At 61.1% G+C, this 68780-nt stretch overlaps 1 protein-coding gene and 1 non-coding gene across 4 annotated transcripts; one reads left to right on the top strand and one right to left on the bottom strand.

Annotated features, from left to right (window-relative positions):
* Positions 1 to 20902: 20902 nt before the first annotated feature.
* TRNAA-CGC lies at positions 20903 to 20974 on the top strand. Its single transcript has one exon. It is a non-coding gene; the product is annotated as a tRNA-Ala (tRNA).
* A 1357-nt stretch (positions 20975 to 22331) lies between these two features.
* Positions 22332 to 47929, bottom strand: PDGFB (platelet derived growth factor subunit B). Of its 3 annotated transcripts, XR_006742739.1 has the most exons (8): positions 46575 to 47929; positions 39148 to 39244; positions 36974 to 37063; positions 35583 to 35788; positions 33707 to 33851; positions 30090 to 30241; positions 28977 to 29752; positions 22332 to 22346 (listed from the first exon to the last, which is right to left on the bottom strand). XR_006742739.1 is itself a non-coding variant. In XM_036458224.2 (7 exons), exons 1-6 carry the CDS (start codon positions 46635 to 46637, stop codon positions 30114 to 30116), a joined length of 729 nt encoding a protein of 242 aa, XP_036314117.1. In that variant the 5' UTR covers positions 46638 to 47929; the 3' UTR covers positions 28784 to 29752; positions 30090 to 30113. The 3 variants fall into 3 exon arrangements, 2 of the variants coding, with proteins under 2 accessions (XP_036314117.1, XP_036314119.1); XM_036458224.2 differs by lacking the exon at positions 22332 to 22346 and having other exon boundaries at positions 28784 to 29752; XM_036458226.2 differs by lacking the exon at positions 22332 to 22346 and having other exon boundaries at positions 28787 to 29752; positions 30090 to 30238; positions 46575 to 47922.
* Between the last annotated feature and the right edge of the window lie 20851 nt (positions 47930 to 68780).

Genomic DNA, 68780 nt, shown 5'->3' with positions numbered 1-68780 from the left:
GGGGATGTGCCCGCAAACAAGGTACATGCCCTTGACCGGAATCGAACCTGGGACCTTTCAGTCCCCAGGCCGACGCTCTATCCACTGAGCCAAACCAGTTTCAGCTCTTCACGCTTTTCTGCAGCCTCGGGCCTCAGTGCACTCTGGAAAGGGTTCGGCCGGGGCGCTCCCGGGGGTCTGCTCAGGGACCTCCTTTAGGATGCAGGTGGCCCCGGCACGGCCCCTGGGCCTCTCCCAGGGCTGCCTGCACAGCGGAGGGTCCTGAGGCGGCGCTCGGGGCCGGTGGGGCCAGCAGGACGCACCTGAGGTCAAGAATGGGACACCAGCCGAGACCGGTTTGGCTCAATGGATAGAGCGTCGGCTTGGGGACTGAAGGGTCCCGGGTTCGATTCCAGTCAGGGGCATGTACATTGGTTGTGGGCATATCCCACAAGGAAGGTGTGCAAGAGGCAACTGATCGATGACTCTCTCTCATTGATGTTTCTAACTCTCTATCTCTCTCCCTTCCTCTCTGTACAAAATCAATAAAATATATATTAAAAAAAAAAAAAAAAAAAGAATGGGACACCAGTCTCCCTGTCTCCTCCGGCAGCTCAAGGACCCCCCAGCCCCTCTGCCCAGTCCCAGGACCCTCCAGGCAGCCTGCCCCCAGCGCCCAGGTTGCTGTGAGGTTCAACAGCTCACGCCGGCTCTGGGGACGGAGACCGCGGAAGCCCGGGGGGCCCACGGGGGGACAGAAGAGCCCCTGGGCTCAGTCAGGAGCCCCCAGAGGCCCCACCGCTGGGCCCCGCGCCTGCATGACCTCCTCGGACGGCTGCACCAGAGGGTCCCTGGCCCGCCCCGCTCGGCCCCTGGGGGTCCCAGGCCCGAGGTTCTCGTTCTCGGTTCAGTGGCCGTGCACCGCCCTCTGCGTGCCCTTTGGAGGACTGAGCTGAGGACAGGCCGTCCTGCCGCCTGCCCCTGTCCGGGCCCTGCCCCCAAGCCCCACGTTCCCCATCACCTGACCCCTCTCGACACCCCGAAGCCAGGCCTCGGCCTTCCCCGGCCGCCGCTGCCCACTTCCTCTCCCTGTCTGCCTGTCCTGGCTGTGTCTGTCTCTCCATCTGTCTGTCTGAGGAACAGTCAGAGGAAAGGCTGGGCCCACCCAGCGGGGCCGCGTGACCAGGGCGCTGGTCACCCTCCGCTGGGAAGTCACCTCCATTGTGGCCGCCAGAGCCCAGGGGTGTGTGCTGGTGTGTGTGAGGGAGGGGTGGGGGTCTGAGTGTGTAAGTGTGTGTGAGTGTGTGTGTGTGTGAGTGTGAGTGTGTGTGTGAGAGTGTGTGTGTGTGTGTGTGTGTGTGAGTGTGTGTGTGTGTGAGTGTGTGTGTGTGTGTGCACTGGTGTGTGTGAGGGGGAGGGGTGGGGGGTCTGTGTGTGTGTGTGTGTGTAAGTGTGTGTGAGTGAGTGTATGTGTGTGTGAGTATGTGCTGGTGTGTGTGAGGGAGGGGTGGGGGTCTGTGTGTGTGAGTGTGTGTGTGTGTGTGTGTGTGTGTGTGTGTGTGTGTGTGTGTGCGCTGGTGTGTGTGAGGGAGGGGTGGGGGTCTGTGTGTGTGAGAGTGTGAGTGTGAGTGTGTGTGTGTGTGTGTGTGTGTGTGTGTGTGTGTGTGAGTGTGAGTGTGTGTATGAGTGTGTATGTGTGTGCGCGCGCTGGTGTGTGTGAGGGAGGGGTGTGTGTGTGTGTGTGTGTGTGCTGGTGTGTGTGAGGGGGAGGGGTGGGGGGGTCTGTGTGTGTGAGAGTGTGTGTGAGTGTGAGTGTGTATGCGTGTGTGTGTGTGAGTGTGTGCTGGTGTGTGTGAGGGGGAGGGATGGGGGTCTGTGTGAGTGTGAGTGTGTGTGAGTGTGAGTGTGTGTGTATGAGTGTGTGTGTGAGTGTGTGAGTGTGTGTGTGTGTGTGTGTGTGTGTGTGTGTGTGTGTGTAGGATGGCAAGGGGGTGCATGTCTCCTGACCATTTGGGTGTAGAATGCTTTGTTAAATAAATTCCCATAAACTCTCACAGTGGAAAATTATGCAGCCATGAGGTAGGATGTCTCTGGAGACCAGACTTAAGAAATGGTCACCGTAAGAGATTTGATAAAAGGAAAACTGCACCCAGAGGCAGAAGTTGAAGGGAAAACATCAGATGTTAATAATGAGGGGCTCTAGATCGCTAACCTGTGAGCAATCTCCTCTCTCCTTTGTACGCTTACCTGTTGTCGCCATTTTCTGCAATGAGCGAGTTTTCCTTTTATAGTCAGGAAAAGGAGGGAAAATGCAATACAAACAAAGGAAAGACGAACTTGAAAACAAATAAACATGATTTAAAAGAAGAAACCAAGGCCTAATGGAAAACATAAAGCTAAGCCAAATGTGCAACCCAAGTTAGCAAACACGGAGTGGGCGCCTACTGTGTGCTGGCAACGCAGAGTGGGGCTGCCGCCTGCGTGGCGAGCCCACCCCCAGCGCCTGGAGGGCGGGGCGGTGAGAGGCTGCAGGGGGGAGGGCGAGGCTGGGCTGGCAGCTGGAGGTGTGAGAAGCAGTGAAGGAGCTGACAGTATCTGCAGAGGATTAGGAGGGGGAGGGTAAAGGAAAGAGGAGGATCAAGGTCAATTCCTGGTTTGGGCTCCAGCACTTGCGAGAATGGGCCGGCTGGGGAAGGGAAGGAGGGGCGGGAGCTGGGAGAGCAGGCGCTGAGGGGGGACAGGTGAGGCTGATCTACCCAGTGAGGAGTCCGAGACATCCATCGGGAGAAACCGGTCCCAGCTGGGGACACACGTCTGCGCACCATGGGCTTGTGGGTGGCAGTTAAGCGACGAGATGGGATGAGATCCCGCGGGATGGGTGTAGGCAAAGAAGGCCAAAGTCTGAGCCCTGCCCCTCCCTACGTTTGGAAGTCGGGCAGGTAAGGAGGGACCCCTCCCCCCAGGAGCCTGAGCATCAGGGAGGGGAGGTCCAGAGAGGGGGGCCCTCAGGGAGGAGTCAGCACTCAGCTGCATGGGGTGGAGAGAGGATGGTTCCTGCAGAGGGGGGGCGAGCTGCATAGGAGAGCGAGACTGCAGAGAGAATGGGGGGAGGGGACCTTAAAAGGGCCAGTGGAGCGTCATCCCGTACACCAAAAAGGGTTCGATCCCCAGTCAGAGCACGTACCCACGTTACGGGTCTGATCCGCGGTGGGGTACGTACAGGAGGCAGCCAGTCAGTGCTTCTCTCTCACACCCATGTTCCTCTCCCCCTTCCTCTCTCTCTGAGATCAGTGAACAGCCCAGCCGGCGTGGCTGAACCAGGAGGTCACGGTTCGATTCCTGGTCAGGGCACGTGCCCGGGTTGCAGGCTCGATCCCCAGCAGGGGGCGTGCAAGAGGCCACCCATCAGTCGTGCTCTCTCATCATTGATGTTTCTCTCTTCTCTCTCTCCCTCTCCCTTCCTCTCTGAAATCAATACAAAGAAATAAATAAAATTATTGTTTAAAAAAGCATCGACAAACCTACAGATTCGTCGATGAGGATTAAAAAGCGAAAGGGCCGGTCGAGGCGGCTCTGGCCGGGTGCGGCTGGCCGGGAAGCAGCAGGAGGCCGGAGGGGACAGCTGACTTCTCCGGGGACGCTGGACAGCGCTCGCCGGGCTGGTGTCCGCTCACAGGAGCGCCACGCTGGTCAAGGTTCCTAGGCTGACACTCCGCCGTACGTTTCTTCAGGACCGAGGGGCTGCCCAGGCGGCCACAGGGCCCCTTTCTGGCTGCAGGGAGGAGTGGAGGGGAGGAGGGAGAGACGGGGGAGGGGAGCGGGTTTGGGATGTCAGGCTCCGGTGTTTGGCCTTGGCCTTGGAAGCTGCTGATGAGAGCTATTTCCAGTCCGTGCACTTGCCGGGCCCACCCTGGGTTTAGCAAGTGATTTTTTTTTAATGCATTTTTAAAAAATTTCTTTCAGAGAGGAAGGGAGAGGAAGAGATAGACACATCGATGATAAGTGAGAATCGTGGCTCCGTTGCCTCCTGCAAACCCCCGACGAAGGGTCACGCTCGCAACCCGGGCCTGTGCTCCGACCCAGACTGAACTGCGGCCTCCTGGTGAGGAGAGAGGGTCCGGGGCCAGGGCCACTCTCCCCAGCCGCCAAGTCCAACCCCGGCCCCTCGCGAAGGTCTGCTTCTAAAGGGAAGAGAGGAGACGTGTGATTTAACAGCCGGGGGCCGTGTCTGTGCCGTTTCCACACTCAGACTCACTAGTCGAGTGTGCGCGCTTGCACGCTGGTCCCGGGTCCTGCAGGTCAGAGCTGACCTGGGAGCAGAAGCTTGACCGGTGGGGTGAAGCGGCGATGGTTTTGGCTCGGCGTGGTGCTGGGTTGGTTTCTGAGAGAAGAGCTAGCCTCCTCTCCAGGGGGTGACTCCCCGGAGGAGACACTGGTGGTGCAGGAACGGGTGGCTCACAGGAGGGACAGCTGGTCCGGGGCACAGGGGAGGGGCTGCCTTAGGGAGACGCACGGACACTCCGTCCACCAGGCCGGGGCGGGGGGGGGGGGGGTGCAGAGCCCAGCAGGAGCGGGCCACAGCATGTGGGGGTTCTCCCAGGATCCTCCGTGATTTCGGTGGAAGGCAGCAAGGCCACGTGCTCCTGGCGAGGGAAGAGAGCCCGAGGCCCGTGGAGAGAGGGGAGGGCGTGAGGGGCCTCAGGTGGAGAGGAGCGAGCGGACCTGGGAACCGCGGCAGCATGTCCAAGGTGGCGGCAGCATCTCCCGACCCCCACCCCGAGCACTTCTGGAACCTTCTGCTCCCCAATGAAGAGGTCAAGTCTGCCGAAACCGGTTTGGCTCAGTGGATAGAGCGTCGGCCTGCGGACTGAAAGGTCCCAGGTTCGATTCCCGTCATGGGCATGTGCCTTGGTTGTGGGCACGTCCCCAGTAGGGGTTGTGCCGGGCCCACCCTGGGTTTAGCAAGATGGAGGAAAGCCGTGCCTCTGGTGAACTGGGTGGGGGAGGAGCAAGGTCTCCCAGGGGCCTGGCCACAGGTCTGGGCCTGGGCACTCCGGCACAGCTGGGTCCGCACCCCCTCCCCAGGGGCCGGGACAGGGGGGAGGGTGGTGAGCCTCCATCTGCACAGCAAGGGCCTCGAACCGACAGCCTCTAAGTCACCTTCCGGCTTCGAAAACCGGAAGCTACGGGCTGTGCAGCGACGGACAAGCACAGGGGTAGCTGAGGTTTCCAGGGAAGCCTGGCCCAGCCATGCAAACAGATGGACAGACGGATGGATAGGACCTGGTTTCCCTGCCTCTATCCCATTTGTTCCATTCCCAGCCTGGCCTCTCCTGAGGGGGTGGGGGGGAGGGGAGTGGTGGTGTCGGGTCTGGGCCCACCTGCTTCTCCTCACCTCCCAGAGACCTCAGGTCCCGGGTCATGTGTCCGTCCCTGAGCCAGCCCAGGAGGGACTTAGGGATCGGCTTAAACCAGGGCCCACCGGGAGCCGGGGCTGTGTCTCCCCCGCTCAGCCACGGGCTGGGAAACGTGGGGTCCCATTGGAGAATGGATATCAAGGAGGCGGCCCCCCAATATCTGCTGCTAGAAGATACACACAAGAACAACAAAGAGCCAAGGCGTGACCCCAGGCCGCAGCAGAAGCTTCTGGAGACTGCATGCCGTCAGGGAGGAAGTGGCTGAGGCCGGAAAGTGGGAAATCTCCCCTCCAGGCTATTTCCAGCCCGGGGACCAGCTGCCCATCTGGCCATCCCGAGCCCGGAGCCCGGAGCCTGGGGTGGGGGCGGCCGCCGTTGGCCGGAACCCAGGCGGCCGGGGTGCGGGCAGCTGCAGGCTGAGCAATCTGGGAAAAGTGCAGGCTGGAGGGGCCGGGGGCGGGAGGAGGGAGGGGTGATCGGACTCTGACACCAAAAAAGGGAACAGGAAAGGTCAGCTTAGGCACCAGGGACCCAAACAAGAGCATGTGACCAAGCCAATGGCCTCTTCCCTCCGGGCCCCTCTGTGCCTTCCTGGCCTGGGAACCCGGAGCCAGGCTGGGTGGGGATCGCCCCATTGCTCCGAGGGGGAGGCTGAGGCCCCGAGAGGAGGGACTCACCGGGTGGCCCGGCAGGGTGGGGCACAGCCCGGGCATGGGCCTGGGTGCTCTCAGGACCGCCCCCCGCCCCCATAGAGGCAGAGGCAGGCCCCCTCTCGCACACAGAGCAACGGAATGGCCCGGCCACTGGTTCAGAGGGCGTTCAGAGGGGAGAGAGAAGACAGGGGCCGCAGTGTCCGGTTGGCCCAAGTTCAGACCCTGCCCCTGCCACCAGGCTGTGTGGACTTGGGCAAGTCAGTGCCCTAACGGACAAGATGCAGAGACAGATGCTTCTGCTGGAGGCCACGGAGGCGGGCGGACAGCCACCTGTGGAGCAACGAGCACGTCCCTGGAGCCATGGAAGGGAGGCCTGAGGCTCGATCCACAGCACAGAAGCGCCGAGATGGCCGCACCCACGTGTGAGAGGAGGTTTTCCCAAGTATGAGCTGAGACACAGAGTGGGGGCAGGACGTTTGTCAAGAAATGAACCAGGGGCCCGGCAAGGGTGGCTCAGTGGTTGGGTGTCCACCTAGGAAGCAGGAGATCACGGGTTGATTCTCGCTCAGGGCACATGCCTGGGTTGCAGGCTCAGTCCCCAGTAGGGGGCCTGCGGGCAGCCGATCCATGATTCTCTCTCATCACTGATGTTTCTATCTCTCTATCCCTCTCCCTTCTTCCCTGAAATCAATAAAAATAAAAATACAAAATTAATAGCTGAAACCGGTTTGGCTCAGTTGATAGAGCGTCAGCCTGTGGACTAAAAGGTCCCACCCAGGTTCGATTCCGGTCAAGGGCATGTACCTTGGTGCAGGCACATCCCCAGTGGGGGGTGTGCAAGAGGCAGCTGATCAATGATTCTCTCTCATTGATGTTTCTAACTCTATCCCTCTCTCTTCCTCTCTGTAAAAAAAAATCAATAAAATATATTTTTAAAATAAATAAATAAAATAAATTAATAAAATAAAAAGGAAGTGAACCGGGGGTACAGGCGTGGGGTCCATTCCAGTGCGGTCCTCACTGCTCAGCAGAAGCCCAGACACTGTAGGATGTTCCCCCCCAACTCCCAGGGCCAGATCAGGGCTGTCACCCCCAGTCTGGGCTCTGCGGGGGTGAGGAGCCTGCAGACAGGGGGTCATTGTCCGTCCCCAGCTGGGCCCAGACCCCGCAGCTGCCGACCCATCCGGGCCAGAGGGTCGCCTCGGACCGGCCCAGCCATGTGCGTGTTGGGGGGACGTTTGTCCTCTGGTTGCCCGGGGAGACCCAGATGCGACACTGGGCGCTCTCTCCGATGTCCCCACAGTGACCCCGGCGTATCTCCAACCAGCAGGCCTGGGTGGGGCCCGGGAGGACAAAGCCGCCTTTGGCTGCCCAAGGCCGGCGGGCAGGATGCGTCAGCTCCTTGGCCAGCCGGGAGGCTGGGAGTCAGCCTCGTCGCCCCCTCCGTCTGTCACGGCATGCATCTTGTTTTTGTCATGACGTGACGTGACAGATGTTGCTTGTCAGTTCTGCTGCTGAAGTGTCTCTGGATCCCGCTGCACAGCCGCTGCCCTGGCCACCGCGGCCAGCACACCCTCCTTCCTGTCTCAGCGTCCGTCCCCCCTGCCTCCCGCAGCCAGGGGGAGCTTTTAGAAACACAGGGCAGCCACATCCGTGCCTGAAGGGTCTGGATCCTTCGCTGAAAATCTGCAAAGCAGGTACCTGACAAAGGGCCCAGATCCAACATATGTAAAGAATGCTCACAAATCAATAAGGAAAAAGAAAAAGAGCGGCCACCAGTGGGAAAAGGGCAAGAGACTGAACGAGCCATCCACTAAGGAGGATCTTCAAATGGCCCACAAATGCATGAACGCACCGTGAGTCATCAAGGAAACGCAAAACAAAACCTCAACGAGATGCCACCACGCACCTGCCCAAATGGCTGAAGATAAGATCACGGGGACTGCCGAGTGCTGGTGAGGATGTGGAGCAACGGGAGCGCTCCGAACGCTGCTGGAAGGGGCACAGCCTGGTTCAGCCGCTTCGGGAAACTGCGTGGCGTCGACAAAGGCTGACCGTGAGCTCTCCCTGTGCCCAGCAATTCCACTCCCAGGCATGTGCCTGACAAAAGCCACACCCACACCCTCAGAGAGGCCCAAGCCAGGCCAGTCGTTGCAGCTTCATTCAGAGCAGCCCGAGCCCAGAGCTCACTCGCCTGCCCACCAGCAGCAGAGCGGGAGGGGAATGGCCGAGGTCTGTGCCCCGCAGCCACCCGGACGCGTCTCATGACGTAGAGAAGAAGCCGGACACACAGGCGTGTACCCTGTTGTCTCCGTGTATGTGAACTTCAAAACCACGTGCAGCCATGCCCGGGTCAGGGCTGTGGCTTCGGCCGGGGGCAGAGGGGAACAGGGCCTGGGGAAGGGCCGGAGGGACCCCCGGGCGGGCGCTGTCCTGTCTCGCAGGCGAATGGAGCCCGTGAAGATCCACGGAGCCAGACCCGCGGCACGGCACTTCTCTTTGCACATATTGTTCTTCGGTAAAACGTTTTTCAAGATCCCTTCACTCACCTCCGGCTGGCTCCACCAGCTCACACTCTGCTCCTCCGACATGCCAGATGGTTCGCTCTGCCTGGGCCTCTCGTATCCGGTTGGCAAACACTCTGCTGGGAGATCACCACCACCTCCAGGAAGCCCTCCCTCCTGGCCCCAGACAGAGCCGGTCACTCCCTCCGCGGGAGCCATGGGCATCTTCATTTCACCCTGCATCCACCTGACACTCTCTCCTCGGCATTTACTGAGCACTTGCTCTGTGCCAAACATCTACGCTTGTGCATAAAGCAGTCGTAAGTTCACAGCTTAGATGAAAAAGGCGTCGACAAATGGCAACAAATACCTGGAAGGCGAGGTCCACGCCATCCAATGGAGAACAGGACTCCCAGGAGCTGCGCTTGGGCCTGGCTGAAAATCTGCAAAACATGTACCTGACAAAGGACCCAGATCCAACATATATAAAGAACGCTTACAAATCAACAAGAAAAAAAAAAAAGAGTGGCAACCAGTAGTAAAAGGGCAAGAGACTTTAGGTGTCCGGGAGGATTCTATGAATGAGTTGATGACAGGAGGCCACCTGAGGCAGGCTGGGTAGCCATGGACCAGAGTCTGGGGCCTCAAGGACACAGGCTGTCTCTTCCCAGGTGTGCACCCCAGCCAGCAGAGCCAATGCAGGGGCCAAAGGCGGGATTCCCAACAGCACAGACCTCCCCATGCACAAGTAATAACCACTGCTCCCTCCATTCACTCAGTTAATGAATATTCATGCAATACCTTCTGTGGGGGGCCTGTCCTAGGGCTTCTCCCCTCTATGTCCCATTCACACCGGATTCCCAGCGGCTATTTCAGTTTCCTGGGGTTGCAGTCTCTCCCTGCTTCCCAGTGTTCTCCCACCCTCTCTCAGCCCCTCCCCTGGCCTGGCCAGGCCTCCTTCCTGGCCGTCAGGGGAAACCCCGGGGAACCCTGAGTGATGTTGCCTCCTTATCAATAAACCCAAACGCGATATAGGGGGCAGTTGTTCATCTCGCCAAAATAATACCCACTTTGCCCAAGAATTCCCAGCACTATCTTCATCGGTTCTCCCAACGGGATTCTCCAGACGCTGCCAGCGGGGGCATCCACGGCGCTGCCCTCCCAGGAGCAATATGCCAGGACTGGAGGCAACGATGACAGCACGTGCCCGTGACCCGGCCACCCCACACCTCAGAGGAAACCTCAGAGCGCGTGCCCACCCGCTGATGGGGCACGCCTGGCAGCTCTGTGCACGGTGGCTGCAGACGGGGGAGACTCTGCGTCCCTCCGAGTCAGTGAAGCATGAAGGGTGCGTATGGCATTAGAAGGCAGCCCATCTGTAGGACCAATATGGGTTAGACCCAGAAGACCTCGTTCTAAGGAAAAGGGGAAGTACTTAAAACGGGACGTCTGACATGATGCCATTTCTGTCAACGTAAAGCACAAAGCTCACCTATATATCCCCCAGAAAGCTGCGTGCCTGCTGAGGACACACGTGTATATGTAAGGGCCCACACTGAACACACTGGACGGGGAGCCTTTGGAGGGAGGGAGGGCGTTGGTTTGGGGATGAGGGCAGTTATTTAAAAATACACACAGGTGTGTTCTTTATATAAAATATATAAAATAAGTGAGGGCCTTGCAGGGGCAGTAAAAGTGTACTAAAAATCAAGGATTTAAATAACCTGACAATCTTCACTGGAGGTAAAGAGTAAAATTTACGCTTTGAAAGTTTACTATTTCCCGGGGAGAGTGGCAGACATACGGGCTCTTTTTCTTATTCCTCCCACCGAGCACAAGAGAAAACTGTAGACGTGATGAATAAAACTGTAGACATGATGAATAAAACTGTAGACGTGATGAATAAAACCAGCGTAGGAGACCCTGAGAGAGAAGGCAGATAGCTGGGACTGCAGGACCCCTGGAACAGCAGGGGATGCATTACCTGATTTATTTTATAAAATTTGTTTCGTACATCCCACACTTGGAGCTGGCAATGCCAAGGGCCTGAACATCAGACGCCTTCTCTCTTGCCCTGACTAGTTTGGCTCAGTGGGTAGAGCGTTGGCCTGCGGACTGAAGGGTCCCCAGTTCGATTCTGGTCAAGGGCGTGTACCTTGGTTGTGGGCATATCCCCAGATGGAGGTGTGCAGGAGGTGGCTGATCGATGCTTCTAACTCTCTATTCCTCTCCCTTCCTCTCTGTAAAAACAATATATATATATATTAAAATATATATATATATATATATTTTTTTTTAAGCCTTCTCTCTTTAGCAAAAAACAAAAAAACAAAAAAAACAAAACAAAAGGAAAAAAAAGCAGAAAAGAGGCAGTTAGCAAGACAGAAACATTTAAGACAGTAATTATTCCTCTCTAGCCAAGCACCTCCCAAAACTCTGTGGCCCCACCCAGGCCAGCAAGACGAACGGGAAACCTCGACTTCCACCCTCAGCAGTTGCCACAGGGCGCCGGGGTCCCTGCCAGGTGCTGGCGGAGGAGGCCACGGAGGGAGCTGGGACCTTCTTCCCGCTGAGGCAGGGGTAAGACCCCACACCTCGTGCGCCAGCAGAGGCCGAGCGGGGAGCGGGCTCCTCCCCTTCTTTGTCCGTCATGAGGCCGCATCCCCACGTCCCTGCGGCAGCCGCATCAGAGGAACCGTTCGGCTGACGAACGTGTAATAAGACACAGCCTCATAGCACGGCACCCAAAATGGCTACATACAGAACAAACGGAAACCAAAGGAATAAAGTGACAGAACTGAGCCCTAACACGCCAGTCACTACCTTAATAACACTGCATACAGATTAACGACAAAGATTGGCAGATAGACTAAACAACATGACTCGATTTTATGCTATCTGTTAGAAAATTACTTCAAATATGACATAAGCAGGTTGAGATTTTAAAAAAATTAAAAAAAGATGCATCACCAAACATTAATCACAAAAAAGCAAAAGCAATTATAGTCATATCAGATAAGGTAGACTTCAAAGCAAAGGAAATTACCTGAGGGAAAGAGAAATATTACATAATGATAAAAAGGCCAGTCCACCAATGGCAATCATAAACAGGTATGCGCCAAATAACAGGACTGCAAACATACGTAAAGCGAAAACTTACAGAATTAAAAGGAGAAATAGACACATCCCCAAATACAGTTGGAGACTTGAACACTGTCTCTCAATAAATGATAGAACAAATAGGCAGAAGATCAGCAAGGATGTAGAAGAACTCAACAATACCATCAACCAACAGGATCTGATCACCATTGATAGGAATACTCCACCCAGCAACAGCCCATTCTTTTTGAGTGCCTTTGGAACGTGTACCAGGATAGACCACATCCTGGATCAGTAAGAAAACAACAACAAAAAACTCGGTAAACTTTAAATAACTGAAATTATACAAAGTTGTTTTCTCACTACAGTGGAATCAAACTAGGAATCAATAACAGAAAGGTAACAAGAAAAGACTCAAGCTGAAACCGGTTTGGCTCAGTGGATAGAGAGTAGGCCTGCGGACTGAAAGGTCCCAGGTTCGATTCCGGTCAAGGGCATGTATCTGAGTTGCGGGCGCATCCCCAGTAGGAGGCGTGCAAGAGGCAGTGATCTATGATTCTCTCTCATCAACGTTTCTAACTCTATATCTCTCTCCATTCCTCTCTGTGAAAAATCAATAAAATATATTTTTTAAAAAGAAAAGAAAAGAAAAGATTCAAATACTTAAAAACGAAACAAAAACACTTCTGAATAATCCACAGATCAAAGACGAAGTCTCAAGGGAATTCCAAAGTGAGGTTTATTCCAGGGATGTGAAACCAGGTCAATAGTTGAAAAGCAATCAATGTAATCCATTATACTAACAAATGAAAGGAGAAAAATCACATGACCATGTCAATCGATAGAGAAAAAAACATTTGACAAAATCTGACATACATTCAAGGAAAAAAAAAATCTCTCTAAAAAATGTAGGAATGAAGGGGGAAGGAACTTCATTAACTTGATAGAGTATCTACAAAAACCCTAAGGAAGCATTATACTTAGTTATGAAAGACTAACTGTTTTCCCCCTAAGATTAGAAACAAGGCGAGAATATCTGCTCTCACATTTTTATTCAAGATAAAACTGGAAGTTCTGACCTATGCAATAAGGCAAGAAAAATAAATAAAAGCCATTCAGATCAGAAAGGAAAAAGTAAAACTGTTTCTATTTACAAGTGATATGATCATCTGCACAGAAAATCTCAAGAAATGTACAAAAACCAAAATTCCTAGAACTAGTAAGTGAGTCTAGCAAGGTGGCAGGATACAAGATAAGTAATAAAAAAAAAATCAACTGTATTTCTATTGTATACCCTAGCACAGTGGTCAGCAAACTCATTAGTTAACAGTACAATGATTGAAATTTCTTTGGAGAGCCAAATTTTTTAAACTTAAACTGCTAACACCACTTCTTCAAAATAGACTCTCCCAGACCGTGGTATTTTGTGGAAGAGCCACACTCAAGGGGCCAAAGAGCCGCATGTGGCTCACGAGCCGCAGTTAGCTAACCACAGCCCTAACATGAGTGTGTGTGGTCATCAAAATTTAAAATACCATTTACAATCACTTTTTAAAAATTCTTATGTGTACCCCTGTCCAGTGTGGCTCAGTTGGTTGGAGCATTGTCACGTGCACCAGGCGGTTGCTGGTTCGATTCTGGTCAAGGACACATGCTTGGTTGCAGGCATGCAGGAGGCAGCCAATCGATGTTGCATCCTCACATCAAAATTTTTCTCTCTTCCTCTTCCTTCCTCTTTCTTTCTAAAAACATATAAGTTATTCTTTAAATAAAAATAAATAAATAAATAAATAAATAAATAGCTTAGGTCTGAGTCTAACAAACCATAATATAGGTCTTGCATACTGAAAACTATAAAATGCTGATGAAGATAATCAAAGAAGATACATAAATGGAGAAACATACATCAGAAGACTCAACATAGCAAAGATATCAATTTTCCCCAAATTGACATACAGACTTATTGCAATTTCTAAAAAAGAAAAAGAAAAAAAGCCAATAAGATTTTTTGTAGATATCGACAATATTATTCTAAATTTTAAGTAGAAAAGCAAAGGAGCCAGAATCATTGAAACAATTTTTAAAAAAGAACAAAATGAAAGGAATCAGTCTGCTTGGTTTATTATAAAGCTTAGTACAAGGCATATAAAACATATTCTATACCCTCAGCAATTAGCAGAGTGATTGACACATAGATTAGTGGAACACAGTAGAGAACCCAGAAATTAACCACACCAATGTTCCTGACTAATGTTTTATAAGAATGCAAAAGTAATTCAGTGGAGGGAAGACAGGCTTTTAAGCAAATGGTGTTGGAACAACTGGGCATCCATAAGCAAAACACATAAACAAAAACTTGACCTGAGTCTCACGCCTCATACAAAAATCAATTCAAAATGGGCCATGGGCTGAGATGTAAAATTATAAAACTTTTAGAAGAGAAAACACAGGAGGAAAACTTTGGGATCGAGGGCTAGGCAAATAGTTCTCATACTTGACACCAAAACCATGACCCGTAAAAGGTCATCGGACTTCAATCGAAGTGTCAAACTTTTCCTTCATGAAAAAGTTAAGAGAGCCGAAACCGGTTTGGCTCAGTGGTAGAGCGTCGGTCTGCGGACTAGAGGGTCCCGGGTTCGATTCCGGTCGAAGGCATGTACATTGGTTGCGGGCACATCCCCAGTCGGTGGGGGGTGCAGGAGGCAGCTGGTAGATGTTTCTCTCTCATCAATGTTTCTACCTCTCTATCCCTCTCCCTTCCTCTCTGTGAAAAATCAATAAAATATATATTTTTTAAAAAGTTAAGAGAATGAAGAGATTATAGACTGGGAGGAAATATCTGCAAACCACGTCTCTGACAAAGGACCAGTAGCCACAACATTTAATGAACTCTTAACAGTAAAAAAGAAAGAGAAAAAAATCAATTAGAAAGTGGGCAAAACACACGAAGAGACATTTCGCCCCAGAGGAGATACAGGTGGCAGATAAGCACTAGACGGTATGTTAACACCATCTACCATTCATTAAATGCAAATGAAGGCGTGAGATAGCACCCCACGCCTATCAGCGCAGCTCCGATAAGAACAGCGACAACCTCAGGTGCTGGCAGGGCTGCAGGGAACGGACCGGGACCGTTTCTGCGTGGCCAGCAGGAACACCAAGCGGAGCAGCGCCCCAAAAAGGAGCATGGCAGCTTCTGTTTAAAAACTAAACGGTACGACTGACCGCCATGCTGCCCAGCGACTGCATTCCAGGATGTTCGTCCCAGAGAAACGAAGACGGTCACAAACGAACCTGCCCTAGCAGCCTGGTTCTGAGCAGCCCCACCCGGAAACCATCCAGCTGTCCGTCCCAGGAGGAATGGTCCAGCACGCAGCGGGCATTCAGACTGTGGGAAACTCCTCGGTAACAGAAAAGAGTGACTATGGATCAGCATAGCAACCTGGATGGCTCCCCAGAGGATGATGCAGAGGGAGAGAAGTCAATCCCAGTCCTGTAACATCCCTGACATGACAGAACTCCAGAGATGGACACCAGAGGAGTGCGGGCCAGGGGTTACGCAGGGGGTGAGGATGAGGGGAAGTGGGTACGGCCTGAAGGGGAGGGTCCTCTGGGGTGGCCACGGGGTGCCCCTGCTGATATCCTGGTGGTGACGCTGTGCTCTCACCTTCGGGGCAGCCAGGTGAGTCGACAGTTATCTCCAAAGCAAAAGACATTTTGACTTTAAAAAGACATCCAGCCAGAATGGCCTCCCCCAACCCCAGCCCCGAGTCCATGAGAGTGGCGGGGAGCCTGGGTGCCGAGGCTGCCGCGGAGGCCAGATGTGTCCTGGGAGCCGGGGAGCCCGGGAGCCGGGCGCCAGCACCACTGTATCACCTTTGAGGGAACTGAGAGCATGGGGTGGAGCCAGGTGCTAAGGGCAAGCAAATGTTCCAAACGTCAGAGAGAGGGAACTGAGGACACCAGAAAGCAGACACTGCAGAGCTGGGTGGCGGGGACTGACAGTTGGAGAGGGCTCGGGGGGAGAGGACTAAGGGGGAGAGGGCTAGCTGGGGGAGGGCTGGAAGGAAAGAATCTTGCCTCCAAGACCAAGAGGGCTGGGGTTCAAGTCCTGGCCTCACCATTTACTTTTGAGACTTTGAGTCAGTTTTGCAGCCTCAGTTTCCCCATCTGTAAAATGGGAACAGGGTGGTAGCTTCCAAGGTCCCTCTCAATAGTAACTCCATGCTCTCTCCTACCAGACTTCAGCTCTGTGACTCTCCCCAACACAACTCACGTCTCTCAGGTGCACACAGTAGGGCTTCGGGAATCAGGTTCAGGACACAGAGCCGGCAGGAGGCAGGTGACCCCCTCCTACGGCTCTGGCCCAGGCCCTGCCCAGGAGATTCACGACTGGCCAGGAACTTTGCTGAGCTGACCCAGAACTTTCCCTTCCAACCACCCTTTGTTGGCCTCGCCTGGAGTTGGGTAGGATGCAGAGCCTCAGGCCCTGCCCAGGCTGCTAGGCCGGAATCTGCATTCTGATATGATCCCCAGGGGGTTCCTTTGCACATTAATATTGGAGAAGCCCTGCCTCAAAGCATAGAATCCAGTCCCCCTGCCCAGCCCCACTGCATTGACTCCATTAATGAGTTGGTCAATCAGTAACATGTTTAAGTAAATTCTACTCCTGCACCTTTCCTGGGGCCTCCCACTGGGGACCAATCCAGTGTTCCCCAGAGAGCCATCGAGGCAGCCACTGGCTCCCACATTTGGAGAGTCGGCACCCCCTGGACCAGGGGTCTTCAAACTACGGCCCGCGGGCCACATGCTGCCCGCAGAGGAGTCTGATCCGGCCCGCCAGGTTTTTTGGGCAGTGAGCGCAGCCGAGGTGTTACAGTAGGAATTAGTAGTTCATATAGTCCGGCCCTCCAGCTCTCTGAGGGACCGTGATCTGGCCCCCACTTTAAAAAGTTTGAGGACCCCTGCGCCTGGACAAATCAGAGCGGGCACCCATCTGCTGACGGTGACCAACCTGTCCTGGCCCAGGGATTGCCTCAGCAGAGGTCTAGCTACACTGAGCTAGGGCAGCAGTCAGCAAACTCATCTCCACAGAGCCAAATACCAACAGGACAACAATTGAAATGTCTTTGGAGAGCCACATTTTCTAAACTTAAACTTCTTCTAACACCACTTCTTCAAAAATAGACTCGCCCAGGCCGTGGTATTTTGTGGAAGAGCCACACTCAAGGGGCCAAAGAGCCGCATGTGGCTCGCGAGCCACAGTTTGCCAACCACAGAGCTGGGTCTTTTAAATACGTTTTTTGAATTGAATTCAGAGAGAGGGAGAGAGAGAGAGAGAGAGAGAGAGAGAAACATCCACGATGAGAGAGAACCACTGATCGGCTGCCTCCTGCACCACCCTATTAGGCATGGAGCCTGTAACCTGGGCCTGTGCCCTGACTGGGAACCAAACCGTGACCTCCCGGTTCATAGGTTGACGCTCAACCACTGAGCCACACTGGCTGGGCTGAGCTAAACAACTTTAACAGTGAGAAAGCCAAGGCATGTCCCGGACCCCAGCTCAGGCTCCTCCCCCTAACACACACACACACACACACACACACACACACACACAGCCCTGGCCATGCCTCCCCTGAGTCAGAGGGTGACTCACAGGCCCTCCCGCCTCCCTGGTCCTCCCGGGGAGACTGGGAACAGGAGAAGGAGGTGCCGCAGCCGAACCCGAGACAGTGACTTTGGACACAGCGGGGCAGGCACAGAGCTGGCACAAGGGAGGTGACCCCATCCTATGGCTTTGGTCCAGGACTGCCAGGGTCAAGGCCGGGGTCAGGGCCAGGACTCCGGGGTGGCCTGCCCGTGCCAGCCTAGAAAGCAAGGCAGGCCCCCAGGTCAAGTTCCTCCCTCCTCCCACAGGCCCAGGCGGAGGAAGGGCCGGACGTGGAGGGAGGACGGTACCAGGACGGCACCAGCCACAGCTGCCCAGGGAGTTCTCGGGGTGGTGGCCCCTCCGGCTGGCAGCCAACACCCCCCCCCCTGCCAACACCACCGGGCCCCACCCCCTCTGACCGCCTCCGGGCACCGCAGTGTGCAGACAAGGGAGGGAGTCGCCGGGTCTCACGGGCGAATGGCCAGAAACTGGACCGAGGCAGGGCCACTCGGGTCTGGGTGACCCTGTTATCGGCCGCCCCCTCCTCCACCCACCGCACCCCGCCCGTCGCCTCAGGAGCATCCAGCAGCCGAGCGGCGGGCTGGGCCAACAGGGGCCGTGGGCAGGACTGGGGCTGGGAGGACCATGCCACCCGGGCCCACCTCAGTTTCCCTGTTTGGATCATTCCCGTCATCGCTGCCTGTTCTGGCGTCTGTTATACTGTGACCCCGTACGGTGGGAGGGTTCGGGGGAGGATACGCTGGGGCCGCCCTTGGAGGGCTGGCCCGGGGCAGGGGCTCCCGAGGAGGAAGCCTGGGGAGACAGACACCCCCCACCCTGCGCTCCCCCAGACACCCCGTGTCCCACTCCCCCACCCCAAACCCCTCGTGTCCGGTTTGTCCTCAGGGCTGAAGCCTGGGCCCAGCGGGACGGAGGCCGGTGAGCGGTGCTGACGGAGGCGCCGGGGGTGTGGGAGGGAGCGGGGGGTGGGGGGGGCGGAGGGGAGGGAGTCCCCTGGGTCTGGGAGCTTCTCCCCAGCTCTGCCCAACTGCTTCCCAGGCCCCGACAGGTGGTGGGGTGCAGGGCCGGGGACAGGCCCCAGGCGGCCCCCACGCCCCTGCTCTCCGCCTTGATTAGCGGAAACATTCCTACATCTGTCACGGCAAGACGGCCCGCTCTCGTCCTGTCACCCGGGAAACGCACACACATTCCGACTGCACCCAGACTTTCTTTCCATCAAGTCACGGGCCCCCGCGGGCACCCCGCCCCCACCCAGAGCCAAGGGGACAGGTGTGGGGGGAAGCCCCCCCAGACTCCGGTGTCTGCGGCAGCCGGGGAAGGACTGAGTCACAGTTCTCCCTCCCCTCCTCACACACACACACACACACACACACACGCGCGCGCGCGCGCGCGCGCGCGCACACACACGGCTCCCAGCAAAACAAGGATGAGGCACTCGGCCACGCCCACAGACAGCTGTGCACACAGACACTCAGACACACAGACCACTGACCACAAACCCACAGAGAAGGGGGGGCAGCATAACCCCACTCGGCTGAGCTCCTGGAGGGCAGAGACCTCAGCTCTCCGTATCCGGCACACAGTAGGTGGGCAGCGAGGCCCTTCGATACTCCTCTCATGTTGTGCCCATTTCTTCCATCCGCTTCCACTGCCCTCTCCCCCCACTAGGGTATGAGGTCACAGGGACAGGAACTTTCTCCTCTTCACAGCTGTATCCCAGCACCCAGCACAGGGCTTGGCACATAGTAGGTGCTAAATAAACACCCACAGTCCTGCCATCCCCCACCCTCATCCCCCAATCAGGCCTCCCACAGAGCTGCCTGCTTCCCCAGGAGAGCAGACAGCTGTGAGCACACACCCTTCCAGAGCCCAGGTGCACCAGCATCCTCCCCCCCTTCCTGGCTCCAAGTGGCCACCATCTGACCCACACAACCCTCTGTCCTCAACTCCCCAGCCCATCCCCGCACTCTCCTAGGCCCTGGCCATCCTCATCTCCTGCAGGACAGCCTGCCTCAAGGTCCGGTCCACCTCTGCGCCCTCCTTCCAGGCGTCCGTCCAACCACCTCAGGCCGCGCCTGTCTCCTCCAGGCTCCAGACTCCCCTGGACCCGTGCAGGGAATAGGACACCCTCAGTGCCCGGCTGGTGACCAGAGCTTCCTGCCCTCCCAGTGCCCGCTGCATGCCATGCTGTATGTGGCACAGCGGGCGTGCAGGACTGAGGTGCTGCCGCAGCTCCCAGCGCCCTGGAGGAGGCTCTCCCGCGTCCGAACAGGGGCTGGGCCATGGGGCTTGCTCTGGCCCAAGGGATCGGACATGAGCAAAAGTTGGAAACGTGTTTGACAATTATCCACTATGGTCCTGCCTTCACCAGGGAAAGCCCAGACAGCCCCTTTACGAACGGGGGGAGCAGACCTGGACCCCACCCACAGCTTGGAACCAGGTCCAGGAGTGGGGACCAGGCATCACATGGGAGCCCCAGTTTTGTGAGGAGCCACCAGGCTGTTTCCCACGGAAGCTGCACATGAGTTTGACCTTGAAGGTGACCTTGGCGGGTAGCTGTGGGGATGGAGGGAGGAGGCGCAGCCTGAGCAGCAGGTTGGGGAGGACGAGGCTGGGAGGGGCCGGGGCAGGGGCTTTGCACATCTGAATGGCGTGTGGCCCTCATCTGGGGACCGGAGCCCCAGAAGGTTTAATTTTGTTTGTTTGTCTTTAACATTTCAACTTTTTATTTATTTATTTAAATATTTTTATTGATTTAAAAGAGGAAGGGAGGGAGAGAGAGGGAGACAGAAATATCAATGATGAGAGAGAATCCTTGATCAGGTGCGGGCTGAGCTTCCATCTCAGGCATTGCTGTGACCAGAATCGTACCTAGTACATACCTAGATGCTCAACCACTGAGCTGAGCCAGCTGGGCAACATTTCAACTCAAAAAAAAATTATATATATATATATATATATATATATATATATATATATATATATATATATAATTTTAGAGAGAGAGGAAGGGAGAGAAAGAGAGAGAGAGATCATCAGCTGCCTCCCAACTGGGGATCAGTACCCGGCCCAGATTCGAACCCACGACATTCAGTGTATGGGATGACACTCAACCAACTGAGCCACCAGGGCCACAGGTTTTGAGCAAATGGATGACTTGACCACTCTGTCCACCCAGAAAGCTCCCGGGCACTGAGAGTGAAGTAGACAGAGGCAGAAGATTTGGGAGCGGTGGGAGGGGTGGGGGGAGCCCAAGAGGAGGCTCTGGGTGGCTGAAGCAAGAGCGAGTGAAGATGATACCAAGGCCTCAAAAGGAAGAAGGAAGAACAGTGATGACGGAGCCAGGCCAACAGGGCAGGGGCCGGCGTGAGGCCGGTGGAGCGCCTGCCTCGGGCACACAAGTCTAAATAAAGATGTTTCTACTTTATTTAAATGGAAGCAGTGGCAGGGTCAAGAGCAGGGAGGGGCCAGAGAGGCCTTGTGCGGGTGCCAGGATGGAGGCCGGCTTTCATTGTAATTTGAGACTTGGCTCGTTGCAGAACCTTTGCATTGACTTGTATGTGGAGAAATGTTGGCGTTGGGGGTGTAGCTCAGTGGTAGAGCGTGTGCTTCGCATGTACGAGGTCCCGGGTTCAATCCCTGGCACCTCCACTTTTCCTTCACCAACCTCTTTGCCCATGCTTTTGCTGTTCGCAGGAAGAGGGAGCCCAGTGGATCACTTTTGTTGCTCTCCCATCCCCGGGGGCTTCCCAGCTCCCAGCTCGGGGCATTGGCATAGGAAGGCAGGCGGGAGGAGGAAGGAAAAGTTGCATTAAAATATTATTTATCTTGCCTCAGCCGGTTTGGCTCAGTGGATTGAACATCAGCCTGCGGACCAAAGGCAACCAATCGATGTGTTTCTCTCACATTGGTATTTCTCTCTCTCTTTCCTTCTCTCTAAAAATCAATGGGGAAAAACCCTTGGGTGAGGAGATAGATAGATAGATAGATAGATAGATAGATAGATAGATAGATAGATACGGTAGATAGATAGATAGATAGATAATAGATAATAGATAGATGGATAGATTACTTATCCTGATCACTGGATTTTTGGTGCCCCCTGGAACTTTGCTCTGCAGTGAGCACCTCATTCGCCCACCTAGTCCTGGGCCGAGAGACAGATCCATGCATCATGGGGACCGGTGATGTGCCTGCAACTGCCTGGAACCTAGGGGTCCAATAATAAGTGAAGTAGTCGTAGTTCCCTATCCTCAAGTTTACGGCCAACTAGAGATAAGAAATCGAGGCGAGAGCCCGGGCAGGTGGTCTCCCCCTGCGCTAGCTCGGAGGAAATGATGGAGTGGGACACGGAAGACAGGCCTGGGCCGCTGTTCTGCCTCACTGCTTTGCCCACTCAGTCCCCGATCCCGGGGACCCCTGTCCTCTACAGACACCAGAATACCAGCCCCCCATGGTCTCTCATTCCCGTGCAGCCCGGGCCTGCGAGGCTCACCAATCAGGCACCGGCCCAAGACTTCACAACACGTGTGCTGCCGAGAAGCAGAGGGCACCGTGCTGAGCCGCCAGGGCAGCAATGCCCGGGGCTGGTGTCAGGTGTGGGCACGCTGATCCCGGGGGCGGGGGGCGGGCATCCTGTGGGTGTTCGCCGGCTGACCTCAGGGGCCGTCTGGGAGTACCGATCCTGTCTGCATCCGAGCCCAGGTCTCCAGCTCACTCAGGCTTCGTGAGTCACCCAACATTCTTTGAATGCCCTTTTGAATATCTATTCTTTGAACATCCTCTTCTGCTCAAGTTCACCTGAGCTAGTTCCTAACGCCTGCGCGAGGAATGTTGCCTTATATAGAAGTCCGTGCCAGGGGCGGCGCAGACAATGGGTGCTGGAGGAAACTCAGAGAAGCTGGACAGGCTGTCTGATCTGCTTGGCTGGAGACAGGAAAACCCCAACACATGACGAGGGAGCCGGCCTGGAATCCTATGCATGCAGAGGGCACGGGGAATTCAGAGTGGCCGCTCGGGTCACCTGGAAGGCCAGCTTTGGGACAGGACACCGGCCCTGGGAGGGACGGGGAGGACGGGCAGCAGACGGTGGGTGTGGCTGCTGATTCTCGCAGGGCCGAGGGTTGAAGAAACAGATGACAGACGGTGCCCGCCCTCAGGGTCCTGGGTCCGTCTCCTGTGTCAACAGTGTTGGGACCGAACAGACCCAGGGACGCCCTGCTTCCAGCCTCTGACCACCACGGTCTTTCCAGTCACCACTCTCGGAACCTCCTCGGGGACCAGCTGACACTCCGTTATTTTTCTACCTGAACTCCTCGCTGCCGAACACTTGAGCTGCCGAAGTCGTCAGTGTTATCCCACCGAGGTGGGGGCTGCGGTCACCGCCTGGCCCCTGCCTCCGCGGCCTCCACACCCACCTCACCCTGGGCTTCTGTTTCCATGGGGACCGCGGCCTCCACACCACCTCGCCCTGGGCTTCTGTTTCCATGGGGACCGCGTAGCTCTCCGGGGCTGGACCGCTTCTTCCTCTGGTGGCCGAGAAGGAAGGCGCTGGGCATCTTAAAGCTGGAAACCGGCAAGGAGCCGTGTTCTCTCCCAGGACGTGCTGGGCCTCCCCGGTGAGCACCACGGAGGCCGCCGGCCTGGGAGAGGAGCCGGAGCCAGGCCCCGGCGCTGCAGCTCGGTTCTCCCTCAGGCCCTGGTCTCTGCGGCTTCCCGCAGAGCCACTTCCGGGGCGAGGAGGTGAGACGCATCAAGAAGAGGGGCCACACCTGACGCCCCTCCGCAGGGGGCTGGGCCCCAGGCTGGGCTGGGCGAGGACCTCTTCCAGAGGCTCCCCCTCCAGCCCGGCCAGGAGCCTGAGCCCAGAGGCCTGTGAGCGGCCCCTCTGCACCCCCTATGTCTGGCTTTTACCTGAGCCTCTCCCCGAAACCACTACCCATTCTTCACCCCCCCCTGAAGCCCTCTCCCGTGCACTGGACCAAATGGAAAAAAGAAGGGAAGGAAGAAAGGGAGGGGGGGAGGAAGGAAGGAAGGAAGGAAGGAAGGAAGGAAGGAAGGAAGGAAGGAAGGAAGGAAGGAAGGAAAGGGGAAGGGGGGAAGGAAGGAAAGACAATCGCCTAAATCCTGAACTCTTGGCCCAAGACCCAGTTCAGACACTGAGGGCACCATGCTTGCTAAAAGTTCCTCTTCATTCTCGCAGCCATGACGATGAGAGACCCAAAAATGAAACTCAAAATTTGGGCTCCGGCAACCGACCCATCGGCTGCCGCCTGGCCTCACCAGCTCTGCCCGGTGGAAGCCAGACTGCTGAGTACAGAAGAGCAAGCTCAGCATCTGCACGGAGTCACAGGGGAGGGTTCGGGGCGAAGCTGAAACCCCCCTCCTCCCCCGCCCTGCCCCCCATTGCAGGCAGAGCAGCCTCTTCTCACTGTCTGATGAGGCTGGTCCCTGAAAAACACCCCCGCCCCGTGTCTCCCCCTCCCCCGGCCCCTCCGTGTCTTCAGACACAGCCGAGCAGAATTGAAGATCAACCCAATCCCAAATCTGGGCAAAGCTTTGCTCTTTCGTATCCTCAGAGATCTGGTGGCAATGTGTGAATGGCACCGCTGAGTGGGCTGTGTTAACACAGCACCCCGCAGCGGTTCTGGCTTTCGGGTGCCAGCCTCCTCGCTGGGGGTGGTTCTAATTGTTTCCGGGGCGGGTATGCTGGCTGGCACGGGCGCTGAGCCTGACGCAGCGGCGGCCCCTGCTCACGGACGTGGAGATGACAGAAGAGCCGAGTATAACGTAGAGGCAGAGTGCAGATTAGCCACAGGGACTGGAGCACCCATCCACCCCCCTGTGACAGCCCCACCGCCTTCCCAAGGCCTCCGTGTGGGGGAGGAACCGGGACCCTGGGAGGGCAGAGAGCAGGTGTCGGTGGGGTTAATGGGTCACAAGGTCCCGGGGGGAATGGATGGATGACCCACAGGCTCTGTGGCTTCTATAAGCAGAAAGGCCTGGAAAACAGAGGTCTGACTTGAGCCCCCAGAGGCAGACCCTGGTGCCTGCCCAGGCCCAGACCCCAGTCAGGCAGAGACCCAGAGTTCCCGACATGAGGAAGGGCCTGCTGTGACATTCAGGGTCTGTGCCATCAGCCCCCAGGGGCCGGGGCGGCTTACAGGAGCCCCTGGGGCCCTGGGGAGCGGGGGAGGGGCTTGGACCTGCTTCCTGGTCTGTTTCACGGGACAATGGCATCGCCTGAAAGGATTGCCGGGTTAATTGGGTAGAATGATGGGATGGTGCCTGGAATACAAATGCATGTGTTGGCTGCAGCTGACCTTTTAATCCCTCTGTGATTTCGTGGTCCTTGTTTCCATCTCCACTGTGCTGTGATCAGCCGTTTGCTGGGTGAGAGTTAAAAAATAACCCTGCCGTGGACCGCGGGCACAGTGTGCACCAGCTGCCGTGCTCAGGCTCGCGTCTCTAACCTACACAACACTCTGCCAGGCCGAGCAGCGGAGCTGGCAATGCTGGCAGGAGGACCTCATCATGTGCTGTCGCTAAACCTGTGTTCTCTCTACTGGGGCACCTTACAAGTTAATAAAGCAAGGCAGGAACAGATTGGGACATGGTGACAGTGATAAATAGAGAGGAGATGAACGAGGGGGGTAGGTGGGTGGGTAAATGGATGGATGGATGGATGGATGGATGAGTGGAAGGATGAGTGTATGGATGGGTGGGTGAGTGGGTGGGTGGATGGATGGATGAGTGGATAGATGAGTAGGCAGATGAATGGATGGGTGGATGGGTGAATGGATGGATAAGTAGGCAGATAGATGGGTGGATGGGTGAATGGATGGATAAGTAGGCAGATGGATGGGTATGGATGAATGGATAGGTGGGTGGGTGGATGGATGAGTAGATGGATGAGTGGATGGATGGGTGGGTGGATGGAAGGAGGAAGAGGTGTAGACGTGGAAGGAGATGATGCCTGGTAGACTTAGAAGATGGATTTGACATGACCCCATCCTTGAGGATCTCTCAGTCCAGGAAGCTGTAGTGCTAAACAGGGAGCCAGCTGAGGAACTGTAATAGTCCAGTTTTCCAGCCACACCATAGTGCATGTGATGATCAGCCAGACAAGCTGTGACTTGGACCCACACACCTAATTGCTCCAATAACAGGCCTTTATGTTCATTCATTGGACAGGCATTTACTGAGCACCTACTATGTACCAGGCACTATGCTAGACTCTGGGGACAGCATCATGAACAAAATAACTCCGTGGGGAGCTTCCATGTGGAGACAAGGAGAGATGTAGATATGGGAGAAACCAACAGGGTCAGTACTATGTTGATAAGTAAAGCAGGTAACAAAGGGGGTCTGGGCCAGGGTCTGCTTTTTGGAAAGACTGGGCAGAGCCTGATCTGACCCTTGGTGGGAGGCCTGAAGGAAGGTCAGGGGCCAGTCAGGCCTGGAAGTCAGGCTGGGATCTAGAAGGAGCAGTGACATTCCTAGGATCACACAGTAACTGGGCAGCTGAATGGGAACATTATGTGCAGGTGTTGGGGTTCTGGGGCTCCTGGTCTGACTCTAAAGCAGAGTGGAAACACCCCAGATACGGTGTCAGCAGAGGGGACCTTGTTGGGATCTGGCCAGTGAGGAGCTGCGTGATCTTCATCTCTCTAAGCCCATTAGCCATCATTTTGCTGCTCCAGTGCTTCCATCCATCCATCCATGGGTGGATGGATGATTGGATGGATGGGTAGGCAGATGGGTGGATGGGTGGGTGGGTGGGTGGATGGATGGATGGATGAGTAGGCAGATGGATGGATGGGTGGATGGATGGATGGATGGATGGATGGATGGATATGCAGATGGATGGATGAGTGGATGGATAATTGGATGGATGGGTAGGCAGATGGGTGGATGGGTGGGTGGATGGATGGATGGATGAGTAGGCAGATGGATGGATGGATGGATGGATGGGCAGATAGATGGATGGGTGGGTGGATGGATGAGTTCACAGATATGATACTTCACCAATGGTAAACGTTCGCTATTTTGTTATTTATGGAGGCAAATGCTAAGCCTCCAAAGAGAGCGAAGCACTGCGGTGACACAGGCCTGGACCCTCGCATTTCATGTTCTGGTGAAGCTGGCCCCTCCCCTCCAGCCAGGCCTGCCTGGGTACCCGAGCCCAGGACACTGGGGTTTGGTGGAGAGGGCAGCACCCCACACACAGGGTGGGGCAGGCAGGTGAGGCATTTCCAGGTAAACCCCTCTGACCTGCTCCGCCCACCACCCCACCGGCTGCCTCCGCCTCCTCCCGCACAGGGCGGGGCACCCAGGACGAAGTGAAACCCCGTGGTATGCAGGCCCCAGGAGAGGCAGCACGTGCGAGGGGCTCACGAAGGCGAGTGAATGACGGAATCGGTCCATCGCTCAACCACTCAGTCCTGAGGAACCTAATGCGTTCACTCCAACCTCAGCCACTCCCGCTCTCCGGGGCCGGGAGCTCAGACCAGCAGCAAACGGTTTCAGTGTGAGCCGGATCCCCCTCCTGGTTCCCCTCAGCCCGCCGGCCTGCAGGCGGGACCAGAACACGCCTGAAATCTGTCCACGGGATGTACCCGTCTCCACAGGGAAAGCACCGAACCCGCCGCTGGGCGCCAGAGGCCACGCGTCTCCTGCTCTTCGAGTTGCAGATGAGGTCCTGGCCAGAAGGGGGCTGAGGTTGCCCAAGGCCACGTAGCTGGCTCCAGGCCCAGCCAAGATCAGACTGTAGACCCCACTTTCCCCGGAGTCCCTTCCCAATCCAGAGCCCCTCTGGGCCTCCTCCAGCCGTCCCCCCATGGAGGACCTCCCCCCACAGCCAGCCCCACTGGGACCTGCTCCAGCCGTCCCCCCATGGAGGACCTCCCCCCACAACCAGCCCCACTGGGACCTGCTCCAGCCGTCCCCCCATGGAGGACCCCTCCCCCCCACAGCCAGCCCCACTGGGACCTGCTCCAGCCGTCCCCCCATGGAGGACCTCCCCCCCCACAACCAGCCCCACTGGGACCTGCTCCAGCCGTCCCCCCATGGAGGACCTCCCCCCACAACCAGCCCCACTGGGACCTGCTCCAGCCGTCCCCCCATGGAGGACCTCCCCCCACAACCAGCCCCACTGGGACCTGCTCCAGCCGTCCCCCCATGGAGGTCCTCCCCCACAACCAGCCCCACTGGGACCTGCTCCAGCCGTCCCCCCATGGAGGACCCCCCCCCCCACAGCCAGCCCCACTGGGACCTGCTCCAGCCGTCCCCCCATGGAGGGCCCCTCCCCCCCACAGCCAGCCCCACTGGGACCTGCTCCAGCCGTCCCCCCATGGAGGACCTCCCCCCCCCCACAACCAGCCCCACTGGGACCTGCTCCAGCCGTCCCCCCATGGAGGGCCCCTCCCCCCAACAGCCAGCCCAACTCTGTGATGCTGAGGCTCTGCTTCCCTATGGCAATGGTCGGCAAACTGCGGCTCGTGAGCCACATGCGGCTCTTTGGCCCCTTGAGTGTGGCTCTTCCACAAAATACCACGGCCTGGGCGAGTCTATTTTGAAGAAGTGGCGTTCGAAGTTTACGTTGAAAAATTTGGCTCTCCAAAGAAATTTGAATTGTTGTACCGTTGCCATTTGGCTCTGTGGACTGATGAGTTTGCCGACCACTGGCTTATGGGGACCCTCAGGCCGGAAAAGCCATCTGGTCACACAGCCGGTGGGAGGCACAAGGCCGGGCCTGGGGCCAGGAGCTGCTGTAAGACCAAGACCCACAGAGCGGGCGGCGTGGCTCTTGCCCACCCCACCCGACAGAGCCTCCCGCGGAGCAGCACATGTGCGTGCGCGTGCGTGCGCGTGCGTGCGCGCGCGTGTGCGCCGAGCCTCCCGGAGTGAGAGGAACACGCCGCAAGCTGTCGGCGAGCCCTGCCAACGCGGAAAGGGTAGCGGCCGCGCACGATGCCAACAGACAGACCTCCGGCGGATTCCTTTGGTTTGTTTTTCGTGGTTATTTTTTTTTTTACAACTTTAAATACGGAATATAAATAAATTTTACATTTAAAAAATAAAAGGAAAGCCCCCAAAAATATAATCACCGACTTTACAAACTGAAGGAAGCAGAGTGGGGTATGGGGGGGGGGGGGGGGGGGGGGGGGTGCAGTAGAAGATGGGAAGGGGGCTCAGAGCCCACACCTAGGGGGCCCGGGGATCATTCCCCTTCCCCTCCCCCCACGCCAGCCACTGGAGATGGATCTGAGACAGGGAGCGTGTCCCCTCCCTGGAGCCAGTCCCTGGAGTTCCTCACATCTGCCTGGGGGCAGGCCTGCTGGAGCCGAGGGCGCGGGGAGACAGGCCAGATGGGTCTTACCTCCAGCCCTCCACCCTGCGCTCACCCCTGTCCGGCCTCTGCAAGCCGGGGCTGGGGGGGGGGGGGTGTCAGAGGCACAGCAGCGCATACAGAGCCTTTGTGACAATCAAGAAAAGGACCCCTTCCCTCAAGACACTATCCTCCCCCCGCCTGACTCCGTCATAATAAACGCCCAGATGGGCCGTGTCTGCAAAGTGACAGTGGTCCCGCCTGCGGTGGGCTGGGCAGTGCGCCCTGCAGGGCCTGGCCTGGCAGTGTGGGCTGGGCTGGGACGGGAGCCACGGGGAGGGGTGCTCCCTCGGTGGGCAGGAGGGAGATGCAGGGTGGAGGTAGAGAGGCGAAACAGAGGAGGAAGCGAGGGGGGAGTGGAGGAGGCAGTGAATGCCCAGGTCCCTGCCTACACCCACCTCCAGAGCAAACTTCATCTCGAAGCCATCGAAACGGCTCTGGGCTGCCTGGCGCCTGGGCCGCCCCTGCCCGGAGAGTCCGCCTCTTCGAAGGCGTCAGATGTGTGAAAGGAAAGAACGCTGCCCTGCTGAGCACAGGCGAAGGGCGTGGTGGCTGGGCCAGGGCCTGGGGGAGGGGTCTCTCAGTCTCAGCCACAGGGCACCAGGCGCTCTGGCCTGCCTGGCATGCTCCCACCAGAGCCGCCCGGGGCCGGACCAGGCGGGCCGTGCGGAGAGGTCCTCAGGGCCAGGCGGGGTTCGGGGAGCCAGTCCAGGCCGCAGTGCTCCAGGGAGGCCTGGCGAGCCCCTCCCCTGTCAGTCTCTCTTGCGCTCTGATCCCAGGTCCTCGGGGTCAGAGGGAGGAAGACCTCGATGGAGTCCAGATCCTTCATTTCCTTCTCGAGCTTCCGGGCAAGATGCTGGAGGCCACTGAGGGGAGACCCGCTGGCAGAGGGGCGGACGGACGACGGACGGACACGTGGAGGGGCGGGGAAGCACCATTGGCCGTCCGAATCAGGCATCGAGACAGACGGACGAGGGGAACAATATTATCACTCCAAGGACCCCATGGGGGCGATACAGCAAATACCTTATTAAATAACCCTGGAAGCCAAGCAGAGGGACACAGGGCTCAGAGACAGGCCACACACACATGCCACGAGCACATGGCCCCGGGCTGGGGGCAGGGAGCTGGGGTCCCTGGGCTCCAGCAGCGCTGGGGGCCATCCTTTGAGGACACGCTGGGACAAAGCTGGGCTGCGGTCTCCAAACCTCCCGCCCACCTGCCCCGTGGAAAAACCCCCTTGACCACGGGGCAGAGGGGGTCAAAGCTTCGGGCCCACATGCTGCATGGGAAAAAGCCTCCCCTCACCCCTCCCACAGCCCAAGCCCAGGCACAGGGGTGTGGGCCCCGCCTCCCCACCTGCCCGCCTGCCCTTACCTGCCCGCGCTCTCTGCAGACGCCCTAGGCGCCCAGGGTCTCCTTCAGCACCCTCTTGTCGTGCGTGTGCTTGAACTTCCTGTGCTTCCCCTTGGGGGGCCTGCGGACTCGCACCGTTCGAACCGTCACCCGAGTTTGGGGCGTCTTGGCTGCATGAGAAAAAGAAGGCGTGGTCAGCAGGCTGGCCCTGTGGGGCGGGGGTGGGGGGTCTTACCCCTCTCCACCGAGGCCTGCCACAGGCCTCCCCCGAGTCCCTGGGCTGAGGGAAGGGGCCAGACCTCCTGGGTTCAAATCCCAACTCCACTGCTCGCCAGCTGTACATGCCTTGGGAGCAATGACTGAACTGCCCTGTACCTCCGTTACCCCATCTGTGAAAGGGGGGTAACTCCGGATGGGAATGGTGGAAGGAATAAATGACAGCATGCTGGCGAACATGGAGGGGAATAGGTTACAGCTGAAGTCCTAGGTCAGTACCCCCCTGACATGCCCTTGATTCCCAGGCCCCTTGAACCCGGCCTGAACTTGGATCCTTTAACCAATAAAGGGAGGCAGAGTGGCGCTGTGCCAGTTCCAGGCAGGAGCCTTACGAAGGCCTGACAGCTCCCACCTTTGCACTTTGGGGAGCCCTGTGCTACCCCATAAGATGTCTGGTTACTCTGCTGTGGAGGCCACATGACGAGGGGGGAAGGAGGGGAGGGGCCCCATCTGTCTCAGTTCAGCCTCCAGGTGACCGACTGCAGAACCGCCCTGCTGAGCCCCGCCAGCCCACAGACCAGGCAGAAGGAAATGGCAGCTGCTCTTATTCACTGCTCTCTTATTTCCTCTGCTTGATCCCCTATTGATTTCTCAGCCATGCCGGCAGCCCCCTGCAGCCCTGGGCTTTGGGCCAGAACCACACACACAGAGCCGGGCCTTTCCCACGCTGCACCTGTCCTCTGCCGGGCCTGCCACCCCGGGGGAGCCGCACAGCGGGCGGCCGGAGCTGGCACTGGGCCAGGCCACCTGGGCTCCAGGGGTTTGTGTTCTTTGGGAAAAACCATGCAAACGCTCTGGGCCTCAAGGTCCACGTCTTTACCACGGAGACCCAGCAGCCCCGGCCCCCTGGGGGGAGGAGATAATGCACGGAAAGAGCCAGAAACTCCTCGCGAGCACCCACCACGCACCTGGCTGTTTGTCCTCACGGAGGGCGTGCGGATCTACATTTAGCCGAGGAGGAAACTGAGGCAGGGGGCTGGGGTTTCAGCCAGGGATCTGCCTCTCTGTCCGTACGGTCACCCCCTCACCTTGAGCTTGTGTCCACTGCTCAACCACTGAGCCACACTGGCCCCTCTCGCCCCGGAGACTTCCGTGTTCTCCCCGGCCCATGCGGCTCTTTGGGGCCAACACCTGACCTCCCCCGAGGCCGTCGCCCAGCTCTGCGATGAGGCGCTCCGGCCTTTGCGCCAGGAGAGCCACTGGAGGGTCTGGCGGGTCCCACCCAGAGGTCCCCAGTTCGATTCCCGGTCAGGGCACATGCCAGGCCGCCAGCAGGACCCGCCCGAGGCTGTCACGCAGCTCAGAAGGGGCAGAGCGGAGATCTGCGCCCAGGGGTCTGACACGGACCGCCACGGCCACGGCCACGGCCACGGCCACTCCACCAATCCCGGGCCAGCCCTGGACAGCGGCCAGGAGCACCATCCCAGGGGGCCAGAATGCTACCCCCGAAACCGCGACACCTTATCTACATACTAACCGCGCGACGCGCCCCCCCCCAAGGAAACGGTTTGGAAAAACCACGAGCCACGAATGCACTGAAGAAAAAGACCCATTCTAAACGTAAAGAATAGACATTTTCCTGGGCAGCAAAGTCATTCTCCAGGTTCGCGCTATAAATAACGGACAATACGTCAGTTCCAAGCTGTCAGGTTATCGGCCTTCCCCGGGCATCCGGGCCTCCGCGTGGCTTGGAGAACAGAATGAAAAGGCTGAGCCGGCCCTGCCTTCAAGAGGCTTGTTAATGAGAAATAACGGTGGCCCCGTTCTGTCCCCTAATGAGAAAGTTCCTGAAAAGCGCCTGGCCCGTGTGGCTCAGTGGTTGAGCATCAACCCATGCGCCTAGAGGTCCCCAGTTCGATTCCCGGTCAGGGCACATGCCTAGCTGGCAGGCTGGATTCCCAGTAGGGGGCATACAGGAAGCTCCTGATCCATATCTTGCTCTCACATCTCTCTCTCTCTCCTCTCTCTCTCTCTCAAATCAATATTAAAAAATATATATATATATTTTAAATGTTATTGAAAACCAAAACTATCTTGAGTTATTTTTTATGTTCTTCTAATTGCATTAACTTCATGATTCTCATTTGATCCTTTCTGCAAACTCTTTAAAAATTTATTTTTATTGTTTTTTGTGTTGTTTTGTTTTGTTTTGTTGTTTTGTTTTGTTTTCTAGAGAGAGAAAGGAAGGGAGAGTGAGAGAGAAACATGGATCTAAGAGCAAAACACTGATCCTCCTGTGCGTCCCCAGAAGGACCTAGGATCGAACCTGCACCTGGGGCACGTGCCCTGACTGGAAATCGAACCAGCACCCTTCGGTGTATGGAATGACACCCAACCCACTGAGCCACACCCGCCAGGAACCTTCCTGCAAACGTCTGAGGGAGAAAAGGCAGCGGGATGCAGTCTGAAGCACCAGAGCTGGATGTTACGGGGCCTGGGACTCGCTGTGTGACCTGGAGCCAGACGGACCCGCTATAAAACGTGGAGGCGGCCACGGGACTGGGTCCTTTCCTGGTCCCTTTCAACTCTTCAGGTCTAACCATGCCCCCGATTTGTGAAACCTAAGGGCAGAATGGAACTTCGTCCGCGTATCCATCGGATGCGGGAACCCTGTCTCTCACCCCCCTGCTGCGTGGCCGCCCGCCTTTATTCACACCCTCCGGTGGACGGGAGACTCCCTCCCTCCGGAGGAAAGTAGCTCCACCCCGGATGCCTGACTAGCGTCTGAGTTAAAATCTCTGTCTGCTGGCCTTGCCCCTGGGTCTTAATTCCCCCCTCAAGGCCACAGGAGTTAATCTGTTCTTTTATCCCCAGGATAAAGGGGTCAAATATCTGAAGATGGTATGTGTGCATGGCGTCTTCCTCTTGTCCCGGCCCTGGTTCCCCCCCATTTCACGCTCTCATTCAACAACGTGGGAGGCCGGGGTTTCAAATCTGGGATGGGCTCCTTTGCCCAGGGTGGTCCGGGCAAACCTCCAGGGGAAGGTGACTTTCTGAGCCGAGACCCCAATGCAGAAAAGAACCAGGCTTGGGAAGAGCCGAGAGAAGAGAGTGCCAGGCAGACTGGCATGTGCAAAGGCCCTGAGGCAGGCATGGATTTGGCCTCAAAAAAGGCTGGGCTGGCTGGGGACGCAAAGGAGAGGGGGACTGTCTGGGAGCGAGGCCAGAGGGCCAACCAGGGGCTGCGTCCTCACGTAGGGCCTCATGGCCAGGGGAGGGATCTGGATTGTTCTCTGTGAGAGGGGAAGCTGTAGGTGCGTTTCACCAGAGCAGGCATGCCTGATCCAACCCCCCCCCCCCCCCCCCCCCGGCAGCTGCCACGGGAGAAGAGGGCCAGAGGCAGACCCCGGACGGACAGTTACCTCGCTGCTCCTGGGAGCTCCCCGCGGTGCGGGCCGCGGGCCGTGCAGGAACCACCGTCTCGCACCTGCAGGCCAGGTGGTCCTCCAGCGTCACCGTGGCCTTGTTGAAGATCAGCCTCTTCTGCACCATCTCGATCTTCCTCACCTGGAGGGCGGAGTCAACCAGGCGCCTGGTGAGACCCAGGGGCAGGGGCCGAGGGAGCCACCTGCTGCCCCTCCCGGCCCAGCCTCCCCCAGGGGATCTTTCCTCGAAAGCCCGGAGCGCCGAGAGCCGCAGGCCAGACCCTGCGGCCCGAACAATAGCGGGACCTTGGCCTCTGCCCTCCGCTCCGCTTTTCCATCAAAACAAGCCCTCCCGCCCGGCCCTCGGCCTGGCCAGAGCCCCCTCGCACTCCGGAGAGGGGGAAAGGCATTTCCGGGTGCAGTGTGGGGCCACGGTGTCCTCATTCCTGGAGCGCCGGCCAAGGTCAGGGGCTGGGGCAGAGGCGGGGAGATGCTTGTCTGGAAGGAAGTGGGGGGGGCTCTATCCAGGAGGGAGGCGGGGCGGGGGAGGGCAGCTGCCAGGTGTCCGTCTTTAGGGCTGGAAGCGGTGGGGACAGGAGATACCGTGGCTGTGGGCGGCGCGGGGGAGGGTGACACGTAATCCCAGGCGCGGGGCCCTGGCCTGTGGGGGGAGGTGGGCACGAGGAAGGGGAGGGGGTGGGGTGGGGCCAGCAGTGTTTGGCAAGAGCCCGGTCCAGCCCAAGCTGGTGTGAGGGTGAGGCTGGCCGCGGGCTGCAGAGGCCGAGGCCCCCCTGACACTGCTCTGCCTGGCTGCGATCAGGAGCTCCCCAGAACAGCCTCCACCCTAAACCCCTGGATGCAGCCAGCATTTCCAGGGAAGAGGCAGGAGTCCGCATTCAGACTCCTAACGGCTGCTCCCCTCGTGCAGCGCCCTCCTTAGTGATGACACAGCTTGTCCCGGGAGGGGAGGGGGCCGGACAGATGCGGGGAGCCTTCCTCTCTGTGACATAAAGGAGCCCGCGGGGCCGGGGCCGGGGCAGGGGCAGGGGAGAGCTTTGGGGCAATCTGAGCAGTTGCCCAGAACATTCTGAGTGTCCGACATGCTTGTAGGGTGCCTCTTCCAGAGACACTGGGGCTGTGCCCCTGGAAGGGACCAGGCAGCCCCGTGACGTGACGCCCCACCCCGCCTGCCTGGGGTCTGCCCGTGGCTGCGGGTCACAGCCGCTGGGCGGCCTCAGCACCGGTGTCCAGGGAGCTTTCTGAGAGCGCCCGCTCTGGACAGGCCGGCCCATGTGCGCCTGGCCAGAGAGGCACAGGCCCCAATGGGCAGCGGCCAGCAGCTGGGCCAGTGCAGGGAGGAGCTCACCTGGGCATGGGGCAGCTGCACCTGGGTGGGGGGTAAGGGTGGTGGGGGGGGCCTCACCTGGACGTGCCGCAGCTGCACCTGGGTGGGGGGTAGGGGGGGGGCCTCACCTGGGCATGGGGCAGCTGCACCTGGGTGGGGGGTAGGGGTGGGGGTGCAGAGGGGGGCCCTCACCTGGACGTGCCGCAGCTGCACCTGGGTGGGGGGTAGGGGTGGGGGGGGCCTCACCTGGATGTGCCGCAGCTGCACCTGGGTGGGGGGTAGGGGTGGGGGGGGCCTCACCTGGATGTGCCGCAGCTGCACCTGGGTGGGGGGTAGGGGTGGGGGGGCCTCACCTGGACGTGCCGCAGCTGCACCTGGGTGGGGGGTAGGGGTGGGGGTGGGGGGGCCTCACCTGGACGTGCCGCAGCTGCACCTGGGTGGGGGGTAGGGGTGGGGGTGGGGGGGCCTCACCTGGACGTGCCGCAGCTGCACCTGGGTGGGGGTAGGGGTGGGGGTGGGGGGGCTCACCTGGACGTGCCGCAGCTGCACCTGGGTGGGCCGGCACTGCACGCGGTGGTTGTTGCAGCAGCCGGAGCAGCGCTGCACCTCGACGCAGGGCGGCCACACCAGGTAGTTGGCGTTGCTGCGGTCGATGAGGCTGCGGGAGATCTTGAACACCTCCGTGCGGACCTTGCACTCGGCGATCATGGCTGGCTCGGCGGCCGTGGAGGAGTCTGAGGGGAGAGGGACCTCTGTCAGGAGGGAGGGCCGGCCCAGGGCCCCCACCGGGCAGGAGAGCGCACCTGGGACTGCCCTCTTGCTGAACGGCCACCCAGGCCCCTCTCCCCAGCCTCAGGGAGGCTCCGAGTCCTGGCGCCATCGCCGTGGGACGAGCAGGTGGCCGATGTGCTCTCGCTCAGTCTCTCCCCCCCGCCCCTCCCCGTGCCCTGGGGTAACTTAAGCTCAAGGACCACTGTCAGGACCAGTGCGATCAGCATGTGGTGACCGTCAGACGCCTCCCGCCGGCCCTCGCTCATTTCCCTCTGCGGTTTCACCCCGTGGTTTGTCCCAGTGTGGCCTCGCTTGCTGTGTGTTATCTGGCGATCCCCTTACTCGGCTGTTTTGCGCTGTCATCTTTCCTGACCTCGTGGCTTCTTTCGAAGCCACGGTTTCCCCGTCTATGAAATGGGCCGATGCCGGTGCCTGCCCTGCCCCTGCAGACCCGGGAGCGGCCGGGGGGCCCCTGCCCACAGCACGCGGAGTCAGTGCCGGGCTGGTCACCGCACTCAGGGACCCCGAGGCCCGGGGCCCGATGAGCTGCCCACAGCGAGGAGGGGACAGGCCACCGGCTCCTACACGGAGGTCCCGGCACCATCCACGGCGCTGGGGGACTCGAGAGGAGGCGGGGCTCGGGGTGGGCACTGGCTTCGCAGGGAAGGCTCCCTCGGGACCTGGGGATCTGCATGGCCCTTCGGGCTCTGCAGCGGAGCGGGAAGTGGTCCCAGGCTCTGCTCCAGGCCCGCGGCCCCAGCCACAGCCTTAGTCACAGGCAGCGGGGAGGGCGAAGGTTCGGCCGAGAGGCCGTCAGCTGCGAGGCCACGCCCCCGTCTTTCCCTTCCTGGGCTCCCGTGTCCAGCTCCATAAAACGGGGTTAATAATATCTAATTCTGGGGCTGAAGCAACAAAAAGTAAGTGTAAACGCATTCTATTTAGGAAGCAGTGTGTGTGTGTGGGGGGGGGGGGGTCCGTGACGACCCAGCTCAGCTCAGCACAAGCTATTATTTAAGGATGTTATTGTCCCTGAGCTCAATTCGGTCCTGGGTACGGGGTGAACGGGGTTGACCCTCAGCACCTTGCACAGGATCCTGCTTCCCTGGCTCCCACCTTTTGGGGGACCCCACATTCACCCCGGGTCTTACCAAGGCTCCTTCTCCCTCGGGACAGGCTCTCGGGCTCGCCTCCAGAGTGGGACCGGGTCAGATTCAGGCCCAGGTCGGCTCCGTCTTCATCTGTAAGAGTGGGACAGTCAGACGCTCTCCGACCCCTGCTGGCTGGCCCCCCGCAGGGAGGGGCCGTGACCCCAGTCCTGGCTCTGAGGACCAAACCCCAGGTGACGGGGGGCTCCGGAGGGGCGGGGCCCTGACTGTCCTCTGGGGGGCCTCAGCCCCACTCTGGGCTCCTCAGTCACATTTCTGGCCAGAATGCCCGTGAATGGAGTTAAAAATAACCCTTCCCCTCCCCTCCTGTAAGCGAGCCCGCCTCGGCCTCCCTCCTGGGCAGGGCAGAGGCCCAGGGCCCCGGAGGCCACTCTCCATGCCCCTCCGCCCCGCGTTCCCATAGGAAGCGCTGAATGGAGAAATTCCCAGAATCCCCAGGGGGAGCCACATGCCCGGGACACAGCCCCTCTGGAGCCCCTGACAATGGCTCGGTTGGGCGGGAGAGAGGAGGGAGGGAGGGAGGGAGGGAGGGAGAGGGTGGGGGTGGGGGCTGCAGGCGGAGGGGTGGGGTGCAGGGGCCACTGGGATCAGGGAGCCTCGCCCAGCCCCTTCTAGATGTGCTCTCTCTCTACCTCCCGGTCTCCCATTGTGACTGTCTTTCCCTCTGACCTGCCTCGTGTCCGCCCTACGCTGTCCATTCATTCCTAAGGTCACAGCCACACGCAGCCCCTGCTCTGGCCTGGGAAGCCCTCGGCTCAGCGCCACCCCCACCCCCACCCCAAGGACACATCCCTCTCTGCGCTGCTGGAGGCCAGGGCTGGGCAGGGGGACGGGGCCTTGGTGCTGACAGTGGGCAAACTCCCGGCAAATAAACTGAGCAGTCGGGGACCAGCTCCTGACCCTCCACACGGTGCCTCAGGCTCCCAGTGTCTCCCATCCCACTGGCCCCGCTCCCAAGGGGTCCCGTGGGGAGGAGGCAGCCTGGGACTGGGCGCCTCCCCCCCATCTCCCCACTGCCAGCCACGGTCCCACATCAGTGTGTCTGGGCCTCCCTCCCCCTCCCTCCCGCCCCCCCTGCATCTCGGGAATGCCCCTGGTGGGGAGGAGAAGGGGAAAAGATGTGCTTTGTGGAAAGGTTACGTTGATTAGGAAAAAATAGCCACATGGTTGCCTCAAAACAGGCTTGCTATTGAAAACCCCCGTCTCCCGGCCCGACTCCCACCGGGGTGTGGAGGGGCTGCCGAGGGTGGGGGCGAGGCCCTTGGAAAGAAATAGCAGAAAGGCTAAATTTGGAAGTTGCCCCATTGTGTTGGCCAGGGCCGGCCGGCCTGGCACGGGGTGGGGGTGTGGGAGACGCGGGGTGGGGGGGCCTGGCGAACAATAGGTGGGCTCAGCTGGGGCCCCCTCCCTCGGCCTCCCCAGCCCCCAGCGCGGGAGGGTTTGAAAGGGCCCGGGAATGCTTTTGAGAGGGAGCCAGGGGCCCAACGGGGAGAGGAAACAAAGGCAGGAAATGCTGTCCCCCGTAGATAGCAGTCTGGGCAAGGATTACAAAGTGACAAAGAGACAAAACCCCAGAGGGAAGGGGAGCTGGGGGTGCAGGGGGAGGCGATGACCAGGGCTCCAGGGAACAGGCCAGAGGTTAGAATAGAATGGAATTCGCTCTGAAGACAAGCGTTTATAAATACATTCCCCACCCAGGCCGCGGCCCCGCCACGTGTGTGCCACCGAGCACGTGCCCGCCCGAGGAGTGAGCTCTCGGCGCGGGCAGGGCTGCCTGCTGGTCTGGGCCAGGTGTCCCCAGGAGACCTCGCAGCGCTGGCCCCCGGCCAGAGGGACCGGGAGCCGGCTCTCCCCACGCCGCCCGCCCCGGCGGAGGTCACACCTGGACACCCATTGGGCAGGTGCCCCGGGCACCCCCTCCCTGCCCGCCCCGCCCCTCCGGGCGCCCCACCCTCCGCACCCAGCCAGACACACGTGTGGGTGCTTCTCCCGCCACGCCCCACATCGGCCCAGGTCCCGACCCGCCCGCCTCCTCAGCCCTGCCCCAGACAGGTGTGGCCCGGCCTCCGGGCCCCACAGACGAGGAGGGACGGCCCTGGCCCTGGCCCTGCCCCTCCCGGGACCAGGGAGCCCCGAGGCGGCGGAGGTGCCATTACCTGCGGAGTCTCCGTGCAGCAGCCGCTGGAGGTCCTCGAAGGAGCGGAGGGAGTGGTCGCTGAGCATCTCGTAGAGCTCCTCGGGAATGGGGTCCCCCTGCGGGGCACACACGGGATCAGGCGAGCCGGGAGTGAGGGCTTTCCCGCCACGGCCCTCCGGCCCCCACACAGACACAGCCTCCCACGAAAAGCTCCCAGGGCCCCTCGGCCACGGACAGACGGACCGCCAGGCTGGGGTGGGCAGGAGGCGGATCCCAGGCCTGGCAACCGGGAGCAGAACCCGCCAAAGCCCGTAAAGACCCAGCACGGACGCCTCATCCCCCCTCCCCCCAAATAGGAGCCCCGGCTTGCTCCGAGTTCGGTTTGATTGGGCCCACCCTCCTCCCCCATCACGTTATCGGCCCCGGAAGGCTCCCCAGTCTGTTTGCTTCGCCTCCACACCCAACGGTTAACGCCAGCCGGCGTGTGTCTTGGGGGATCTCATCATCCCCATTTCACAGATGAGAAAACAGAGGCTTAAGGACGCAGCACCCTTTGTCCGGTCCTAAGCCCGTCATCAGCAGAACCTGCATTCAAACCCCAGTCTTTCTAGCGGCAGAGCCTGGATCCCAGCCTCCTCGGGGGAACTCGGGTGTTTAATAAATAAAAGAGCCGATGGCCTCAGGAGGCCACAGGGCTAACGGTATTTATTCAGCCTCTCCCTGCGAGGAGGGCAGGGAAGCCGCCTCCGACGCCAGGAAACCTGAAAGCTTACCCGTGCCCCGTGCCCAGCCAAACCCTATTTTTAGCGCCCCTCTGGCCGCAGCCCAGAAACACTCGACACTTAATAAGCACTTTACCAGGCCCCACTCGGAGCCGGGCTTCCTCAGGGAAACCACAGGTCCCACAATGACACGACGGGAGCCCACAGCCCTCACTCGGTCCAGGCGCCCCGCGGGGCCAGGGCCGAGGTCCTGAGAAAGAGGAGAGGGCAGCGGAGAGACGCAGAAGCACAATCCCGACACCCACTGCCGCCTCCAGGCACAGAAAATGCCCGTGATGTGGCCGCACACCCGCACTCACACCCGTGTGCACACTAGCAGGTCAGCGCGCACGCGCGCACACACACACACACACACCCGCACTCACACCTGTGTGCATGCCAGCCAGTGCACACACACACACACTCTCACACCCGTGTGCACGTCGGCCGGTGCACACACACATACACACACACACACACACACACACACACACACACACTCACACACAGGGCGGCACTGCCCCCGGAAGGAGCCAGGGAGGTGTCAGCTGGCTTGCCCTGCTCTGTGCCTCGGTTTCCCAGGATTTAGAAGGGAAAAGCTCCTGTTCTAGTCCCTGAACACGCCGCGGCCTCGAGCCCGGGAGGCTCCGCGCAGGCGCCTCCCCTCACTGCCCAGTGGAGACGGGGGTCATCGCGCCTCCGGGTCAGCCCAGGAGGTCCCCCCAAAAGCCCCGGGAGCAGCCTGGCGACCGAGCAGTCGTTTCTAGCCCCTGACCACAGCTCCTCTAGACGCCCCTCCTGGGCTGGGGCCTGCAGGGGCTTCCCCATGTCCAGCTGCGGACACCCAGGTCCACTTCCTGGAAACCCCAGAGCCCAGCTCTTCATTGGAACATGGAGCTTTTCCTCTGGCTGGAGGCCGGGCTGTCAGGGGGTGCCGGGAGGGAAGGGGGGCGAGCAGTAAGTCTGGCTGGAAACTGGGGTCTTTCCTTCAGGGTGCAGCAGGAGCCGGGGCTGCGTGTGTGACGAGGGGAAGTGCGGCTCAGCGGCCCCTCGGTTCCTCCCCCACGCCCCCCAGACACTGCCTCCTCCAACCCAGGGCAGAGGGCAGCTGTTGGCGGTCTCCAAATGCGGGCTCAGGACCCGGCCCCAGAAGAGGCGGGCGGCAGGCCTCCAGTTAAGGCCAAGGCAGGCCACTTCCGGGGGTTCTGCCGCCCCCAGAACCGGTGGTCCGGGAGCTGGAGTCCACCCTCTACTGCTGCCAGCCACCAGGGACCTCAGGCTGGCCTCTGCCCCTCTCAGTCCCCGGGTCTCACCCGTGAATTGAGGGGGTTGAGGACATTGAATTTGATTCTAACTGTCCCCAGGGGTAGCAGCAGAGACAGCAGCCCAAAGCCAAGGCTGTCTGTGGAGCAATGACGACTCCATTAGCCCCCAGAAGAGGGGCTGGAAGGCCCAGGACCAAATGGCACGTAACGCTCATGCCAAGGCCCGCTGGCCACTGGAGAGCTGGCTGCAGCTGCCAGCCGTGGCCGAGGAGGGAGACTCCTCATCAGGCCCAGCAGGTGCCCCGGGCCTGCCCTACGATGCACAGGAGACAACGTCTTATGGAAACAAACCCAGAAGCCCCTCCACCCCCCACCCCTCACCCCCCCACCCCCCCACCCCCGCCCCAGGCTGCCTGGGGGAGAACCCAGGATAGGGACTGGGGATAAGCACACAGTAGGTGCTCAAAAAATGCGGGTAAACTGCATGGAGGACTCTCCCCTTCTCCCTGGGACTCTCCTGGACGATTCTCCCACCTCCTCCTCCAGGAGGCCCACCGGGGGTAGTGTCTCTCCCCCCCCCCCCCCATACAAACTGCCTCCAGCAGAGTCCACTTCACTCTAAGCTGAGGTTCTTCTGTTCCTGCTCCCACTAACTCGGCCATGGCCATGGGGCGCCCAGAACTCAGTACAAGCACCTGGATATGATCAGCCAGGCGACAGGGTGCACGGCCACTCCCAAGAGGCGGGCGCTATTTTTAGCCCCATCCTCCCGATGAGGAAGCTGAGGGTTAGGAAAAGCAAGTCCGGGGCTCCAGGTCAACAAGACGAGCAGCAGCAGCAGCAGCAGCAGCAGCGGGGGCCCTCCCTCTTCCGGGCCGCCCCGCCCCCGCAGCACCGCTCCCAGTGCATGTCCGGGGCCGAGCGTGTCCCCTCAGGGCGAGGGGCCCCGGGACACGGGCGTGCCCGCAGGCGTGTGTGGTTGTCACGGCTACGGGCGTCTAGAAGGTGGAGGCCGTCCGATGCTGCTGAACACCCTGCTCTGCACAGCACAGTCTCCCGCAGGGAAGAGCTGTCTGGCCCGCAGGGCCAACAGCGCAGACGCAAGAGCAAAGGGAACCTGGATTCTTGGAATTAAGTCTTTTCACAACCTGAGCCCTCGGCTTTTTCATCTTTTAAGTGGGGCTAATAATACTTCACTAGGGTTACGGGGCGGCCTAGTTGCACCCCGCAGAGCAGCCAGCAAGGAGTAGGGGTGGGCTCCTCGGAGGGCAGCAGGGAGGGCATTTTTGGGGACGACAGTGGGTCGGTGGAGAGCGTGCGGCTTTGCACCCTCCCCCGCTGGCCCACAGGAAGTGACACCCTGGCCCACAAAGGCGGTGTGGGCTGGTGGGTTCCTCCCAGGCGGGCGGTGGGTGAAGGGTGACAGCGCTCAGGCTGTGGTCAGCCCCGGGAGGCAGCGCTCCGGGCACCTGCGGAGGCCAGAGGTCCCTCTCGGTGTGGGAGGGTGAGCACGGGGTCGGGATCGGTTCCAGAAGCCTCCGTAGGTGGGCTGCTCCCCCTCGGAGCCGGGAAAGGAGGCCGGGCACCCGGGGAAGCTGCCCCAGATCTCAGGCCGGGGGCTCCTGGCAGGGTGAGGGCGTGGCGAGGAGGCAGCTGGGGCACCGCCAGCCGCGCAGCCAAGGCAAACAGCCTGCGCCCCGCCCCACCCCCAGCGCCAGCTGCAGAAGGTGGGAAGGGCACCAGCCCGCGTGAGGCGAGATGAATTACCTGCTCCCAACCAGGCTGGCAGATCAAAGGGGCCTGGACCCCACCCTCCACCTGGGCCACGGCAGACACACACACACACACACACACACACACACGGATACACTCTCCCCAGCCCTCCTGCCCATCAGCGGAGGGAGACGTGCAGGCCGGGCCCACGCACCCAGGGGCGTTGTCTGAGGCTGGCAGAGGAGAGCCGAGCAGGCCTCCGAGCGCCTGCCTGCCTGCCTGCCTGCCTGCTCTCGGGCCTAACTTAGATTCAATGCCAAAGCCAAGCCCTTTGAAGAAGCCTCCTCTGTGCAGACCACAGAAGCCATTTAGAACCAGCCTTCCCACCTACCACTTCCCTTCCCTATGGCTCCGGGGACCCTCCCCCCGCCCCACCCCTCCTTAATGTGAGTGCAGCTCCCACTGGGCTCCCCACCGCTCCCTGCAGCGGCAGAACTGTGAGCACAGAAAGAGAGGGGCCGGGCAACAGTCTAATCCTGGCAGCGCCCCCCCCCCATTCACTGCCCGCCCCCCACCTCTGTCCCAACCCCCAGCCCAGGGCGGGGCCCAGCGCTCTGGTTTGCAGGAGTTCTGGGAGCTCTGCTCTTGAGGAACTCTGAGCCAATCCCATCTTCTCCGGTTTTTAGGTGGCGGGGACTGAGGCCAGCTCAGGGTACACAGGACCTGTGCAATCTGCTGCTCCTGCTGTTCCTGTCCTGTCCCGTCTTGGCAGCCCAAGTCCCAAGACATGGAAAAGAAAGGCGCGCTTGTCTCTCAGGATGGGGGGCTGGGGGGGCCGGGAGCACTCGAAGGAGGAAGCTGGCGGAGGGCAGTGGCGGGCGGGCTGCCCCAGGGTGAGGCCTGAGTGGGGCCGTGCTTACAGAGCACTCAGCAAGCACGTACCTGCCCCCCCCCCCCCCCCGGGTTCATTGTCTCTCCGCACATATTTACAGATTGTCCGTCATGAACCGGTCACAGGCCAGTAAGCATGGGAGACGGGTGACCAAGACAAAGGCTCTCCAGTGGAGCTTATCCTCCAGTGAGGGAAAGCAGGAGATAAACAACTAAATAAACCAGCAAATGGAAAAAGCTGTCCATCTCCATGGGGGCTGAGGCCCAAGGCAAACACTTCTTTGCCACTCCTGCTGAGTGGATCCTCTCTCCCTTGCTCTTTCACACACACACACACACACACACACACACCCTTAGGTCTTGCACCAGAGCCTCCAAATTCTGTTTGCTCCTAACCTTGCTGACACTCCCAGGGCAGGGAGATTCCAGCAGGTTCATCTCCCACCACCGAAGGCATTAGCACACCCGATGGGAGCTGGGCAGCAAAGAGCGGAAGGGTGCTGAGGCTGGAGGCATCACATGACAGCGGGAGTCACCCGCCCCAGAAGCCAGCCCAGCTGCTGGAGACGGGACCTCCCAGGCCTCAGCCCACCCCCAACCCTGCCAGACCCTGCCTCAGACTCCCCCGTCCTCCTGCCCAGCTGCCCAGGCCTCCACCTGAGGCTCAGTCCATGTGAGTGTGACACACAGCCAACCAACCCCAAGGCCACGTCCAGCAGCGAGCTGTCCGGGAGGTGCCTTGCTGAACTGGCCCCGCCTTCCAAAGGTCTTCCCTTCAAGGCTCTTCTCCCAGAGCCGCCCTGAGGCTTGCTCAGGCTTCACGGGAAAGTGCTGGGTGCACTGCAAAGCACCACACAGCAGTGTGTGCAGGGAGGCAATGATTAACGAGGGGGAGAGGCACCGGCTTCTGCGCCAGAGCCTCCCTGCCAAACACACATGCCCGCGGAGCTGTGGGGAAGGAGGAGGCGGTGCTGGGTGAAGCTGGGAATGGTGGTAAGGGCAGGCCTGGGAAAGCCCTCCTCGGCTGCTCCCCAGCCTGTGCTGAGCATGCTGGGATCAGCAGAGAGGACGGACGAGGGGAGGGGGCTCAGCGGCTCAGGGTCCTCCAAGAAGAGCTCCCAGGAAGGGAGAGATGCCCTGGCCAGGCCGGGGGTCCCCAAGCACATCCCCACTCGCAGACACACGGGAGCGAGCGGCTGAGAAAGAGCAATCGCTGGAAGAATAATGCTTGCAGGGCGCCCAGGGAGGAACCGGAGTGCCTGCAGAGGCAGGGAGGGGAGGGGCCACCTGTGGCGCGGGGCTGTGCGTGCTGGGTGTGTGCGTGCGTGTGCTCAGGCCGCGGGTGCGAGGTGTGCGGGGCGCGCGCGTGTGCACGGGCGTGGCGGCGGCGCGCGCCCTGGCCGCACAGTGCGTGCCCGGCCACCCCGCGCGCCGCCCGCCGCGGGCGCAGCATCGCCTCGGGCCGGAGTGTGCGTGCGGTGAGTGAGCGCGGGGCCGCGCGGGGCGGGCTGCGGAGCGGAGCGCGGGGACGCCGCTCCCAGGGCGCCTGGCCCCGGCCCAGCCCCGGCCCCGAGGCAGGCGGCAGCTGGGGCCGGCCGGCGCCCCCTCCCCGCAGCTGGCCACCGGCGGGGGCTCCGGGGGAGCGGAGGGGAGGGAGGGGGCGCCGGGAGGGGCCTGCGGGCCGCCGCGCCGAGGCCCGCGTCCTCTCCGGGTGCGGGTGCGGGCCGCGGGGGGCGCCGCGGAAGGGCGGGGCCGGGGCGGCCGGCCGGCCGGCGGCCCTCCGGGAGCCCCGAGAACAAAAGGAGAGGCGGCCGCTCCTCCGCGGTCAAAACAACCTGCGCTGGCGGCTGCCCAAGGCCCGGCGCGGCCCGGAGCCCGGCCTTAACCCCTCCGCCGCCGCCGCCTTCCAGCCCGGGGAGGCCGAGCGGGGCCCGCCCTCCCGGGGCAAGCGGCGTGCGGGCTCCCGGCCCCCGCGGGGCAGAGGCGGGGCCGGGGCCGGACCCGGGCGCCGCGCTCCCCGCAGCCCGCTCCCCCCGCCCCGCGCGCCCCCGCCCGCCCCGCCCCTTTCCCACCTGGATTCCGGGTGCGTTCGCCAGCTCCCGGCTACGTGAGGCCCGGAGGGGGGGACGGATCCGGCCCGACAGCTCCGCCGGGCGGGGAAGGGGCGGTCACACCCCGCGTCCCCCGCAGCCCGGCTTTCCCGGCGGCCGCGGCGCGCCCTGCGCGTGGGGAGAGGGCGCAGGTCCTGCGGGGCCGCGGGCACCCGCCGCTCCGGGGCCGGATTCCTCAGGAGCCCCACTCCCCCCTCCTCGGCTGCCCGAAACCCGTCTTTCCCCCACCTTCCTCCCTCCCGGCCCCAGACACGGGCTGCTCCGGACCGCGCTCCGGGGCCGCGGCGGGACGCACACCGCTGGCGGAGGCTGGCGTGGCGGCCACCCCCGGTGCGGCAGGCAGCTCGCACCTCCCGCAGGCCGGGTCCCCCCGGAACCCCAGCTGGGAGCCAAGCGGGCTCAGGGGGTGCCCTCTGCACCCCGGCGACACCCCACCCCCCGCACACCCCTTTCCCCGCGCTGAACGGCCGGGGGACCTGGGGCCTCCCCGGGAAAGCAGGCCCCCTCTGCCCCCTCCTCCCAGCGCCTGGCACCGCCCGGACCTCGGGTCTCGGCCCTCGGAGGTCACCCAGCGCCCGGTGCCAGGCACCTGGGCTGCAAGGGTGCAAAGTTCCCTGCAGGGAGGGAGGGGAGAGGGCGGCCGGGGGCGGGGGCGGGGTGGGGGTAATGAATGGAGGGAGCCAGCCCCACCGCCGTCGCACTCACCTCGGCGCCGGCCAGCCGCAGGTAGCAGCAGAGAGACAGGAGGAGCGCCCAGCAGCGCTTCATGCCGACTCCGGGCCCGGCCCCGCGGCCCCCGCGGCCAGGGCGCAGGGCGGGGGCTGCGGAGGGCGGGGGGCTCGGCTGGAGGCCGCGGCGATCAGGCGCTCAGGCCGCTGCAGCCGCGGGCGCGGCTCTCCCGCATGGCCCCCGGGCGCCGCCGCCCCCGGCTCCGTTGTTGGGGGGCTGCGGAGGGCCTGGGCGCGGGACCAGGGTCCGAGGCCGCTACCTGGGCGGATCCCGGGCCCCAGTGAGCATCCACCACCGCCGGGGGGCTGCGTGGCGAACCGGCCGGGGTGTCTAGCCGTGCGGGGGCGCCTCGGGGGCTCCAACCTCCAGGAGGACGGGGAACGCGGCGGCCAGCCGGTGGCTCGTCTTCTCGCTCCTTCTGCTGGCTAACGGCGTCTTCCTCTGCCCGCCGCCTTAGCTCTTCTGCAGCATTTTCCGGGAAGGGGCCCCCGACGTAGGAAAGCTGGAGCCCGGCACCCCAAAGCCAAAGTCACCCCCAAAAAACTTTTCCCGAAGTTGGCTTTGCAGCGGCGGCCGGCGCACCCAGGCAGCGAGAGGTGCAAACTCTCTCCCGGGCCGGCTAGGGTGGCGGTGGGGGGGCCGGAGCGCGGGGCCCGGGCAGGCGGGCGGCCTCGGCTGCTCTGCTCGGACGCGGGTGCCCGCGGAGCTCCGGGCCGGACCCAGCAGCAGACAGGTGGACACGGGCGAGTCTGCCGGTCAGTCCGCTGGCCGCTCTGGGCGTCCTCCCGCGGCTGCAGGCTGCGGCGGCTCCGGCTTCCTCTTTGCAGTGAGGCTGGAGCGTGGGCTTCGATTCCCCCGTCTTGCGTGTCTGTGTGTGTGTGTGTGTGTGTGTGTGCGCGCGCAAAATATCTCCACCTCGGGGCTGAAAGATGGGCGCTGGCGGCCGAAGGAGCGCCCTCGGGGAGCCCGTGGGGGGCGGCGGGCGGCGGACTGCGGGCGGCAGGCTGCGGGCTGCAGGGAGGCAGGCGGGCTGCTCCCGGCGGCGGCGGCAGGAGGAGAAGTTGCCACCCTTCAGCTGTTCTGGCTTTTATATAAAGATGGGAGAGGTGGGTGGAGACAGCCTTTCCTCTTCTGGCTGAGAGTCAGCACAGGGAGGGAAGGGGGGGGTGGCAGGAGCTTGGGAGGGCCAGAGGCACGGGTGGGGCGTTGAGGGGTCTCCCAAGGCCCAGCAGCCCCTCTGCCCAGGAGTCTGGCCCCGGGAAAGGGAGAACTGGAGCTGAAGAGCCCTCAGCACAGTGGGGGTAGCCTGGTTTCGCGTGGTTGGGGAGATGTGGCCTGAGCAGCTGCCAGGAGTCCTGAACAGACATTTGCGGGGAGCCCCCCTCTCCCCCCCCCCACAGGCCTGGAGGGGGAGGGATCAGGCTCTGCGCCTCGGTTCAGATCCTGCCCTGGCTGGGAGTTGCTGGGTGGGTGACCTTGGGCAAGTCATTTCCTTTCTGTGCTCCTCCCTCTGGCCTCAGAGCGGGAGAGGGTGTCGGTGAGGGCTCGGTGCATGCAGCACCCAGCTCCACGCCAGCCCCAAGGTGGGCGCACAAACCCACGGCCAGTGCCATTCAGCCGGAGGCTGGGCTCAGCGCTCCTCCTAGCCGGTTGCCTGGCACATAGCGGGCGAGGCTGGCATTGGCTGCCTTTGAATTTGTTGAACTGCAGAGGCACACAGACTCCCACCAGCCTGCAGCCTCCCAGTCGCCCCGATGTTTACGACCTCCCGCAGCCCCCCGCCTTGAGGCCCAGGGCCCACGGCCCACAGCAGCACCCACCACCCACAGCACCCACACAGCGAAGCCTCCCACCCCAGCTCTGGGAGCCGCCGTGTCCTGTCTTCAGCGTCACACGGTCCCAGTCACACACACACCCGCTGAGCCCAGCACCCAGCGGCGGCACCGCGTCCCCCTGCTCCCGGCTTCAGGAGACTCTACCGGGTTCCTGGGCCCTGACTCTCCTCTGGCCTTTCTTCCCAAACAATGGCAGCCTGGTCCTCGCTCACATCCACCCCTTCCCCCACGGAGACAAACATACCGTCTTCTCTTCACAAACCTTCTCCTCGGAGGACTTCTCCGGAGGGCCTCTGCAGACAGCCATGCAGAGAGGGGTCTGGAGGCTCAAACACCATAATCCACGGGGTAGCACCGCGCAGCTGCCTGGCGCATAGTGGGCATCTTTCTTTCACGCAGCTTCCGGAGTCTCCTGGTGGCCGGTGTGTTCCAGGCACCAGGCCGATGCAGGCGCCAGCCCCGGAGGAGCCCCGTCCAGAGGACAGACAGATGCATGAAGAGATAAACTAGGAGACAGAGTGACAAGGGAAATGGGGGTGGGGGGGGGGGATAACCCCAAACTCAAGGTTTGACATTTAAAGACTTAAGAGATTAAAACGGTTCCCCTGGATAGCTAGGTGGTTTTGACCTTGACTTTCTATATCCTTATCTGTAACGGGATGATAATACCTACCATTATTAATATTTTTAAAATACATTTTTTATTGATTTCAGAGAGTAAGGGAGGGAGAGAGAAACATCAATGCTAAGAGAATCATTGATCAGCTGCCTCCTGCACGCCCCACACTGGGGGGCTGAGCCCACAACCCAGGCATATGCCCTGACTGGGAATCAAAATCGTGACCTCCTGGTTCATAGGTTGACACTCAACCACTGAGGCACGCCAGCCGGGCGCTACCATTATTATTGAGGTGACCATGTGGTGGGTAGTGTTCGTTCTCCGTGTGCAGCCTCTCGGTGCTCTATGAGGTACGTCACTCTTGTCTAACAGACGGAGACATGGGAGCACAGAGAGGGTAAGCCACTTGCTCAGGGTCACACAGCCACGCAGTCCAGCTGCAGAAGCCCACATACCTAAACCACAGTGACGCGCTGCCTCCTGGCAGGTGGTGGTGATGATGGCAGTAATGACCCTTTTTGCACAGGGCTTGTACAATATAAGCACCAAACACACTGATGTACTTTTATGGAAAAACACGTAGCAACTTAAACTTTTGAGGGTGCACACAGCTCAGCCTCCGGGGAAAGGCAAAAAAGAGAGGACTCCTGGGCACAGCATCGCTGAGCACCTACTGTGTGCAGGCCCTGTGAGCACCTGCTGTGTGCAGGCCCTGTGAGCACCTACTGTGTGCAGGCCCTGTGAGCACCTGCTGTGTGCAGGCCCTGTGAGCACCTGCTGTGTGCAGGCCCTGTGAGCACCTGCTGTGTGCAGGCCCTGTGAGCACCTGCTGTGTGCAGGCCCTGTGAGCACCTGCTGTGTGCAGGCCCTGTGAGCACCTGCTGTGTGCAGGCCATGTGAGCACCTGCTGTGTGCAGGCCCTGTGTGCAGCGATGGGAAATGGCACGAGGAAGGACGTCGGTCCTGGCATCTGGGCCCTCCAGGCTCCTGTGTGAGATGGACACAGATCGTCACAATCCAGGTGTCCCCGCACGGTTAGAAGTGACAGAACGGAGACCATAGCGGCGCAGGGACCATGCCCGGGACTGACTGCTGAGCTGAGGCGAACCCCTCTCCTGGACCCCCTCCTGTGGACACCCTGTTTGTGTGTGGGCCTTCCCACACAAAGGAACACCTCCCTCACCCCGTCGAGCTCAGCTCAGTCTGCACCTCCTCCGGGAAGCCCCCGCCCCAGCGCATGGCTTGCTCTGGGTTCCCGCAGCGTGCTGCCATGGCACCGTCCTTGCCCGGGCATCGGCCTAGCCCTGCACTGCGCTCCCGGTGAGCTAGGCCTGCTGCAGCTCCCAGCTCCCAGTCGCTGCGTATAGATGTCTGCTGTGGAAGAATAAACGAGGAAGCACCTTCCCTGTTTCTCTTTCCGGGTCCTGGCCTGTTGGTGCAACGATGTCATGCCCTGCCTGGGGGGTGGGGAGAGGGGAAGAGGGGCTTGAGCCTCTGAAGTTGGAAGCAAAGGACGCCCCGGGGGCATTGGGGCCACTGAGGAGTCAGACTTTCAGCAGGGCCGGGAGCGGGCCTCTCTGGGCAGGGGTCTCTGAGTACCCCATACTTACCCCTCCGGTCCCCTGGCAGGTCTGAACCGAGTTTGGAACATGGAGTGGCCCCAGCCCCCAGCCAGGTGCTGGGGCCGGGGGGCTGCCCAGGGGAGGGGTGTTTAGAGCAGAGCACGCACACCCTCCTCCGTTACAAACCACCTCACCCCTCAGGGCGAGGACCCAGGGCTGAGGGAGGAGTGGCTTCCATCCCAAGGGCAGACTCAGTCCAGAGGGTGGGAATGCTGGGTACCAGGTGCTCCCATCCTGCCAAGGGGGCCTGGCAGCACCCAGGCCAGGCAGGTGTGCCGTTCCCGGCTGGATGGAGAAGGACATGGAGCTCCACGTTGGGGTCAGCCAAGGCCACGCCCAAAGGGCCTGAGACCCCAGCCCCAGGCTCTGTGAGGGCAACGCGCATTCTCTGTGCCATGGAGCGCAGTCTGCTCCCCCAGGCGGCCGGCTCCCCCGTCCCGCCTCCCTGTCCGCACAGCTCCGCCCTGCTGCACCCTCACAGTCTCCAGCGAGCGAGGTGTGCCTTCATACGTGCTCCTTTTACAGATGGGGAAACTGAGGCTCGGAGAGGGGGTACGGGACCAGGCTTCCTGTCAAAGACTGCCTGGGTTCAAAGAACCCCCCCCCCCCATCTTTACCATGTACTGGCTCGGGGCCTTGAGCAAAGCACTCCATCTTTCTGAGCCTCGGTTTGCTCCTCGTTGGATTTGGGGAACCGTGGTGGTGACCGCGTGGAGTCCCATGAGTTATTGCATCCTGATTGCGGGAAGCAGGACTGGGCAATCTGTAAATGCTGGCTATCAGGATGATCATGATCATTACTCCATGCTGCACGCATGTGTGTGCACGTACACACCACACACACACGCACACACACACAGCGTGAACTAGGCGAGGAGCCAAGGCTGGGAGAGCCGGGCACATGCCTGGGGGGGAGGGGGTCCTCACAGTGAGCCCCCACCCCGGAGGCGCTGGCCGCTGTGGCTGTGAGTGCCGGGAGGCAGGGGGGACCCCAGGAAGGCCGGCAGACAGACAGACTGACCCCCGGCCCAGGGCAGCCCGGGAGCCCACCTCGCTGCCTCCGTGGCCTTGGCCTGTGTCCTGTGTACAAAGGCAGGGGAAGCGCGCTGTTTGTTTTCTGGCTAAGCGGGACATTTTTAGCTGCCCCGGGCTCTAGACGCGGAAGAGGATGTTTGGACGGGCCGCGCAGAGCTACCTGTCCTGGAAGCTGGCTGGAAACGGAGCAGAGCCCCCGGGGCGGTGAGGGAGCTGGGCTCCTCAGGGCTCGAGAGGACCCCGGGATCATGTGAGGGGGCCCATCCCGCTGCTCACCTGCTGGCCCCCAGCCCTCGGGTCATGTGACAGCCACCGGCAGCAGCACCCGGGCCAGTCCTCACGGGTGGGCCTCTGAGGGAGGCACAGCCTGACTCCCCCATTCTGTGCGAGTCCTCACCCCCTTCCGGAGGGAGGGGCTCTTACGGGGCTCACACCTGAGGACGGGCCCTGAGGCTCCGAGGGGGGTTCTACTTGTCCAGTGTCACCAGCGAGCAGGTGGCAGTGTCAGGATTTGAATCCAGGACTCTGAGGTCAAAGCCCACACCTGCACCATCTCCCTGGCCCATGGTACCTCCCCATGTGGCCTTGGCTAGAGTGCCCATCGTTTCTTGTTAAAAATACCCTCCTGTCCTTGCGGATATTTTTTCAATTATGTTGTTGTTTTTTAAGAGAAAGTGAAAGAGGGAGGAACAGGGAGAGAGCGAGAAATATTGATGTGACAGAGACACATCGATCGGTTGCCTTCCACACGCACCCCAACCGGGGCTGGGGATTGAACCTGCAACCCAGGTACATGCCCTTGACCGACGGGAATCGAACCCAAGACCCTTTGATTGCACAGGCTGATGGTCCAACCATTGAGCAACACCAGCCAGGGCAGAACTGCACGTCACTTTGCACAAGAAAAAGTAAATAAGCGAGCTCGATGGAGGAGGAGGCTGTGCGGAACTGGAGTCAGGGGGCCCCCAGAACCCGCCCACCACCGGAGGGTAAACAGCCATGGCAGCCCCCCAGAGGGGAGGCTGGGCAGGGACCTGGGTGAGCCAGCCCAGTGCGTCCTTGCTGCCATGTCTGAGGGTTTGACTCGGGATTCTGGAAGGGATGGGGCAGGTGGGAGAGGGGCAGGCAGACCCTTGTCGGCTTTCCCGGGAAGATGTCTGAGGCTGCAGGAGCCATGATGGGCCCGTCAGAAGCATGGGCACCAGCCCCAGTGAAAGTCTCAGCTTTTCATCAGGGGCCTTAAGAGCGAATGTCCACGTGGCGCTCCCGGTGTCAGCAGCGTGTCTAAGCCCTTCGGGTGCATTAACTCAGTTTAGCATCACAGCGAGCCTACTGTGGAAAGAGAAGCTGTGATCACCCCCACTTTACAGATGGGGGCCCAGGGTCTGGAGCAGCCTTTTGCAAGGTCAAGGATGAGTGAGGGCAGAGCTGGGGTTTGAACCTGGGCAGCTGGTGCCAGCAGCACTCCGTGGACATCTCTGTCCACCTCCCCGGCCCTGCAAAGGTGAACACACAGCGCACGCACCCACATTCTCCGGCCGAGCTCCACCCTGTCTGGGGAGGGCCCTGGGGCGGGGGTGGGGGTAGGCTGAACCCCTGGCTGAGGAGCCTCCTCTCCCCGCAGTGAGCAGTGAGCCACATGGCGGGCTGATGGCGACAGGGACCCCAAGAGGCTAGAAAGGAAGTGCAGGTGCGGTGACCTGTCCACGTACAGATGCTCCTGTCCTTGTCCTCCTCCGGCCCAGCCGCCGCCCCCTCCATGTCCGTCTCCTCCCCCCACTGTGAGGAAGCTCCCTCTGGGAGCGGGTCTGGCACGGCAGTGACGTTCAAACCCTGCCCCCACAGCACAAGCCCAGGGGCTCGGGGACCCTGAGAGTCAGAGACATGTGACTTGCCCAAGGTCGCAGGGTGAGTGAGGGGCCGAAATGGGTGACAGTCCTGCCAACCGCAGGGCCCCGGCCCTCCTCGGTGCAGGGAAGGGGCCCTGGCAGGGACTCAGAGAGGACGGAAGGGGAGTAGGGTCGGGGCGAGGCTGGGGTTCACAAGGAACAGCAGCTGGCTTATTTTTACCCCGAAATACTCCTTTCCTCGTGCTGTTCCCAGAGCTCTTATGCTCCCCTCCAGTCCAGGTCTCCCCCACGTCCTCCCCACGCCCGCTGCCCACTGCGAGCCTTCCCCGGGGTGAGCCCCCAAAAGGAGCAAGCTGCCCCTCCCACCGCTGCCCGGAGGCCCCTGTCCTGGGTGCATCCTGGGTCCCCACGGGCAGGGCCAGGAGCCTGTGCCGAGGTTTGATTCCCTGTAAACCCCAGGGGCCTGGCTTCGCGACCCCGGCATGCCAGCTCTGGCTGTGTGTCCTTGGGAGGGGCATGGACCTTTCTGGGCCTCGGCTTCCCCATCTGTAAACGGGGTGGCCACATCGGCCTTGCGGGGTGCCATGAGGGTCGGTGTGAGGATGGGCACAGCCCAGTGTGTGGTCTCGGTCCACTGACAGCAGCTGCCCCCCGGGCGCTGGTCCTGCACGCACAGCGCCAGACCGCCTCAGACTGTGGAGCAGAACCCATGTGTTACCGAGATCCCTGGGAATCGTGCTCCGTAGAGAAGCACTGACCCAAAGGGTGGGTCACAGATGGCTGTGATTCCACGTGGCTCTGACTAGTACATTAGTCCCTGAACCACCTGGCCATCCAGGCAGAGCAAAGATGTTGCCCCCGTTTCACAGAGAGGAAGACTGAGTCCTGGAGCGATCCTGTGGCTTCCCTAATGCACGTGATCAGGAGGTGGCTGAGGGAGCCCGAACCAATGCCATGGGCATCAGAGCTGCCCCTTCTGGGACGGCCAGCCCACGCCTGCCCAGGGTGGGCTTGGAGGAGCAAGCCCAGGACCTCAGTGTCGTCCTCTGTTGAACGGGGGCCCAACACCAGCTGAGGGTGGGGAGGACGCGCAGGATTGGGCCTTCATTACATCGACAGCTCATCTCTCCAGAGGGGAGGCAGGCAGGTGGGAGGTGGGCAGGAAGACTGAGACAACCAACATCCTTGGGCAGTGCTTGTGTAAGTCAATCAGCAAACAGTGGGCAGCGGGCAGCGGGCAGCGTAACCATCCCAAGAGCAGCTCCCGCAGCAGATGCGCCCCTGGCCACTGACCACATCCCTACTGAAGCCACAGGCACTGTCATGGGTGGTCCCGGATGGGAGCACCAGGCCAAGGAAACTGGGCCCCCTGCCCCCAATTCTTCCTCCCTCCCTCCCTCCTTCCCTCCCTCCCTTTCTTTCTTCTCCTTGGGCCTCTGGCTTCATTCTTCCTGGAGTGGGACCAGTGCGAGGAGCCCCAGTTTCCCAGCAGCCTCCACCACATCCCAGCGGTTCAGCCTGGGTGAGTCCCTGCCCTCGGGGCCGGAGAGGAGGATAATTCTGGAGCCGGTCACCTCTGGTGACGCGGTTGATCTGCGTAGTGACTGAACTAGGTGCTCGGCACAGAGAGAGAGAGAGAGAGAGCTATGGCCCAGCTCCCTCGCTGGACCAGGCAGTCCCGCGATTTGCCGCAGAGGGAATGAGCGCACCCTTATGACAGATGAGAAAACTGAGGCGCAGAGAAAGGAAGTGGCTCCCCTGAGGTCACGTGCTGGATAGGGTTGGAACTGAAGTCACGTGACTCCCAGGACGATGCTCCAGGGCAGAGGAAAACAAGGCAGTACCCCCAAACCCCACCCACCCAGAGCGAGACCTTTTCTCCTGGGGGTTGGGGTGTGGGGCACCCAGGGATGGCCAAGCAGGTCTGTGTGGCATGGGAACCGGGGACACGTGGGCATCGGTGCGTATCCATGAATGCACACGGGCCTGGACAGAAAAGAGCAAAGCAGCGCCCACGGGGAATGGGGCTGGCCCCCGGGGTCACCCAGGCCCGCCCTGGGCCAGAGACATCCCCGCCCCCCCAATGCCGGTGCCTGGGGCTGGCCTTCCCTAAAGACCACCCCAGGGTGGAGGGTGCCTCTCGCCTCCACCCGGCATCTCCCCGTCCACCCGCCCACCACCCCAGCTCCTTCCTGTTTTGATGGAAGGAAAATTTTTCAGCTTTTTCCTTCTTTATTTTTCCAGACGGGTGGCCGGCTCGGGAAAGGAATTCCCGCCTCCCCAAACCGTCCCGGTACCGATATATCGATGCCGCCGATCCAGGCCCATCCTGTTGTGCTGAGAGTCGCGGTTATTTTTGGGTGCCTCGCGGGGGTGGCACCCCAGGGGAGGGCATCTGGGGGTGCTCAGCTGCCTTCTCCCAGTCCACAACCCCCTCCCGGCTCCCTCCCCACCCCCACCCAGCCCAGCCTCCTTGCCCGCTCCTGGGAGGAGGGAAGGAAGCCAGGGTATAAATAACTCAGGTGGTTACTCAGCTCCTGAGAACATGATAACATGAGTCATGATGTGAAATCAAGAGGAGCAGTGAGCAGCCTGTGGCCGCGAGGCCGGGGCAGGGCAGCGGGGCTGCAGGGAGAGACCGGGAGACCGGGAGACCGGGGCTGGGCCTGGGGACCCGCTGCAGGCAGACCCGGGAGGACAGGAGACGCTGCTGCCCACAAGTGGTCTCAGACCAACCTCCTCCAGCTCTGGCCCTCAGTCACTCTCAGGGAATGGGCTGGGGGTGGGGAGGGGCTGGCCTCACTGTCCAGGCGCCCCCTGAGCTGGGAAGCAGACGGGGGCAGGGGCCGCCCCAGCACCGCTGGCCCTCTCCCTGTGCCTGTCACAGGTCAGTGGGAAGAGCGGGGCTGTGGGAACTTCGGGTCCCCTCCCCCATGTTTGAGGCAGCCGGCCCCCAGAGCTCCCTGGGCATCAGTGGGACTTGCAGAACAGAAGGAGGGGACCTGGGCAGCAGCATGAGGTCCCTGGACACTGGCTGCTGAGCCTTCCCCCGCAAGGTAGCCCGGGATTGGGGACAATCGCCCCCTTGGAGGTGTGGGCGCAGAAACGGACACCCTGAGGGTCACTGGCCTCGCCCTTGGGCCCAGCCCCAGGCGCTGGCAGGCAGGGTCGGAGGCACCCCGGCCTCGGCCTGCTCACCCAAGGAAATCCTCGGCGCAGGCTCCTCTCCAGAGCAGGGCAGGCCTGGACCCTGGGTTGCCATAGCGACAGGTTCTAGAGCCGGGTGCAGGCAAGCCACCCTCATCTGTCACCCAGGCTGCCTGGCCGGGTGGGAGGGCCGCGGGCCAGGGCACAGCTGATTGCGGGGACTCAGGCTGGGAGTCAGGATGCGTCCATGTGGCCTTCAGCAGCCGGCTCCCTGGGACTGAGCCTCGGGCGCGTGGGCTGTGAAATGGCAGAGTGGAGAGGACTGAAGGTTGTCCTGGCGGCTGAGAGGCTGTCCCCTCCCTCCTCTCTGGGGAGGCATCCTCCCTCCACCTTCAGCCTTAATCCCAAGGGCAGCTCCCCAGGCCCTGCACCCCCCAGCTCCACCCTGATGACCCTTGGCCTGGGTCCTCCCTGGCAGGCAGGAAGGGGCCACCCCTCCCACGCCCCCCACCCCTGCATGCCCAGACAGCCTGGCATGGCTCAGACCCAGCCATTCAACGGACGCTCTGCCCTCTGGCCCCTCACAACAATGGGGACTCCAGGAATATTGTCCTGCCCGAGCTGAATCCAACGCTCTAAATATAGCTCCTCTGATTCGTCCTCCACTTCCTGCCCCTGCTGCCCTCCGTTCAAGGCAATGAGGTCACCCCGGAATCACACCCCGGCAGCCAGGCCCAGGGGGTTTCCAGGCCCTGCTCCTGGGGAACTGACGACAAGGGGCCTGGGGTCAAGGATCCTCCCTCCCTCCCTGCCCTGCCAGCTCCTTGGCTGCTGGGCCCACAGCCCAGTCCCCGAAAACTTAGCCTGCGTGTGTCTTGCCCAAGGTCACCCAGGGGGGGAGGCTGTCAGGGCGGAGTGGGCGGGAGGCAGGGGGAAGTGGGGAGCATCCAGTACCCGTGGAAAAAGCAGGCGCCGGAGAGAGAGCCAGGGGCCTGGGCAGGTTGGGAAACCACCGGGCCCCACAGGCATCCGTTGAAAAGGCCCGGAGGAGCCGGCTGCGGGCTGGCTCAGCGCTGGGACAGAGCCGCCGCGTCCTCCCGCGCGGACCGTCCAGAGGAAGGACAATCCGCGCGTAAACAATAAGTGACCACAATCGCTTCAGCTGTGACAAATGTTTTGAAGGAAATGGATCGGAGAGATCTCAGAACCTGGCGGGCCGGGAGGTGGGGGGGAAGGAAGGCCTCTGAGAGGTGACACTGGAGCTGAGTCTTGGAGGACCAGAAAGCACTCCTGGAAGGTCTGGGTGGGGCCGAGCATCCAGGCGGAGGAGGGTCAGGGACAGCCGCCCAGGGGAGAAGGCACGTGTCTGCCTCGGGGCAGTGGGGAGTCCCAGGGGCCGGGGTCAGGAGGCAGCATTCCCTGGGAGAGGTGCCCCCCCCCCGGGGGGGCAGTGAGCAGGGAGCCAGTACCCCTGTGCACATTGAAAAAGAGCTGGTGTCTGCTGAGTGCAAGTGTGACTACAGGGCCACCAGAATCTTACTCCTGGGACAATAGAAACTGCCGGCTCAGTGGTTGAGCATCGACCTATGAACCAGGAGATCACGGCTCGATTCCCAATCAGGGCATGTGCCTGAGTTGTGGGTTCGATTCCCAGTGTGGGGCGGGCTGGAGGCAGCAATCAATGATTCTCTAATCCACATGTGTCAAACACAAGGCCCGCGGGCCAAATCCGTCCCGCCAGGCCTTGCAATGTGGCTCGCACCGCGCTGTCATCACTGCACTCTGCTGCGTTTCCATCACAATGACAGTTTATGACTGTTCAGTAAACCATTCGGCCCTCGATTTAGGCTGGATTTTAGATTTTGGCCCCTTCTCTGATTGAGTTCGACACCCCTACTAGAAATCATTGGTGTTTATCTCCCTCCCTTCTCCTCTGAAATGAAAATGTATTTAGAAATGGACCTACTTCAGGCCTCTCCGGAGTCTGAGGCCCAGAGAGGGCGTGTGTCTTGCCCAAGGTCACCCAGGAGGCGGAGCTTGGCCTGGGGAACCTTCCGCAGCCGGCAGGAAGAGAAACGTCACACCTGAAAAGGATGTGTCTTTTCTAGGACACGGTGTCCGAGACGCTGCTCCCGGCCCAGGTCCCCGCTCTGCAGGGGCATGGCCCCCCCCCCTGGCTCCTGTCTGGGTGCCCGTGAGCGGCCGGAGATGCCCAGTCCCTGGGGGACACCTGGGGGTCAGCCCTGTCTCTGGCCAGGCTCCGCCCACTTCCTGTGGACAGGTGTCCTGACCCTGGCCCCTCCCACAGCCCCAGGCCCCTGCCCTGCGCATCTCCCAGAAGCCCCTGCTCTCCGGTTCTGCCAGGAATCCGGGGTTGGCAGGGAGCTGCGGGGGGCCTCTGGAATGTCGCTTTCCGGTGCCAGCACCCGTGTGCCAACCTTGGCAGAGGCCTCGGGGGCGGATGGGGGATCACCAGATCTTGTCTGGAATGGGAGGCTGGCAGCCATGAGCCACAGGGGCGGGGCGGGGGGAGGAGTGCTGTCTCAGGTGGGGGGCATCCTGTCTCAGCTGGCCTGACTGCTGCCTTGCTCCCTCTACTTACCATTCTTCCAGAAGTGGGGGAGCAGTTCCCTAGCAACACTGCTCCCCATCACTCTCCCCTCCTGCTGCCCACACCCACGGTGCCTCCCGGCCTACGCCTGAACCCCGCTGGGCAAGGGGAGGGGGAGGCAGTGCTCTCTGTTGCAGATGCCTCTTACCCCTCAGACACATGGGGTAGGGAAAGGAGCTTTGGGCTGATCTGGGTTCAAATCCCATGTCAATGGTTTAATGAAGTAACAACCCCATTCCTCTCCCCTAACCTCTTCCCCCCCCCCACCACACACACACACAGAGGCCTGGCTGTTTCCCCCTCCTATTCCCACTCCCACTCAGCTTCCCCTCCCTGACCCCTCAGTGTCCCTAAGGCGGTGGGGGGAGGGGGGCTGGGACAGGAGCTGGGGAGGGGAGCACTGGGCTGATGAGGGGCAGGGGCAGCTGATTAGATCCTCGCTCAGGAGTCAGAGAGCCCAGGCTTTGCAATGCAAAGAGACCCTGGCCCTCCACGGACCAGCTGTGTGGCCTTGGGCCAGTCACTAAGCCGCTCTGAGCCTTGATTTTCTCCTGCGTCCAATGGAAACACTAACAGTGCCCTCCACACCGGGCTGTGGGGACACGGCTATTACTGTCAGCATTGTCCGCTGGGGGCAAAGAGGGTGTGTGGGAGCTTGTGTCCCCCGAAGCGGCCCCGAGGTGTTGGAAGCTTCCGGGGAGGGCTAGGGGGGCCTCAGAGGGAGGGAGGCGGCCGAGGCAGCGTGCACCCAGCACCCTCAGCCTTCGCCGCCCGCGGCAGGACAGCCGAGGTGCTGGTGCTTCTCGGGGACGCCCCACGCTCCCGCCTCTGCTGGTGGTGCCTCGGGGTGAGGCCTCCCTGTGCCGCCAGATGCCCTTCAGTCCTGGGGCACGCCACCCCCTCCTCCCTCTGCCAGCAGGGCCCAGGCCAAGACGCCTTTATTTTTAAACCTGAGAACAATGCCTGGCCGGCGGCTCCCGCCGCGGACGGAGCGCGCATGGGCTGGGAGCCACGTTCTCTGGGCCAGCACCCCTCACCCTCAGGCAGGTGCCAAGCGGACAGGGCCCATCTCCCTCGGGCGTCTGCTCCTTCAGGCCTCCCGGGTCCCCGTCCGGTCCCAGGCTGGGACACACCCGCCCAACCCAGGCTGATGAGGCCCACCTGCTGGGGGTTCGGGACCCGGGACCCCTGCCCCTCAGACTCACCACCTTCACCCCTCAGGCTCCCAGGACCAGGCTGGGCAGCGTGCCCCTCGGGGAGCTCCCCTCTGCCCAGCGCCTGTGGCGCTGCTGCCCACCCCAGCTTCTCCAGAAAGGGCCGGGTGTGCAGCGGAGGGCATGCGCTTGGCGGGACCGGGGGCTCCGCTCTGCCGAAGGGGCGGGCGAGGCGATGGGCCATGGGCCACATGTCAGGGGCGTGAGAATAGCCCCGGTTCTGTTGTCAACCCTGGCATGACCTTGAGCAAGACCCATGCCACCCTTTCTCCGATGATTTTCTCTTCTATCATCGGGGACGGCGGGCCCACCCACTCCCCCTCGGGGTGGGAGATGCACTGTGCTCGCGTGTGGCACAGGAGACCCTGGGCACGGGGGTCCCAGACACACAGCGGTGCCCATGGACAGACACAGACACAGAACCCAGAGCCGGGCAGCCGGGCTCAGACCCTGGCCCTCCACCGTCAGGCTCAGCCTGCGGGCACCCCCCCCTCGGCACCCCCTTTCCCCATCTGTAAGGGGGGATGGTGAGAGCGCCTGCCTCGTAGGGCTGCTGGCGAGATGGAGCCAGTACCCCGTGAGCATCGGCTCCTCCCTGTGTGCAGTGGGCGAGACGGCGTGGGCACGTGTGTCTGTGCCCACAGGCTGCGCCCCCAGCGAGGGCGGGAGCCAGAGGGTGGGTGTGAGAGACCCGCGCCCAGATCGGGGGAGGGACTCACGCTCGGGCCAGAGTCCGGTGCTGTGTGCCTGCCCTGGTGCCCGAGGGTGTTCCCAGGCCGCGTTCACAGGGACTGACCGGCTGAGCCCCTCACCCTGACATTGGCGTGGGAGCTCAGGTGTGTCCATGTGCCTCCTCCTCTCTCACCTCCTCCTGCTGGGGCAGGAGGTGTCAGGCCCCCTCCCCCAGGGCCTGGCCCCACTTCTGGCTGCTGGGGACCCAGCTGGCGGGGGGACCCCTCTGGGAGGAGACAGCCGCCTGAAGACCCGGGGTGACCTTGGTCTCTGCGGTCTCCGCTGGGTGGCTGGCTCTCTGCAGGGCATCCCGCCCCGCCCCGCGGTCATTGTGTTTGCGGGCTCCCCCCGCCCCCTTGGGATGGGGATTCTGTCCACGGTGCCCAGAACAGGGCCGGGCACACAGGAGCTGCTCAGCAAGCACGTGGATGGCGGAGGGGCCTGGGCAGGGCTTGTGATTGCTGCCCTTCACCAATGCAAATAGCGTGCAACCTCCACCTCGACCCGGACCTACAACCTGGTGGTCACCCTACAGTTCCCTCGTGCCCCTCCCCGCCCGGCAGCCGCCGCCCAGCCTTCCGATGCTGCGGTGCTGCCCCTTCTAGAATCCTGCGCCTCCGGGAGCCGCTGGGCCCCAGGGAGGCGGACCAGGAGGATGCAGGGCCCCTGCGACGGAGGCGACGGGGACCGGCCTGTCCCAGGAAGGTGAGGGCACCTGAGGACCGGGTTTGAGAGAAAAGCCTCAGGGCCGGGAGGACACGGCCAGGTTCCCTGAAGGAACGGCGGGCTGGCGGCCGAGAGGCCCCTCGTGGTGTGGTTGGGAGAGCGAGGTGCTCACGGCACGTGAGTTCATGGGTGTGCACACGCAAGCACACCTGTCCACACGCATGGCCACAGGGACACACACACCTGTCCACGCAGATGGAGGGGGCAGCCGAGGCGCGGGCAAGGGGCACAGCTGGCGGGCCCCCGGAGGCACAGCTGCCTGCACCCCTGTTTGCGTCTTCTCTGCGGAGGGGCCGCTCCGGGCGGGTGGGAAGCGGGGAGCGGAAGCTCCAGTTCACTGTCTGCAACCCCCACCTTAGAACAGAGCTGCTATCCGCTCTCGCTTACACACGCGGAAACGGGGGCGTGCGGAGCTGCGCGATCTGCAGTGACAGCCCTCAAATTGGCTCTTTCAATCTGGGGCAGGCTGCGTTTCCCAGAAAGAGGCACAGCCATATTTCCCATCCCACTCAGTGGGACGCTGGCCTTCCTCCCCTGGGGACGCGCTGCTCCGTGTTCCCTCTCCTTCCGTCTGGGTGGGCTCGAACTTGCAGCCCGGTTTGGGTGTGGGGCGGGCTCCCACGATGCCCTGCAGCTCCTGCGTGGTCCTCCAGGGACACCGGCCTCTGCAGCTCTGAGCCGCCATGCTGTGAGGAAGCCCAGCCAGCCCTGAGGACAGGGCGCGGAGAGGCCCCACCGGGGAATCCAGGAATGGGGGGAAAGACGCCCGGCTCCCCCCTGCTGGCCCCGCTCCGGCCACCGACGGCAACCCAGCCACGCTCACCCCAGACGCCTGCCCCCCGGAAACCAGCAGAAAGAGGAAAATCGTTCCTATCGTGGTAAGCTACCGGGTTTGAGTTGGTTTGTTACACAGAAGTAGTTCGTCGGAACCCAACCCATGGCGAATCCGGTCCGGCCGATGTTAAACAATAATCCGGGCTGAAACTGGTTTGGCTCAGTGGATAGAGCGTCGGTCTACAGACTGAAAGGTCCCAGGTTCGTTTCCGGTCAAGGGCATGCACCTTGGTTGCAGGCACATCCCCAGTGGGGGGTGTGCGGGAGGCAACTGATTGATGTTTCTCTCTCATCGATGTTTCTAACTCTCTATCCCTCTCCCTTCCTCTCTGTAAAATAAATCAATAAAATATATTTTTTTAAAATAATGATAATCCAGAATCCAACTGCTCCTCATGTCTCCACCCGCCTCCCTAGCCGGGGCGGCCATCACCTCTTGCCGGGACAAATGCCGCAGCTCCGGACGGGTCTCCCTTGTCCCGCCCACCGCCCTGCAGTCCGGCCCCGGCCCCTCCGATCAGGAGTGAGCGAGTTCCTGCCCACAGGACAGTGCTGGGTGGGCCCACTGTGTCCAGACACTGGGCTTGGAGCTGGGCATTCCGCGGGATTCTAGAATGCCTGGGAGGGGACAGACGCTGAAGGATGAGCCAGGGGACAAGCCATGGCAGCAGGCACACACAATGGCAGATGTTGGGGGTCGGAAGACGGGTGGGAGTGAGGTGGTGCAGTGTAGAGGGGGCGGGAGACTTCTGCGGGGAGTGACGTTGGAAGAGGTGATGAATAGAAGTGATGAATAGATGAATAGAAGCCCAGCCGGCCCACAGGAGGGACCGGTGGGGCGGAGGAGACAGCAGGTGCAAAGGCCCTGAGGCAGGGACGAGCCGGAGCCTCGGGGAGCCAGCAGCAAGGACGGCGGGAAGCGAGTGGGGAAGTGAGTGGCGGGAGATGAGGTCAGAGCAGCTGGTTGCTGGGTCCACTTCCCTCTCCCCTTCCGGCCCCCGAGGGGCTAGCACTTGGAGAACTGCCCCCCCACCCTGACCTGAGCTGGGGTGCTGCTCTGCCATGTGACCTCAGCCCCACCCCGCCCTCAGCCCCACTTCCCCTTCCCGCGGTGACCCCGGAAGGCAGCCAGCGCGTCCCCCCCTCCGCCCTCCAGAGGGGCTGCAGGGAGCAGCTGACCCTCAGCCGGCGCTGACTCCCTGTGTGTGCTTCCCATCTGCCGTCCCGCCCGTCACCCACCCGCTGGCCCCGGCGGTGTTGGGTCCTTGCAGCCAGCCTCCTCTCCCCTCTAACCAGTCCTCCCGGGCGCTACGGGGGTTCCCCAGATGCATCAGCTTTTCCCGAGGCCCAGAACGCCCTCTCCTCCCCGCCCTCTGACCAAAGCCCAGCTGCTCTCTCCTCCTGGGAGGCCGTGGGTTGTGAGCAAAGACGTGCCTTCTCATCTCTACCCCGCAGGCCCAGGCCCAGGGCTCGGCATCGGGAAAAGCCTTCGAGCGGAACAGGATGAATGAATGAATGAATGAAGGAAGGAAGGAATGAGCAGCCCGTTACCACTGGGAGCGTCCTGAGCGCCGTGCTGGGCACAGATCCAGGGGTGACTCTGCGGACAAACTGGCCTTCGTGTTCAAGCAGCCCCCTCCCCACACGCAGGGTCAGGAGCAGACTGGGGCTCCCCACTCGCTCGCTGTGTGACCTTGGGGAGCCCCTGACCTGCGCTGAGCTGCTCCTCCTGCCAAAGCAGCAGCTGGCAGAGGCTGCCCGGTCCCAGCGCATCGCAGTCACAAGGGTGGACTCGGGCCAGACGGCCTGGCTCCCCAGCCTGGCCCTGCCCCTGCGCTCTGTGACCTTGGGCCCGTGTCTTGCCCTCTCTGAGCTCCTGTCCCCGGCAGGGAGTGTGAGGAGTGTCCAGGCTGGCCCCACGGAACGGCTTCCTGCGTGGCCCCTGCAGAAAGCCCGGCCGTGGCAGGCCTGGCCCCCACTAACCACGTGGTTAACCGGACCGCGGTGGGGCTGGAGGTCCTGGAGCCGTGTCCGCGGAGGAGGCGGGCCTATATGCAGACACATCTGCTGCGGGCCAGGCGGGAGGCTGAGGGCGTCCCAGACTGGAACTCAGAGGTTGCTGGTGGCAGCAGGGACGGATGACCATCACCCCCTGTGCAGGATGCTGGTACCCCCCCCTCCCAGCAGCCTCCACCCTTTTTGAACTGCTGGACCCTCAGAGGGGGCAGTGGTTGGGGGTCAACCTATGAGCCAGTAGGTCACAGTTCAATTCCCCGCCAGGGCACAGGCAGGTTCAATCCCCCACGGGGGCGTGCAGGCGGCAGCCAGTCAATGGTTCTCCCTCATCATTATCATGGATGTTTCCATCTCTCTCTCCTTCTCCCTTCCTCTCTGAAATCAATTATTTTTTTTTAAGTGACAGTCACTTTTTGAGAGGAACTGAGGGTAACCCCACATGGCAGACTGAGCTTCTAGGGACCCACCCGCACCCCCCAGGGAAGGATGGGCCGGGACTGAGGTCAGCATGGGAGGTCCGGAGACCCCAGCGTGTAGCTGCCTCTCCGGTTCTGGGGTCCCTGCCTGGAAGGGTCTGGATGAGATGTCCACGTTTTAAACAGAGGCCAGGAAGCTGTGAGCTCGGTGCCCAGAGCCGGTGGCACAGGGCAGCTGGCACAGGAAGGCGGTGACTCGCCCAAGACCACACAGCTGGGGGAGGAGCCGGGACGTGGGACTCTCCCCCCACACGGTGATGTGCTCCTGGAAATCACCCTGGTGCTGCTTTCCAAGATGAGTCAGGGACACCTGCACCTCCAGGGGCCAAACAGCCCCCCCCCCCCCCCGGCCGGCTGACAAGGACGCTGACAGCTTCCTCAGGCGTCTGGTGTGGAGCTGGCCTCCCTGGGAACGGCTAACAAGACCCTTCACTCCACTCGGAGTTCCCCGAGGCCTTATAAGGCCGCCTTCCGGCCCCGGTCTCCCTGCACCCTGTGACACACGGGACCGGGCCTGAGGGACAGGTGACACCACTGGCTCCCAGGGGGTCCCACAGGCAGCTCCGATCCTGACACAGATGGCCAGCCCCAAACCAGAGCCCTCCTGACACCCGGAGGTGGCTCTGACCTTCCTCCTGAGAGACCGAGGCAGGTCTTGGACAAGCACCCACCCCCTACTCCCCAACCCCAATTTTCATTTCTTTTCTTTTTTTTTTTTATGGCTTTACCATCAAAGCAACAATGCATGGTCCCTTATGGAAGTCTGAAAAATGCAGGAAAGTCAAAATAAGGAAGAAAAATCACCACCCACGGCCCCACCACCCAGAGACAATCATTGTTAAGGTTTGATGTATTTCCTTCCATAGTGTTTTGTGTAGGGACTTTTTTTAACAGCGTGGCTGAGATCATGCTGGATATCAAAAGAGAAAACAGAAACCGTGGTATCCTGCCTTCTGACTTGCCATTATGTCACGGGCTCACTCCAACAGCTCCCCCTCGGCAGCCCGGGTCTCCCCTCCTCTCCGCGCCCCGTTCTCATTGGGCGCCCGGTGCTCCGTGAGGTGGAAGTTCCACGGTTTATTTAGCCGTTTCCTTCTTGTGGCCCATCTCGGTTCGTTCCGGTGTTTGGGTGCCATGAATAATATATTTTGGTAGATCTCTGTACGGAAAGCTTTCCTTTTCCATATATAGGGGTGGCCCCATGGCTGGGATGGAGTCACTGGGTCAGTGAGTCAGACACGTGTCTCTGCTGCACGCAGTCAGACCGCGCCCTGCAGGGCCTGAGCCATTCTACAGATGGGCAAGGAGAGGCCCCGGAGGTGCCGAGGGCCGTCACCCACTCCGTCATGCCCGAAGTCCTTCCTCTGCACCTCACCGCTCTCCACCACCACGTGTCCCTCGACTCACTCATTCATTCATTCCTTTATTCAAAGGATGTGGTGCACCTGCCCTGTGCCAGGCGCAGGTCTAGGCCCTGGAGGTGCTGCATATGAACAAAACAGACACACCCCTTGCCTCCAGGGGTTTCTATCTCAAAGGCTGGGAGGGAAGGAGCAAGCAGGAAGGTGGGAGGTGAATTCTTACCTGCCTTTGCATTTGGCTATATGCAAATCAAGGCGCTCATTTGCATCAGGATGCTCATTTGCATCACTGTGGTGATTTGCATATCAGGGCCCTGGGCCCTCTAAAGCCATATTCTGGTCCTGTTCCATATCAGAGGCCAAAAGGCAGAGAAGGTGGCATCTGGACCAGAGTCCTGCCCAGTTTTCTCCACCCCAAATTGTTGTCTAAAATTTGGCCTTTCCTTCAAAACTGGGAGATTCCCCAGGAGTCTGGGTTTGTGGCATCGCCTGAACACGGCATGCCTGGCCACGCTGGGCCTGACTCTCAGCTGGCCCCTGGGAACCGGTGCTCCGAGAGGCATCCCCCTGCCCAGGCCCTGCCTGGCCACCTCCACCTGTGGCCACCCCCCCACCCGCACCGGTCCACGGCCTTTCTTAGTGCGCGCTGGGCAGGAGGGCTCCGCGAAGAGAGCAATGACGCCAGCCACCCTGTGAGGAGCAACAAGAGGTGCCGTCGCTATGGGGTTGGGATTGGCAGAGGCGGGACTGGGCCTGGGCGGTTGGCTCCTCCTCTGGCTGAAGGGGCCAGACCCCCCCCTCAGGTGGGCAGAGGGCCCTGCCCGGCCACAGGAGGCTCCGAGGAGCCCCCAGGACAGCACCGGCCCCGGGAGCAGCTCAGAAATGAATCTGGGGCTGGAAGTGAAATCAGAGCGGAGATTTCCTACCTCCTGGAGCCTGGAGTGCCCGCTGCTCAGAAGGCCCTCTCCCTCTTCTTTACCTGCGTAATGCTTACTCTCGCTCAGCTCACGTGCCTCCTCCTCCCCGGGGAAGGTTTACAGCTGGCCCCGTCCCCGGTCCATGGGGCCTGGCCGGGTGAGAGAGACTGAACTCTCAGTGACACCCACACCCTCAGGTTCCCACAAGCCCCTGGGGGAGGGCCTCACTCCCGCCCCTAACCCTGCCTCCGCTCTGCACAGCGACACGGACGGAGGTGCGGCTGCTGGCCTGGGTCCTGGGTGCTATCCCCGCTCCGGCCTTCGTCCACCAGATCCCTTAACCGCTCTGCGCCTGCGTCCTCACTCAAACCCGGGCTGGATGGCGCTTCCTCCCGGTCACTGAGGCTCAGCGGGAGCAGGCCTGGCGCGGACGCCCCAGTAAGCCCCCCCGCCCTGCTATGCATGAACAGGGAGCATGCACTCATGGGGTCATAGGTTCACCGGGGGAGGGGGAGGTTAGAGACTCCCAGCCCCACTCCCCTGCTTTACAGCTGGGGGAACTGAGTCCAGATGGAGAGGAGGCCAGGCCGAAACAAGAGCCCTGGACCCCACTCTAGTCACTGCCACCAGCTGCCCTGGGTCCTGGGTCCGCCCCCAAAAGTTTCTGAGAAGAAGAGACTCAGGGACTTACGGGTGGGCAGCCCTCTCCCCCGGCCCCTGGCCTTAAGGCCACCGTGTGTCTCCTGTCCGGGCCCTCAGCGCCCGCTCCCCGAGCACTCACTCACCTCTCAGAGAAGGAACCTTCCCCCCCCGGGGACCGCCTGCCCTGGCCCTGGAGGGAGGGGGTGGCTTCCTGGCCTGAACAATGGGGCGGGATGTCCCTCTGCGGCATGCAGGGGTGGGGGACGGCTGATGAGGATGCCATGGCCACTCAGCAGCACGGGGGATGTGGGGTGGGGGCAGGAGGCCCGCGGGGCGGCAGTGGCATCGTTGGGGGGTCACTCCTCAGCCTTGTGCCCGTGACGAGGGCCCTCTCCCCGGGCCTCAGTTTCCCCACCCGTAAACTGGAGAAGGACAAGAGCCTCGGCCCCGATTCTTCCTGTGAAGGGCCTGACAGCAGTGGGTGGGATCCGAATTCACACGCAAGGCGAAGCTGGGCAGCGAGGGCAGCCACAGCCAGCCTTGAG

The sequence above is a fragment of the Pipistrellus kuhlii genome, unplaced genomic scaffold (assembly GCF_014108245.1).
Source record: "Pipistrellus kuhlii isolate mPipKuh1 unplaced genomic scaffold, mPipKuh1.p scaffold_m20_p_3, whole genome shotgun sequence".
NCBI classification, from domain to species: Eukaryota; Metazoa; Chordata; class Mammalia; order Chiroptera; family Vespertilionidae; genus Pipistrellus; species Pipistrellus kuhlii.
The sequence above is the reverse complement of the archived record's forward strand: the minus strand, read 5'-3'. Positions and strand labels throughout refer to the sequence as shown.

Excerpts from the sequence above, each read along its gene's own strand:
- PDGFB (XM_036458224.2), bottom strand. The coding sequence starts at position 46,637 with ATGAAGCGCTGCTGGGCGCTCCTCCTGTCTCTCTGCTGCTACCTGCGG. Across the intron at positions 37,064-39,147 it reads GCTGCACGGAGACTCCGCAG|ATGAAGACGGAGCCGACCTG; the intron begins GTAATGGCACCT and ends CCACTCTTACAG. Across the intron at positions 30,242-33,706 it reads GAGCTCCCAGGAGCAGCGAG|CAGCCAAGACGCCCCAAACT; the intron begins GTAACTGTCCGT and ends CTTTTTCTCATG.